General features: G+C 36.5%; 7 protein-coding genes and 1 pseudogene across 8 annotated transcripts; 3 read left to right on the forward strand and 5 right to left on the reverse strand.

The window, feature by feature from the left end:
* Positions 1 to 9517: 9517 nt before the first annotated feature.
* LOC311581163 (olfactory receptor 52A1-like) lies at positions 9518 to 10465 on the forward strand (the record flags this gene model as incomplete). Its single annotated transcript, XM_084753184.1, has 1 exon — positions 9518 to 10465. The coding sequence occupies one exon, from the start codon at positions 9518 to 9520 to the stop codon at positions 10463 to 10465; it is 948 nt and encodes a 315-aa protein (XP_084609310.1).
* Positions 10466 to 17294: 6829 nt separating this feature from the next.
* Positions 17295 to 18239, reverse strand: LOC311578474 (olfactory receptor 52K1-like; the record flags this gene model as incomplete). The annotated part of the gene is made up of 1 exon (XM_084748316.1): positions 17295 to 18239. The coding sequence occupies one exon, from the start codon at positions 18237 to 18239 to the stop codon at positions 17295 to 17297; it is 945 nt and encodes a 314-aa protein (XP_084604442.1).
* Positions 18240 to 27454: 9215 nt separating this feature from the next.
* On the reverse strand, positions 27455 to 28399 carry LOC311578478 (olfactory receptor 52M1-like; the record flags this gene model as incomplete). Its single annotated transcript, XM_084748331.1, has 1 exon — positions 27455 to 28399. One exon carries the CDS (start codon positions 28397 to 28399, stop codon positions 27455 to 27457), a length of 945 nt encoding a protein of 314 aa, XP_084604457.1.
* An 8068-nt stretch (positions 28400 to 36467) lies between these two features.
* On the reverse strand, positions 36468 to 37412 carry LOC311578483 (olfactory receptor 52K1-like; the record flags this gene model as incomplete). The annotated part of the gene is made up of 1 exon (XM_084748341.1): positions 36468 to 37412. The coding sequence occupies one exon, from the start codon at positions 37410 to 37412 to the stop codon at positions 36468 to 36470; it is 945 nt and encodes a 314-aa protein (XP_084604467.1).
* Positions 37413 to 47131: 9719 nt separating this feature from the next.
* LOC311581242 (olfactory receptor 52M1-like) lies at positions 47132 to 48076 on the reverse strand (the record flags this gene model as incomplete). Its single annotated transcript, XM_084753348.1, has 1 exon — positions 47132 to 48076. The coding sequence occupies one exon, from the start codon at positions 48074 to 48076 to the stop codon at positions 47132 to 47134; it is 945 nt and encodes a 314-aa protein (XP_084609474.1).
* Positions 48077 to 52567: 4491 nt separating this feature from the next.
* Positions 52568 to 53841, forward strand: LOC311580775 (SH2/SH3 adapter protein Nck1-like; annotated as a pseudogene). Its single transcript has one exon. The product of its transcript is annotated as an SH2/SH3 adapter protein Nck1-like (transcript).
* A 6876-nt stretch (positions 53842 to 60717) lies between these two features.
* LOC311578489 (olfactory receptor 51G2-like) lies at positions 60718 to 61677 on the forward strand (the record flags this gene model as incomplete). The annotated part of the gene is made up of 1 exon (XM_084748356.1): positions 60718 to 61677. One exon carries the CDS (start codon positions 60718 to 60720, stop codon positions 61675 to 61677), a length of 960 nt encoding a protein of 319 aa, XP_084604482.1.
* A 6602-nt stretch (positions 61678 to 68279) lies between these two features.
* On the reverse strand, positions 68280 to 70187 carry LOC311578495 (olfactory receptor 52Z1P-like; the record flags this gene model as incomplete). Its single annotated transcript, XM_084748369.1, has 2 exons — positions 68280 to 69226; positions 70178 to 70187. 2 exons carry the CDS (start codon positions 70185 to 70187, stop codon positions 68280 to 68282), a joined length of 957 nt encoding a protein of 318 aa, XP_084604495.1.
* Between the last annotated feature and the right edge of the window lie 1902 nt (positions 70188 to 72089).

Genomic DNA, 72089 nt, shown 5'->3' on the forward strand with positions numbered 1-72089 from the left:
ATGGCTTAGTGGTTGTGAGTATTTGTTACTATTACTGAAGACCTCAGTTTGGTTTCTAACATACACATTGTGGCTCACAACTACCTGTAACTTCTGTTCAAGGGAATCTGACACCTTTTTCTGGCCTCTGTGGGCAGGAAGCATTAGCTTGTTATGGGTTCATATATGAGGGAAAGAAACTATAATCATAAAATAAAATAAATGAAACATTAATAGATAACTAAAAGTAGATAAATTAAAATTCAAATAATAAATTAATAGATTAAAAATAGAGAGAAATAGAGACATTTCTGCAGCCCAAAGTAAATCACTGGTAATGAAGAAATGAAGTTATATACATATATTATGTAACTCTAAACCATTTTGAAAAAATATGTGGCAATGAAAATTAATAATGTAAATATACTAATTAAGCTTCTTGGATATAAGTTTTAATACTGTTTTATAAGTGGATTCTAGACCTATTTTACAGGTAGGAATATATACATAATACTATAAACCAGTAAAAATCTCATTCTTGGAATCTTTTGTATGGAGGAGAAATCACTACAGTTTTCTTCCTAAATTTGTACAGCATTAAACTGACTGCTAAATGCTTAACTATAGATAATATGTTATATATATATATATATATATATATATATATATATATATGTATATATATATGTGTATATATATACATATATATATATATATATATATATATTTACTTTCAGTCTCAATCAGAGAAGCTTCTCTTTGTAATGAATGCAGAGACTCATGAATGTTCACAGCCAAGAATAAGTGGTGCTTTAGTGCTCATTCCTGACCAAAATACTATATTATTGCTTTAAGACACAGGGGTTTTTGAGGAAGAGGGGTGTGAAAGAACATAAGGAGGAAAATTTAGGAAGAAAGGCTGCAAAATATCAATTTGGGAATGACATAGCCATTTCAATTATTAACTCATAACAGCTGTGCTTATCTATACTGGGGTGACACAAATCAACGACCAGTGGGAGAGGGACACATAGTGTGCTATCTCCTGCTGTACTGATGTCTATTTACAAGTTCTGGAAAAGGGAGAGTGTCATTTTTATAACCTATGTACACTCATGTGAGGCCACCAGGTTCCAGTGGTTAGTTCCAAACCTATGGTCAAACTGATGGCCTTTGTCAAACTCAGTAATCACAGATAAAGCAAAAAGACATAATGTAGAAAAGATATTTGTAGGGAAGAGGGCTGTGGAAGTAGATGAGGCAAGATGAATGATAATTATTAGAATGCATTTTATACATGCATTATGATTTCAAGGAGTGAATTTAGTAAATAATAATTCAAAATCACTCTCTCATAAAAACATTTAAGTATTTTGAATTAAAAGTTTGTTCACAGAGGATCCAAGATGGCAGCGTTGATCACAGTAGTGATTGCAAAGCAACCTAAGGACCAAACTGAGACATACAAAACACCAGTGCTGGTGATTCTTAGGTGAGAGGGGTTGACAATTTGTGGACTTGGGTTGGTCCAGTGTCAGGCCACCTGGCTAATCCACAGAAAATACCTTGGGTCCTTGCAGGCATGTGTACAGTTTCCAAAGTCTAGCAACTCACCTGCATGTGTGCAGCACCTGTGCTCTGTGTATCAGACTGAACTGGAGACTACGAAATACCAGTGGCTGGGTTTTCTAGTCCAAAAACGTATCTGACCTCAGGCCACCCAGTCAATCCACAGAAAGCTCCAGGGTCCACACAGGCAAGGGCACAGGTTCCACATGCCTGGTGGGACACATAACACCTATACTCTGTGTCTCAGAAGTAACTGTGGGCTACTGAGCACCAATGTCTGAGTCTCTGTTCAGAGATGAGATACAATGGTGTGGAACACAGACAGATCTGACTTCAGGTCACTGTGATTGTCCAAAGAAAGTTCCCAGGTCTGATCTCAGGTCACCTGCTTGATCCATACTGGCGAGAGATATCAACCTATAGTCATTCATCTAAGAGCTGCTCTCAATGGCCATTGAAAGACACCAGGAACTACCACCCAATGCCAGAGACAGCAAGATGGCTAAAGACAAGCATAAAAACACAAACAGCAAAAGCCAAAAACAAAAACAAAAAAACAAAAAAACATGGCAGCTCCAGAACCCACCTATCCCAAAGCAATCAGCCGCAGAAACTCTAACAGAACTGAAACACAAGAAAACGACCTCAAATCTTTCCTTATGAAGATGATAATCCAAGAAATGAATAAAATTCATACACAAATTCAGGAAAATACAGCCAAACAAGATGAGGCCTGTAGAGAGGAAATGAAGAAACAATTGTAAGAAATTCAGGAAAATGCAAACAATCAGGTGAAGGAAATCAATAAAACAGTTCAAGATCTGACGATAAAAATGGAAACAATGATAAAAGAACAGACAGAAAAAAAGCCAGGAACGAGGAATGTAGAGAAGAAAACAGGAACTGTAGAGGTAAGTATTGCCAAAGAAATATAAGAGATGGAGGAAAGACTCTCAGGTGTAGAAGATACAATGGAAGAATTTGGTGAAACTATCAGAGAAAATGTAAATTCTAAAACATTCCTGATACAAAACATTCAAGATATCAAGGACATCATGAAATGATAAAACCTAAGTATAATAGGAATTGAGGAAAGAAGATGCCTGGCTCCAAAGCCTAGAAAACATTTTCAACAAAATAGTAGAAGAAAATTGACCCAATTTGAAGAAAGAAAGGCCTATAAATGTACAAGAAGCCTACAGAAAACAAAATAGAGTAGACCTGCTACATAATAATCAAAACACTAAATGTACAGAACAAAGAAAAATATCAAAAGCAGCAAGGGAAAAGGCCAAGTAACACACAATGACAAACTATCAGAATCACACCCAACTTTTCAGCAGAGACCATAAAAGACAGAAGGGCCTAGGCAGATTGCTTGCAAACCCTGAGAGAACACAGATGCCAGTACAGACTATTATACCCAGAAAGACTTTCAATAACCATAGATGGAGAAAATAGAGGTTTCCGTGACAAAAACAAATTTAAACAGCTCCTATCCACAAATCAAGCCCTACTGAAGATACTAGAAGGAAAGTTAGTAAATGAGGCCAACTATACCCAGGGAAATACAGGAAATAGATAACTTCACTTTAGCAAAACAATAATTTTAGACAAGCAAACAAACATACTACTACAACCAAAATAAAACTAAAAGGACCTAATAGTCATTGGTCGTTAATCTCTCTCAACATCAATGGTCTCAATTCTCCAATAAAGAGACACAGACTAACAAAATGAATGTGTAAATAAGACCCAACATTCTGCTGCATACAAGAAACACCTCAAACACAAAGATAGACATTACATGAGAGTAAAGGACTTGAAGAAGGTCTTCCAAGAAAATGGACAAAAAAAAAAAACTGGCTGGAGTAGCCATTCTAGTATCCAAAAAATAGACTTTCAACCAAAATTAAGAGATGAGGAAGGACACTTAATATTCATGAAATGAAAACTCAACTGAGATGACATCACAATTCTGAACATCTATGCCCGAAATACAAGGGAACCCACATTTATAAAAGAAACATTACTAAAGCTAAAACCATGCATTGATTCCCTATAAATTTATACTGGGAGTAATTCAAATCAAAAGGAGATCAAAGGGATCATAGGAAATTAGAAAGTTAAAATATCACTATTCACAAAAGATATGATAGTGTACATAAGTGATTCCCAAAATTCCACCAGAGAACACCCAAAGCTGAGAAACACCTTCAGCAAAGTAGTAGGAGACAAGATTAATTAAAAAATATATGTCAATAGTCCTCCTGTATAAAAACAGCAAATGTGCTGAGAAAGAAATTAGGGAAACTATACCCTTCACAATAGCCACAAACAATATAAAGTATTTTGGTGTAACTCTAACCATGCAAGTGAAAGACTTATATGAAAAAACTTCAAGTCTCTGGAAAAAGAATTTGAAGATGGTATCAGAAGATGGAAATCTCCCATGATTGTGGATCAGGAGTATCAACATAGTAAAAAGGGCCATCTTGCCAAAGTCGATCTACACATTCAATGCAATCCCTATCAAAATACCTACACAATTATTTGCAGATCTTGAAAGAACAATTCTCAACATCATATGGAAAAAGAAAAAACCCAGAGTAGTTAAAACAATTCTGGGCAATAAGATATTTTCTGGAGGGATCTTCATCCCTGACCTAAAGCTGTACTATAGACCAAAAGCAATAAAAAATGGCATGGTACAGGCATTGAAATAGGCAGGTTGATTGATGGAATCTAATCGAGGACACAGAAATAAACCCACACACCTATTGATTTTTATCAAGAGGTTTAAATGAGCATGGGGAGAGAAGGAAAAGGGGACCCAAGAGAGAGAGAAAGAGAGAGAGAGAGAGAGAGAGAGAGAGAGAGAGAGAGAGAGAGAGAGAGAGAGAGACCAAGAGACACAGAGAGAGAGAGACAGAGAGAGAGAGAGAGAGAGAGACAGAGACAGAGAGAGAGAGAGAGAGAGAGAGAGAGAGAGAGAGAGAGAGAGAGAGAGAGAGACCAAGAGACACAGAGAGAGAGAGACAGACAGAGAGAGAGAGAGAGAGAGAGAGAGAGAGAGAGAGAGAGAGAGAGAGATATGCAGAGACGGACAGAGACAGAGAGACAGACAAAGAGACAGAGAGACAGAGACAGAGACAGAGACACAGAGACAGAGAGACAGACAAAGAGACAGAGACAGAGGAAGGGAGAAGTGAGAGCAAGAAGAGAGAGAACACTTTACTTTTCACAATGGAAAAAAGATGGCATCTTCAACAAATGGTACTGGTCTAACTGGAAATCTAACTGTAGAAAAAATGTAAACAGACCCATATTTATCATTCTGCACAAAATTAAATTCCAAGTCGATTAAAGACCTCAACATAAAACCAGAGACACAAATTCTGTAAGAAAAAGTGAGGAAGAACCTTGAACTCACTAGGACAGGAGATAACTTCCTGAACAGAACACCAATAGTTTACGCTCTAAGGAATCAAGATGATGGAAAGACGTGGAGGGTTCAGAGGGGTCTGACAAGGATATAATCGGGGCCAGCATATCTTGATCCAGGAGGGAAGGGGCTCCACAAACTGTTGTACCAACCAAGTTCAACACATGCAGTTAACATAGACCCCTTGTTCAGATACAGCCAATGGACAGCTCATTCTCCAGAGGAGACTGCCTCTGACATGAACCCTGATCCCCCTGGTGGGGATGCCTGGTGGCACACAGAGGAAGGGGATGCAGGCTGTATTGATGACACCTAATAGGCTGTGGTCATATGGTGGGAGAGGAGGGTCCCTTCAGTCAGAAGTCTAAGGGGTGAAAATAGGGCACAAGAGGGAGCAAGGGTAGGAATAGGAAGATACAAGTAAGGGGATTAACAATCATGATAGAATAGCTTTTCAATATATTACCTGAAATTCTACTTAGAGCAATAAGACAACTGAAGATGAGCAAGAGGATACAAGTTGAAGAGGAAAGAATCAAAGTATTATTATTGACAGATGATGTAAATAGAAACCACAATTTTTTACCAGAGGACTCCTACAGCTGATAGACATCTTCAGCATTGTGTCTAGATACAAAATTAACTGAAAATTAATGAGTAGCTCTGATATATACAAATGACAAATGTACTGTGACAGAAATCAGGGAAGCAACAGCTTTCACAATGGCCACAAACAATATAAAATATCTTGGGGTAACCCTAACCTAACAAATGAAAGACTTGCATGATGAAACTTCAAGTCTTTGAAGAAAGAAATTGAAGAAGATATCAAAAGATAGAAAGATTTCCCATGCTCATGGGTAGATAGAATTACTACGGAAAAACTGACCATCCTAGACCTGAATAGCAGGGGTAGGTTTATTGCATGCATTGTCCTTGGTTGGTGCAAAAGTTTATGCAGGTTCCCCTGGGTCCAGATACATTAGCCTTGATGGTCATTTTAACTTGCATTTCTCTGATGACTAAGGATTTTGCACATTTCTTTAAGTGTTTGTCAGCCATTCGATATTCCTCTATTGAGAATTCTCGCTTTAGCTCTGAACCCCACTCTTAACTGTGTTATTTGGTTTGATGGTGTTTAATTTAGTGAATTCTTTATATATTTTGGATATTAGCCATTTGTCAGATGTAGGGTTGGTGAAGATCTTTTCCCAGTCTTTGGGTATCACTTTGTTCTGTTGACAGTGTCCTCTGCCTTACAGAAGCTTCTCAGCCTCATGAGGTCCCATTTATTAATTGTTGACTTTAGAGCCTGGGCTGTTGGTGTTCTGGTCAGGAAGTTGTCTCCTGATCTAGCCAATGACAGCTAATTTTCCATAGTTGTGCAGAGAACATGGACTGACTCTGACATGAACTCTGGTGTTCCTTATTTGCCCACTTCCCCTTGGTGTAGAGGCCTGGTGACACTCAGAGGAAGAGGAAGCACGCTATCTGGATGAGACCTGGTAGGCTGTGATCATATGATCATGTGATCATATGATTATGTGAACAATTTAAAGCAGATCCCATGACAAAAAATTTAGACAACTTTATTTTTGGTGGAGAGTAGTAGAAATTCTTCCTAATGCGGGTAACCCTTCAAGGGCATTTGACCTCCTCCATTTCTACTACACAGTGTGCTTTAAAATTGGTTCAATAAAATAAACAGACAGAAACTTAACATCAAATGAAGAAATAAAACTTTTTTGAGCTCCCATTTATTCTTGAAACTTTAAAGTACTATAATATTTTCAAATAAATTTAGCAATATAGTAGTAATGGCCAGGAGTACATGACTGACAGCTCTAGTGACATTATATTTTCCAAGATATGTAGGATTTTCTTTCATTTTGCTATAAAATTATTTATAGGCCACAGGTTGGGAAAAGTAACAACGAATCTTTTGTTTTCTTCTTCTACATAGTCCCTGTGTTTCCTGGCTTTTTTTCTTCCTGAAAATTGTCTCAGGACTATTGGATCATAGCATTGGCCCTTGGCTTCCTCTTAAAACTCTTGCTATTAGAAACACCTTCCCATTATGTAGATAATTGTATTCAGGCTATGCAACATCAAGCAATGATAATCTTTCCTCTACAAACTAGAGATGGCTATCAGAAATTACTGGCCCTCCTCCAGGGACCAAGTCAAAACATCAACCTGGGATCAGCTCAGCTCTAAGAAAAGCCAAATAAGAAGAGGCTGGAAGCAGGTGATGCAATCTGGTAAGTTAATAATCCCTTTCCAAATATAAACTGCATCAGGGGAGGTTAAATCCAGCTGACATTTTCTGCCTGGGTGAGTTTTTTCTCCATGTATTAAGACTCCTATATAGCTAAGCATTTCTGGTTGTAGCAAATTTTAAAAGTAAGAAAACAAATGAACAAAAAGAGCATCAGATGATCTCATTTGAGTGTCTTAATAATGAATATTCCTCTAACATGAACAAGTTTTCTTTCCTGGACACAGGATATTTGTTAATAGTATTTGACAAGGATCAGTATAACATCTAATGTAGAAAAAAATTGAGATGGAAGAGATAGAAGGTAATTTCTGTATCATTATTTTAGTTGCATATGAGGAAGACATGATAGATATATTAACTAGTAACAAGGTGAAAATAAGATTATCAAGGTATCTTTTCAATAAAATTTTGCCAAACAGCTTATTACAAAGAGATAGTCTGTGCTTTGGAAGCATATGTGTGTGTGTGTTTGTGTGTGTGTGTGTGTGTGTGTGTGTGTGTGTGTGTGTGTGTGCAAACCGGCATATAGTTTGAGCAGGAGAGTTGTAAGTAAATGAAGAGAGAGTCAAAGATAGGAGCATGCCATCTTTCTTAGCTCTTTATCTAATCCTGATTTCTGAGCAGTTGCAGCTCACATCTCATCCCTGAAATTTAGATTATCAGGGAAATATATGATGCTGATGATGTACTTCCTGATACAAAAAGCAAATTATATACAACTATTTAAAATTATATTTTATATTTATATACCACAATTTCATATATTATACTAAATAAATAAGATACGATCTCTGCAATTAAAACTATGAGATGTACTCCTTGCATTATTGTCTATTAAATGTGACCCTTGAATTACCTATGATGATGAGACCAAAGCTAAATTTGTCTTCTGTCATCATCAATCAGTGTTTAAATAATGATCTTAAATGGAATGTCTTTTTCAGCTCCTTTACATTTTGCCTCAACAATTTGTGCCCTATTCACAAAAGAACTATATTTTTGTTTATTATTACTTTTAAGTAAATTTCTACTCCTACTGGTAATCTCACTTCAAACAGGCATCTCAATAATTTTGTGATACAAACTTTTCCAATATTTTAATCAGTATCTCTTTATTTTCTTGGTCATATTGTCAATTTTTCTGTGTCTAGAGAAGCTCATATAGAAATATTTCTGCTTTTCCTCATGTACTGAAATATTTCATATTCTGTGACATTGAAGACATTCAATTTGTACATGCATATGTATTAATGTGCTGATTATTATGAATAACATGTTCTTTTCATATAGTTTTCACATGGTATCCTCTCAGTTTCTTCCAATAAGAAGTATTTTTAAATTACACTCAGAATTATTATCCCTATTCAGTGAGTGATTATATTTATGTGTGATTAATAATAGAGAATGTAGAATGAAAATATATATAATTTTATGTTCATTGAGTTATTAGTGAAAAAGTTAAAAGACAAGAGAGTAGACTTGGCAGGGTTAAGTTTTAACTCTTTGCCAATGAGAAAATATTAACAAATTTGAGAAGAGAAATTTAAACCATCTTTGAGTTGGAAAAGCTCAGTAGTGTCAGAAATCATTTCAATTGCCAACTAGTAACAAAAATGAATAAAATGAAAATAAGTTACATTGAACTCCACTATAAATCTCAGTGTCCTGCTGCTTTACTGCTTATGAACTACATTAATACAATATGCACGTTTAAATACTCCAGGTTTGAGACTGTGCCTTTCTTAGCTTATGGTTCCTTTGTTCTTCCTTGACATTTCTGTGTTTTTAATTAATGCTATTCTCTGAGATTTATGAGGACTTATACACACTATCACCTGGTTAAGAGATGGATGATCACAGTAACATTTAACATAATTTATAATGTATGCAGAGTTTGGAGATGGATATGGAGTCACATTTACTTTCTTTGGGACCAACTGGTGTGACTCCAGAAACTCACAGAAATAAAGCAATGAGACAACAAAATTTTTGTTTATATAATGTCTAGAAGATGAACATAATGTCATATTCATTTTCTAAAGAAAAGATCATTGGATTTATAAGAGAATACCAGAGAACCACATTCTTATAAAACTAAGTTGATGCTCAAAGATTTAAAGCCACATGTCATACTTCTATCTGTTTGCATAAGATGTTGAGAAGAATGTGAGCGTTCTTCACATTCACCAGTTTTCTCTGATTAGGTGTCAATATAAGTTGTGAGTAAAAGATTTATCAGCTTCATGGGGTATACCAACTTATCTTATCTGAACCCAAGGACAGTGACTCTGATTGGCATCCCTGGACTGGAGCATGTGCAATTTTGGATTGGATTTCCCTTCTTTGTCTTATGTCTTGTGGCTTTGCTGGGAAACATATTCCTGCTAATCATTATCCTCACAGAACGCAGTCTACACCAACCCATGTACATTTTCCTGGCAGTCCTGGCAGCTACTGACCTTGGTCTCTGCTTAGCCATTGCTCCTAAAATGTTAGCCATCTTCTGGTTTGGTTCACGTTCCATGGCGTTTGATGCTTGCCTAACCCAGCTCTTCTTCATACATGCCTTGCAAGGAATGGAATCTGGCATCTTGCTCGCTATGGCCTTTGACCGGTATGTTGCCATCTGTGATCCTTTGAGGCACAGCTCCATCCTTACGCCTCTCTTTCTGCTACGAGTGGTTCTGATGGTTGCAGTTCGAGCAACGGTACTCGTTGGGATTTTACCTATTCTTCTCAAGCGACTGCAGTGGTTCCACTCTGTTGTAATTGTTCATTCTTACTGTGAGCACATGGCTGTAGTCAAGCTGGCAGCAGAAGACGTCCGTGTTAACAAGTCATACGGGCTCTTTGTGGCTTTTGCAATTCTGGGGTTTGACATGATATTTGTTTTAATCTCCTACATTTTGATTTTCCGAGCTGTTTTTCATCTTCCTCACAAAGAGGCCCGAAGCAAAGCGTTCAACACTTGCACAGCTCATATTGTTGTCTTCTTGGAATTTTATATCCTTGCCTTTTTTTCCTTTCTCAGTCACCGTTTTGGTCATGTGTCACCATATGTCCACATCTTACTGTCTACCATTTATCTGCTTCTGCCCCCTGCCCTTAACCCAATTGTATATGGTGTGAAGACAAAGGAGATCTGCAAATGGGTTGTGCAAATTTTTGTTTTGAAGTCTAATACTCAGTAATGATCCTTAAAGTATTGTTTCAGAGGAAAACTAGAGAGTTGCATGCTAAAGCTACCTATAATACACATGTCTATTTTTATTAATTTTTTCCAGTATAGCGATCTTCCATTAAAATTCTATATTCCCAAGATAAAAATCAGTCTGAACATGGAATAAACAGATGTGAAAAACACAAATGTATATCATATATCTCTGTGATTCCCTCATCTAAGTTTTTCTTCTCTGTTTTGTTTCCTTTATTTCTTGCATTCTTATATCTATTTTGTTTTTCTCCCAACCCAGACATCTATTGTGTATTCTGTAATACAAAAGATAGGGCTTTTTTTCCTCCTGTTGCTAACAGTGACATATGTGTCCTCTGATTCTACAGTGATTATAAAAACATTGAGTAAAATTAATGTAATATTAGGTAAGGTAGGCGAAGGCTAAACCAATATATTTGGCTTTATATGGAGAAGCAACTAATCTAGATTTTTAAATAAATCATACAAGATTGCATGGTGGATATCATGTTAAATGTGATATTTTAATGTCAAACTTTTTAACAAACTTAATTTCCCTTGTATAAAAACCTTTATGTGGTAACCACATCTGTATCCTGGGTCTCTGAACAGAGAACTTGGTTGGATTTTCACAAGATGATCAGTGAATTCCTCTATAGCACTCCCTGCAAGTTATACTTGGTAAATTATACTCCCCAAATCTGAAAACTCTTTTGATGTGAAGATGAGCTCTCTTCAGGAAACATGTGGAGCCACCTGAGAGCATATGAGCAGTCTTTAAATCTGCACCTAAGCTATTTTAGGTGGGAGAAACAAACTACATAAGCAGAATAAATCTTATTCTTCTAAGTTCCCTCATGTCACATAGAAAATAATAGAGCACAGAAAACTGATGGCTACTGAGAAACACAAGATTTTATAAGAAGAAATCTAAAGATTTAGATATTTAGAAAAGTTATAAAGTATCTCTCAGTATATAAAAATGTTGCAAGTCACCTTGTTCAATGGAAGTTTGTGTTTTATTACAGTGTTTACTTTTCTTATTTTTTACTGGAATATGAGGAACATTCTTAGTTTCCTACAGAGACAGTGTTGTAATGAAATACATAATCTTTAGTAATTAATATTTTAGTAATTAAGATGTATATTTTAAATGTACTAAATTTATACAAATATGTGAATCCAGGTATATAGAGAAGAAAATTTGAAGCAAGAAAAAAGTAGCTTTTGAGAGCTGTGGTTTCTTTCCCTTTAGTTACTTTTCTATTTTTGACAGTTTCATACATTTATATAACAAATAGTAGCCATTTAATTTTATTCCTTTCTCCCATTCAATGGCTCTCCACCTGAAACCCCTCTTCCCATCCAGTCCTCTGGGTTTGATGTCTTTTTAAACATTTTTATTATTATCCATTAGATGTCTGTTTGTTTTCTACAGAGAGACAAAAAAGAGGTCAGTCAAAATGGGAGAAGTGGGGAGGAGTTGAGAGGAATAAAGGGAGAGAAAACCATAATTATAATATATTATGTGAGGAAAACCATCTATTTTCAATAAAAGAAAAAGGAAAGACTGTGGAAATACAATTTGCTGTATTGCAGCAGCCAGTGCTGGCTGGGTTAGCTAGCTGGGGCTGAAGAGTCAGCTGAGTAGTAAGCAACCAGTATCACTGAGGTACTATCTTCAAAGAAGCATTTCCTTGTGGTCAGCACATGGAAGCTATAACCCAGAAGTGAAGCTCAGAGAAGCTGAAAGTAAACTGATAATTGCAAGTCACTGCTTTGGGAGTGGGGATTTGTGAGTTGTTTTTTAGTAGTGTTGTCTATTGCATATGATTTATTACCCACAAACTGGGATCTGCAATGCGGTAATGCCAAGAGGTGTAGCCGAGTGAGAAGTGTTAGATTATGTAATGTGTTGGTCTCAACAGGGATTAAAAGAATTCATATGGCACTATAAATTAGTTCTGTGAGAGAAGCCATTATAGAGAAACAGACGGGATGTTCTATGTTTTCCTGTCTTACCACATGTCATAATTTTTGTTACGTTGACACAAACCTAGGTATACCTGGGAGGAGAAATTGCCTCCATCAGACTTGTCTTTTGGCATATTCGTGGGGCATCTTCTTAATTGCTGAGTGGTGAAGGGCCCAGCTCACTGTGAGTGGGACCTTCCTTTGTTGTTGGGTTTGGGCTTTATAAGAAAGGTAGATAAGCAAGCCAGAGGAGGCAAGGCAGAAAGGAGTTTTCCTCCATTGTCTCTGCCTCAGTCCCTGCCTCTAGGTTTCTGCATTGGATTCTGTCCATGTCAGAGTATAATCTGTAAACAGAAGGAAGTGCTTTCTACTCTGTTAGGATTCAGGTCACTGTAGCAAGAGAAAGCAACCCAGGGCATCATAGAGTCTGCATTCCCACACATGCTTACATCATGGTGTCTTCCACTATTACACACCTAGGGGAGGGAGGGCTTACCACTACTGCGATAATGACATTTAATTCTGGAAGTTGCACAAATAAATACCTTTTCATAATAAGTCACTCATATACTGATACTTTTTGTCCTAGTAGTAGAACCTGAGCTAAGAAAATAAAACATAAAGTTTCACTTAGGAATGTGAGTGGGTTTTAGAGCTCTTCTGTAAGACATCATGACTTCAGTGAGACATGGTATATTATGTACTTAAAGATCCTAAAGGTGGTCATTGTCTTTTACTACAATAAAACAAAAGGCTAAAGTGCAAGACATCATTTCAGTATAGTCTAAGATGTATAGAATAGTATAGAAATGGAATCAAGGATTTTAGAATAGGGCTCATTTACATTACATATGATGTGGTTTTATTGGCTATTTATAAAGTCAAGTTACTTCCAAATTAGTACAAGTAATGATGGTGATATTTGAGTAGGTATAGACTTGCTTTGGATTGCAGCAAATGAATTCAATATGTAATTAAGGCACTGACTCTGACATGAACTCTGGTGGCCCTTATTTGATGACTTCCTCTTGCTGGGGAGGTCTGGTGGGACTCAGGATGAAACCTGATAGGCTGTGATCATATGGTGCAGGAGGAGGTCCCCTTCTGTCACAGACCTAGGAGAGGGGAATAGGATGAAAGAGGGAGAGAGGGGGGAATGGGAAGTTACAAGTGAGGGGATAACAATTGAGATGTAATCTGAGTAAATTTTTTAAATTTAAAAAAAAGAAATTAAGGGACCCATTTCTGCCTCCCCACCCCCATTACAGCTAGGCATTAACATCCTCTAATAATGCTAACATGCCAAGAGCATTAAACAGTGTTCTAAGCAGTATTTGCATATTACCTCACTTAATTGCTGTAGCTATCCTGTAAATCAAATACTGCCATGACCATTTACCTTTTACACATATGGAAACTAATTAAGCTTCTTTCCCAAAGATGCCAAACTCAAAATGGCAGAGCCAGAATTCAAGCTCAGGCCTTCTGGCCCCAGGGCTTATGCCTCTAAGTGCCACTATATATCTATTCCCCTCTTGCTACCAACACTCCTGTCATTGACTCATTTAGGTCACTATCCCTGTTGAGTTCTGGGTGTCCCAAAGGCCGTCATCACTAAAGGTGGATGTGACAGTAATGATAGAGAGCCTAGTGGAGTCTTCTGTGTCCTGTGAGGACCATGATCTTCCCCTGAATAGGTATTTAGCCCACAGAGGATCTTAGTTTCCACTCTGTTCCTTGGGCTTTTTTCCTCTGCTTTCCTCAGTTATAATGGACTTCACCACTGTTCTTCTTGTTACTGGACACCCCTACATATCATTGAGTCACACACTCAAAAGAGAGGAACTTGCTGGGATAGTCCACTGTGCCAGCTTTAGCACTGAGCCCACTACTTTGTGTAGACAAGCAGGAAATCTGAGTGAGTTACTCAGGAATTTCTTGGGGTTCTGTAAGAGGGCAGACCTCTGACCATGCTTCACTATTATTTTCACCTTTACTGTTTGATGCTTGTCACTCAGATATTAGCCATGCTTCTCTGGAATATAGTTTTGATACATGGCACTAGAATATTCTGACTTTAAACCTTCTCATTTATTCAGTTGACACTGAGACTAACAGTCTACCTCACCCCAACCAAACAAATTCATGTTTAAAAAAATGTGACATAGCTGATTTAATGCAATGCATAAACTGACATCAACATGAGACTAATGGATGGCATTTGCATAAATAGTCTATCAATATTAAAATAATATAGAAGAAACTTTAAACGCAACATTAATTAGAAACCTGAAATTTCATTATTAGGCACCCAGGCCCTTGAAACATGATCATACACTTTAAAATATTAAAACAAAAGTTTGTGAGTTATTCTTTAATGGTAGAATAATATAATAATTTCATGAAATAAAGCAATATTTTGTCTTTAAACTTGCACTTTTTAAAAAGAAATAATTTATTTTATTATTTTAAGATTTTAATGAACAATTCACCTGCCACAAAGTTCATTTGTCTTAAGCACATTACAAAGATTTTTAGTAAGTTCATATGTATAATATTTCTAAATTACAATTATAGAACAGAATATAACATTTTTTTGAGACAGGGTTTATCTGTGTAGCCTCAGTTGTCCTGGATTCACTTGTAGACCAGACTGTCCTTATGCTCACAGAGATCCACCTGCCTCTGCCTCTCTGAGTGCTGAGATTAAAAGTGTGTGCCTCCTAGCCCAGCTGAATATAACATTATTTTATAAAATTAATTTATATATTCACTTTACACCCTTCCTTTCTTCCAGGTCCAACCCTCCACCCCTCTTTCTGTATCCTCTCTTCACTACCCCTCATAAAAGAGGAGCCCCGCTACCTACCCATCCCAGTAGGTCAAGTCAATAAGGACAGAGAGCATCCTCTAACAGGATGACCCAGAAAGGGGGACTGCCAGGAGGAAATGATCGAAAAGCATGCAAGAAACTCCTTGTCAGAGACAGCCACGACTCCCTGTACTTGCTCCCACATGAAGAGCAAGATGCCCATCTGGTACATATGTGTACAGTGGCTAGGTCCAGTCCATACATGGTCTTTGGTTGGTATTTCAGTCTCTGTAAGCACATCTTGTAGGCAGGGTAAAGTTTGGGTCAAGGTTTTTTAGGGTGTGTTGGTGTTACCCCTCCCTTGACAAGGAGTCCCATCTGGTTAGAAAGTGGCCTCTTCAGTCCTTTGTTGCTAGAAGTGGTCTTAGTTAGAGTCACCACCATATCTTTCCAGGAGTGTACCCTGTCATAGGTCTTCAGCCTGTTTCAGAGATGCCCCAGGCCATGGTTTCTCTTCTTCCTGCAAGTCCTCTGTCCTCCTGTCTCCCAACCTTCCCACATGAGATCCCTACCCTCATTTCCCTCAGCATTCCTTCTCCTATCCTGTTCCTTCTCTTAAAGCACTTGCACTGTGTATTCTGTTTCACTCTCTCAGTGAGTTTCATGCATCCTCCCTTGAGCTCTCCTTGTTACTTAGCTTCTTTGGGTCTGTGAATTACAGTATAGTTATCCTGTACTGTACAGCTAATGTGTGCTTATAAGTGAGTACATTCCAAGGTGTGTCTTCCTGGATCTGGGTTATGTCACTCAAGATGATCTTTTCTAATTCCATCCATTTGCCTGCATATTTCATGATTTCCTTGTTTTTAATAGCTGAGTAGTAGTCCATTGTGTAAATGTACCATAGTTTCTTTATCTATTCTTTGGTTGAGGGACATCTGAGCTGTTTGCTAATCTACTGATACTTTCCCTGAAAATTCTTTCCACCTAGAACATGCTTCTCATACACTTTCATGTACTTTGTATTTTATTATCAGTTTTCTCTCTAATGTCCCCATTCTATCTGTCTGACCTTACCAGCACTCAAAGTTAAGGGAACTAGTCCAAAAATTAATCACCAGGATCTTTATATAAGGAAGAATAGACAACATTTGTCTTTGGGCTTGGGTTACCTCTGGGTTACAGTATTTTTCAGACTCATTAATTTTCTGGTAATTTTATATTTTAATTCATCTTTATCACTGGGTAAAATCCTTTGTGTAGCTAACACATTTTCATTATCCATTCATCTACCAATAGATATCTAGACTAGTTTTATTTCCTAGATCTTGTGAGCATAGATGTAGAAAACATGGATGTGTGGGTGTCTCTGCTATAAACACATATAATCTTTTAGGTATATGTCCAAGAACAGTACTGCTGAGTCTCACTGCCATAGTATTTTTGCTTTCTGAGTAATTAATTTAGAAAATGTCTATCTCTAAAGGTATTTTATCATATAACCCGTATGACCATTTTATTTACACTTTAATGTATTGTAACAGAGAAAGTAAGCTCATTGTTTATTTATGAGTTCATAGATATGTTTATATATCTATTTTTAATATAATTTTCTTTTATAATATATGATTGTGTTGGGGAAATAGAGAAAACACGACCACAAAGGAACAAAATTAAATCAGCACTGAATTAATAACACACAATTCAGTTGTACTCTTACATCACTCTGAAATTGTTTTCAGTTCGTGGGATACTATTTGAGTAAATAAACAATAAAATTTACAATACAGGACTATGATTATATTCTGTAAAACATTTTTTAAGCACATGCTTATGAATTTTGAAAGTTTTATGCATTGTGATGGAAATAACATGCCCTAGTTATATTCCCACCATGACAGAGTTCTCCTCTTGAATTATTACCATCTTTCCCTCCTCAAGAAAATCTTTACTGGCAGAAGTTATTTTAAATTCTGGCTGTATATAACACCTAGTCCAATCCATCAACGTCTTCGGTCTTCTTTTCATTATGGGTATTGGCTCAGTTTCTCTGGCAGTTGAGTACCTGCAACAACCGTTCCCGGATCTGTTTGGTACGTGCTGCATATATTATGGGGTTGACCATGGGAGGCACCAGGAAATACAAATTGTCAATTATAATCTGTAAATAGGGAGCCATATGATAGCCTAAAATCTGGGCTAAGACAGAAAAGACAACTGGAGAATAAAACAGACCAATGACACAAAGATGAGAACCACATGTGCTGAGAGCTTTGCTCCTGGCTTGCCAAGATGGAATGTGAAAGACAGCACAAAGGATTAGCACATAGGACAGAATGACAAAAAGTAGATCAACACCTACAGATGCTACAATAACCATCAGGCCATAGATAACATGGTTGGAAATATCTCCACAAGCAATCATCAAAACAGCCATGTATGCACAGTAGGAATAACTAATGACCTGGGTTTGGAATCGTTTCAGCCTTTTTATCAGGATGGGTGCAGGGGTCAGCACTGCCACTGCCCTTGCCAGTATAATTAGTGCCATCTTCACCAGCATGTCGCTGTCAAGGATGGTTGTATACCTCAAAGGGTACCAGATTGCTGCAAATCTATCAAAAGCCATGGCCAAGAGAATTCCTGATTCCATGACATAAAAGGAAGGGATAAAAAACATCTGTGTGAGGCAGGCATCGAAGCTGATCTCTTTGGCATTCATCCAGAAGATTCCTAGCATTCTGGGTACAGTGACTGTAACCAGGCACAGGTCCACAACTGATAGCATAGCCAAAAGGAGAAACATAGGTTCATGGAGACTCTTTTCTATCCGAATGATATTTAAGATGGTGACATTTCCTATGATGGTTATTACAAATATCAAGAAAAAAGGCACAGAGAACCATCCATGGGAAGATTCCAGGCCTGGGATTCCAGCCAGGATGAATATCAAGGGTTGAGATATAGAGTTATTACATGAGGGCATGATCATGGGAGCTCTTCAGGGTCTGGTTCCTAGAGAGAACAAGGACAATATAATATGAATTTCCTGTCCTCACACAGAGTAATAGTGGTTAGAACAGTAGTTTATGATGGTAATGATTAGTAAATTGATGATCAAAGCAACACTTGAGCTACTTGGAGTGGAAATGAGGAAAATTCAGGGAAACTTTCTGAGACTAGAAAAAACTTTTCTTTATTATTTTTTGTTTTATTTTGTTTTTAGAGACAGGCTTTCTCTGTATACTTTGACTGTCCTAGACTAAGTCTGAAGACCAAGGTGGTCTTTAACTCTCAGAAATCTACTTGACTTTGCCTCCCGAGTGTTGAGATTAAAGGTGTGTGCCACCACCGCACGACTAGCAAAAACCTTTTCAAAAATAAGTTCTCATTAAACATGTACAATTTCCATGGTTTAGACATTCTTGTTGTTCTGATTGCATAATACTCACTTTTACCCTTTTCTAAATTGACCACTTAGGTGGTGAGATATAAGATGTCTTCCACATTACAGGCAGTGTGTGCATGTAACGAACAAGCCAGTCACTGAAGTACTTGCTCCAGCCAAGGACGCTGAATATAATTATGTGTTAGTTTGAGAGATTGGGCTTTGTGCTTTAGAATTCTTCCCTGGAAATGTTCAGATAGGAATAGTTCATCCTAACAAAAGATCCAGGAACTCTGTTGTGAAATTATATAGAAAGGAAGATGATCTCTTTGGTAGAACAAAAGATGTTCTGGATGATAAAACTGAAATCTCAAAAGGCCTCAATAGATAATAATTTATTATTTTTCTAGGACATTCAGTAAAGCACAATTGGGGAGTGGGCAAAGGTCAAGGGCAATAAGTAATATTCTGTGGAAAACTTTGGTTGTGTTTTTATAGGGAGTAGTATTTGAAGGATAATTCAATAAGTATGTCTACAAAAATAACATTATTATAATCATTAAATATAAACCACTTAAGTATTTTTATAGAAACCTAAATTTTTCTGTCCAGCTTAGACTTCATAATTTTATTAAACATTTCAACTGTATAATATTAATAAATATCATATAAAAGGAGAAACAATAAGATCCTGAATCAAAGCATGTTTTTCAAAGTTGCTTTACATAAGAATATTATATAAATATTAGGTCACAAATCTTTCTTGTAATTGATAAGTTTTTTGTATTACTAGGGTTTCATATCCATATCAAATCCACCCATGGCATGTTTAACGTTGCCAAATTATTTGTAAGTCTAACAACTTGGCTTTTATTGCTGTTTTCTTTGGGATTTTATTGTGAAACAAGGTCTTTCTATGTAGCCCATTTGACCTCAAACTCACTAGGAAACCAGGTCATTCTCATATTTGGTCCTTCTACCTCAGCCTCCTGAGTGCTGGTATTATGGACTTGGAAAGTCACTACACCTGACTCTCACTGAGTTATTGTTAAGTTTCTGGCAGATGTATATCCTCAGGTTTATAATGACAATGGAAATACACACGTTTCAGCTTAGATTTATATAGTAAATAAACAGAGGGTTTTGTTGCCTAATTAAATCATTATAAATATGTAAGAGTGCAATATGTTGTGATAGCTGGGCTAAAATTCCACTGTAGCATTTTTTTTACATAGTATTTCGACTGATTCAGACATGAATCTTTCATATTAAAATTGCATTTTCTCAAAAGGCACACATATACTTACCAATAGACATGTCCCCTCGGAGATAACATGACATATTAAGTAATATGAAAATCTTTGGAATTTGAGACCTAAACTTCCTCTGTGTGACTCTATCTCATCTATTTTTTTCTTTTTTATATTATACTATAATTTCATTATTTCTTCCTTCCTGATCCTCCCTCTAAATGCTCACATATATTCCCCCCTTGTTCTATTTCAAAGTAGATGTTAAATAAAAAAATTTCGTGTAAAATATTAGGTGAATCATATAAACAACATCAATCCCTATGTAGATATTAAATGTTTGTATCTGCCATTATTCCTAAAATATGTTTTAGTTCTAAAATGGGAGAGCTGTTATTTTTCAATGTAATATTAATTTGAAGTAGGATACAAAAGCATTGCATTATAAATTTGTTAATTATAAAAAACTGTGATGAAGATGATGAAAAGTCTTGAACTGATACCGTGGGGATAAATATTAGAAAATCTTGATATTTTATACTCTAATGCTTCTAGGTTAATCGTATATTTAAAAAGAAAACATTTGAAGTCATTGTAGCCAGACATCTGTGTATATAATGTGAATCAAAATAGTAATATATAGTTTAATCCATTGGAAGGCAGAATCCTATCATAAATAGTTGCTTTACAACCAAAAGCAATATGTCACAAAGTCAGAAATGCAGTACATGATGAGGTTTCCAACGGAAACTGTGTAAACATCTATGAGGAATATTATTAATGATATTCCCCAGATGACAGCATCACAGCATTAGAACTTTAAGCAAAGTGACAATTTTTTTAAAACTGGGATATCATAAAACATTGGCAATGGTATGTGAATATTAGTAGAAGTAAAGATGCAGTCAATTCAAGAATAAAAATGTGAAAGATTTGGGCTCTTTTTCCTTCTTCAAATAAGTGTCTCTGGTCAATCTTAAAAAATTGCAAAACTCTACAACAGATTTAGAGCTATTTTGTGTTAATTGGTTGAAAATAAATGAAAATCTATGTATATAATTTTCTGTGTCCCAGGACATTTTCATCCCCTTTTTTTCCTTCTTTTGTCTATTTTTCTGGAGTCCTACCTGCTGACAGTTATGTATCTGGTCAGAGTGAGCCTGGAGTGATCCCAGTACACTGAAGGCCTGAGGAAGCGCTGTTCCATTCAAGAATAAGATGGAGTGTTTGAGCTTGAGGCCTTTTAAAATTGGTTTGGTTTTCCTCCCTGGGTCCCTAGTGACCTTATCTTAGATCCCTACTTTCAGCTTTAATGCTGTAGGGATGAAAATCTTTAGGTGAATCACTAAGGACAGACACTGAGGTCAGCACCACAACATTTGCTGTGGATGAGCGGTGGATAACAGACTAATGGGGATTTGAAACTCCAGAGGGACTAGGAAGAGCAATTGAATCTGAATGCATATCTAAGAAAGTTAGAACCCTGTAGAGTGGATGTGGAGCCAAATTCAAAACACTGTTGTATAAGATTATAATTACATGTAAATCAATTTCTTTTCAAGATTTTGTTTTGTTTTGTTTTTCACTTATAATCACTTGTAGGCTTCCATAGTAAATTTGAAATGGATAATAGGGCTTTTAATTCTTTAATAGGGTTTGGAGCTCACACATCCTTAAAAAAATGTATAGACCAAGTAAATTTAAGAGCTTTTGTGGCACAAAGAAGTGAAAGGGAAGAAAGAATGGAAATTTGAGCAAGAAGAGCTTGACAATAAATATCATAGAAGACAGTACTGCAAAAGAACTGTTTTAGAACAAGTTTTGACAGAATTGTAGATATGCCTAAAAGAGAAAGAGAAACTGTTGAGAAATACTTTATTCAGAATTTACTGATAGATTATAAATTGCTGGAAGAAAATGAATAGAGTCCAGCCTATTCACTCTTTCTTTACTCATTCACATTTATTATTATTATTATTATTATTATTATTATTATTATTATATTTTTATTATAAATTACTTTTAATTTTTTAGATTTTAATATAAATACATCCTTTCTCATTTTCTTTTCCTCCCTTCAAGCCATCCCATATATCCCTCCTTGCTCTCCTTCAAATTTTTGGCATCTTGTTTTATTAATTGTTGTTACATACATATATGTATATTTATATAATATATTTCTAAATATGTAATATATATATTACATATATATAGCCTTCTTAGTTTGTGTAATAGTAATAAATAGGATGTACACTTTCAATGGTGCCCACTTGGTGTTGGATAACTAATTGGTATGCTTTTCCTGGAAAGAACTATTTATCCAACTTTCAACATTCCTAAGTTATGTGTAGTTCTTTGTGTAAGGTTAAGAATTCCTAGAATTTCTCTGACTCACATTAATATGTCTGTTGTTGATGTTAAGCTCATATTTAAGTAGTCATGTTTATGAGACTGTATGAGTAAATTTTTTAAAAATTACTGGGAGACACAATATCATAGCAAATAACACTATACATATTTGTCCTTATAGCCAAAGAGAACTTTACTAATTACCTCCAATCAAAGAAACTTCTCTTTGAACCATGAAAAGACTATTACAGAAAACCACAACTGATCAAATTACAAAGTTGTAGAGATGATCCCTAATAGATGCATCTGCAATAAATTCCCAAACCTAAGACTCAGGGATCATTGCAGAAAAGGGGCCAGATGAACAGGGAGTTTACTAATAATCTTTCTGCTTCTGCGTTAACTCACTCATTATTATCATTTCTAGTTCAATTCATTTGTCCACAAATTTTGGAAATTCCTTATTTTTAATAGCTAAGTAGTATTCCATAGTGTAAATGTACCACAGTTTCTTTATCCATTCTTCTACTGAGGGACACTTAGGCTGTTTCCAAGTTCTGGATATTATGAATAAAGCTGCTATGAACATGGTTGAGCAAATCTTCTTGTTGTGTGCTGCAGCATCTTCTGGGGATATTCCAAGGAGTGGAATAGCTGAGTCTTGAGGAGTTGAGAGTGGGGTCTGACTTTCACACGAACTCTGGTGCCCCATATTTGACCACGTCCCCTGAATGGGGAGACCTAGGGGCACTCCGAGGAAGGACAGCAGGTTACCAAGAAGAGACTTGATACCCTATGAGCATATACAGGGGGAAGAGGTCCCCCTCAGTCACAGTCATAGGGGAAGGGAGTAAGGGGAAAATGGGAGGGAAGGAGGAATGGGAGGATATAAGGGATGGGATAACAATTGAGATGTAATATGAATAAATAAATAAAATATATTAAAAAATAATAATCATCATCATCATTATCTATGAGTAAGTATAAACACACACACACACACACACACACACACACACACACACACACACACACACACACACACACACACACACAGTTTTTCTTCAGGTGTCAACTCTGAACTCTTTTACCTAGAATAACAGTGGCGATGTAAATGACATTTATGTGACTTCAGAGTTTCACAGAATCTTCAGCAAGCTATGCTCCATAGTGTAAAACATATTATGCTACTCAAGTGAGTAAAAGATCTTCCTTTGGTCATCATGCACATCTGGATCAAATCATTACTTTTCTGGACAGTAAAAGTCCTCCTATGACAGGCACCTCTTTCATTTTTTCTCTCTATTATTCATATCACTGCAGCCACATAAACTTTTTTGGATATATGTTTTTATTTAATTTAATTTAATTTAATTTTTTTGTCAGTAATTTAAGTGTTTATTGTGCATGCTATGTTTCTCTAGTATGCTAGGCCTTTCTTGGTCTTGTTCTCAGAGTCACATTCAAAATTTCTCTCTGGCTCTGAGAAGCTCTAGTCTTTTTTTTTTTTTTACTTTATTAATTTATTCTTGTTACATCTCAATGGTTATCCCATCCCTTGTATCCTCCCATTCTTCCCTCCCTCCCATTTTCCCCTTATTCCCCTCCCCTATGACTGTTCCTGAGGGGGATTACCTCCCCCGTATATGTTCATAGGGTATCAAGTCTCTTCTTGGTAACCTGCTGTCCTTCCTCTGAGTGCCACCAGGTCTCCCCCTCCAGGGGACATGGTCAAAGGTGAGGCACCAGAGTATGTGAGAAAGTAATATCCCACTCTCCACTCTACTGTGGAGAGTGTTCTGTCCATTGGCTAGATCTGGGTGGGGGTTTAAGTTTTACCGCCTGTATTGTCCTTGGCTGGTGCCTTAGTTTGAGCTGGACCCCTGAGCCCAAATCTGCCTATCATAATGTTCTACTTGTAGGCTTCTAGGACCCTTTGGATCCTTCTACTTTGCCATTCTCCCATGATTCTCTCATCTAGAGTCCCACTAGAATGTCCTCCCCTCTGTCTCAGTTTCCTGGTAAGTGAAGGCTTTCGTGGGACATGCCCCTTGGGCTAATATGCAGATATAAGTGAGTATATACCATTTGAGTCTTTCTGCTTCTGGGTTAACTCACTCATTATGATCATTTCTAGCTCAATCCATTTATCCACAAATTTTGGGAATTCCTTGTTTTTAATAGCTGAATAGAATTCCATATTGAGTTGAACAATGTGATGTTATCCATTGCTAAGTATATATATTCCGTTGATCAAATTATTATACCTTTGAGAGAAGGGAACCTAAAACACAGTAAACTCACTATCGGTTTACAAAACCTGATTAGTAGAGATAGTATTTCTTTATGTTGAGATCTTGGATGTATTCTTCTTCATAGCCATTACCATTCATTCTTAGATTTATGTCTCTCTATCATGCTATGCCACCCCAGTAACTAAGTTTCTTTCCTTTTTTCTGTTTAATATTATTTTAAAATGTATTGAGCTTGTTTTTGAGAATATAATGTAATTATGTAACTGCCTCTTGCTTTCTTCTCTCCAATGCCTCACAAAACCCTCCTTGCTCTTTTTCAAATTCAAGGCCTCTTTTCCCATCATTTGTTTTACATGTGCATTTATATACATATAAATCTCCAGATATAATCTTCTCAGTCAGTACATAATGTTACTTGTATGTATATTTTCAGGGTTGACTAATCTGTGTTAGATAACCAACCTGTGGGCTCTTCCCTTAGTAGGACTATTTCTTCCACTCGCAGCATTCCGTAATTGTCTGTAGTTTTTCTGTATAGGGTTGTCTTACCTTCTTAATTATTTTTTATTTTAGATTCCACAAATGCAATACAGGTATTTTTCTTTCTGGATTGTGCTTGTTCCATGTTATACTGCCCCTTATATTCTTTCATATTGAAAATATAGGCAGGGTCTTATTTGTTTTAAGGCCCAATAATGTATTTAAAAATATTAGCCTAGGAAAGTTCATACAGAGGAAAGATGCATTTTTTAAAGGTTTACTGAGGTCTGTCAGGAAAGCTGAGTGTGTCCGTAACCCCAACACTCCAGTGGCTGAGGCAGGAGCATGATATATTTGCAGCAGATACGTCCTTCTATAACAGTGAGACCTACACCAGTTTGGACTAATAGTGAGATCCTGCTTCCAAAGATTTACTGAGTACCTACCATGTAGTTGGATCTGCTAAATCCTGGAGTCATTGGGTTTTGGCCTAGAAACAGGGTTTGAGAGCTATAGACACACAAGCCTGCATATATAGCACACTTAGGTAGCATGCAAGAAGCCATGGGTGCAAGTTTCAGGACCACATCAATGTGGTTGTGGTTGGCTTATGCCTGTAACCTGGAAGGCAAAGGATCGGAAGCCCATGGGTATACTTGGATACATAGCAAATTTAAGGCCATTCTGGGATGTATAAGTCTCTATCTTAATATAATATAGTACAGTATATTATAATATAATAAATATATAATGTGTGTATTGTAATTTAAGTCTTATCATTAACAAAAATAAAACTATTTGAAATAAAATGTAAGGTTTTTTAAGAACTAAAAAAATTTCAAAGTTGAGTGTATTTCTTGCGTACACACTGCTCCTCTTGTCTCCTAAACTCAGCAAGTACCTCAGCATTTAGCTGAGCACAGTTTTCACTCTTGCCTGCTACAATTAGAGTGTAATCTCAGGTCCTCTTACTCTGTTCAGTAGGCAACAAAGAGTATTCCCTCATTTCTTTCAAGGTGTTACGCCTCATATTATCTAAAGAGCCAGATAGATTCACAGATTTCATTTCCTCTCCCTGTGAAATTAATAACCCATTTCCATGACCCCTCTGTCTTTCCTTGGTTGTTAGCTCCTGTACAAACACACACATTTAGACATGCATCCACATATTTGTGCTGCTAAACTTCGGTGAATATGCCTGTATAGACAAACACCCTCAAACACATGTGAATGCCTTATCAAAAAAGTATAAATAATATTTTTTAAATACAAGTTACTATAGAGACACCATTAAATTTTGCAAGTATTTATTGAGTTTTTCTTGTGTAAATTTATCTTGTGTCAAACAAGAAATAAGGAGATGAGTAAATTTTATTAGGAATATATTTTTAGGTGCTTAAATTGTTCCAGGAGGAAAAAAAACATTTTTAAAAAATAATTTCACTTAAAATATTTAATATTTAAACTGATTCATTTAAAAAAACATACTTTTACAAAAGGAAGTACCTTTTAATTTATGAATACAAATACAAAAATAAGATCAAGATTATTGTGTCTGAGCAAGCTGTGGGCTTATTCATAATAATGTATGAATAACAACAGAATCCAAGACTACTGACACAAGTGGCAAAAGGTTTAAAGAGGCCTCATGTCAGTTAGCTAGTGTGAAAAACGGTAGGAGGTATGAGTTCCTTATAACAGAGAAAAATATTCTGTAATTACAAAGCAGTTTAAATATTTGTGGAATTGAGCTAGAGAGATACCCTCAGTGGTTTGAATATGTATTAAATGTGCAGAAGACCAGGCATCTGATTCCAGGACCTACATTGGGAAGCTCACAACCACGTGTAACTCCAGTTATAAGCAATTCAAGACTCATGATCTCAGAGGACACCTTTACTCTTGTGAATATACCCCACTACACACAAAGACATATTTAAGATAGAAAAACCTTAAATATTTATTGATTTGATCATTGTAAATGATACTTTTCATTTACAGTGAGAGGTCTTGTGTGCCAATTTATATAAATATATGGGACATTTTCTGGTATTCAGAGGCTAAAAGTCAGATACAATTTTTTATGTCAATTATTGACAGTGATCATTCATTTTCCACCAGCAGATTCTTTCTGAGGATAATTTTAGAAGGGTTGTGTGTTTCTTTCCTTTTTAATTGATTTTTATTCTACAGTAAGCTATTTTGCCCAGTTAACGCATAGATCGAAAGGACCAACCAAGAAAAAGGTCTTGGTGTTATTATCAAATTCAAAAGAAGCTTACTAAAAACAAACTACACACAAACTATCACAGCTACTAATTTCACCAGAATTTGGGCTACTTTTTCTATATGTAGTAATTCCTTCACAAGAAAAACTAATGTCTGAATTCCCAAGGGAAAAAAATCCACAATGAGAAAAAAAATATTTTTGCATTCTTTCTTTTAAGTTCTATTATTATTTTTAAAAATTTCAACATGATCAGCCACCTTTCATTCTTAGAGTACTAACAACATACTCTCGAATTTTCTTTGTCCTAATACCATAAACAATGGGGTTAAGAAATGGTGGAACCAATAAGTACATATTAGCTATTAGGATATGAATTTGGGGGGCCACATTGTGGCCAAAGCGGTGGGTCAAGAAGGTAAACCCAGCTGTGGAATAGAAAACAACAATGACACAGACATGAGAGCCACAGGTGCCTAAGGCTTTAAGACTTGCTTCTCGAGATGGAAGACGGAAGACAGCACGGAGGATCAGAACGTAAGAGAGGGCAATGAAGAAACAATCACAGGAGCCAATGCCAAAAGCAACACTGAGGCTGTAACGCTTGGTGGCTCCTATGTCCACACACACCAGCTTTACCACAGCCATGAACTCACAGTAAGTGTGTGCAATGATTCGAGTTCTGCAGTAGGGCAGCTGCTTGAGCAGGATGGGGTGTGGGGAGAAGAAGCCTACCCCCCGCAGCACCACTACCGCTCCCATTTTGGCGATGCGACTGTGCGTGAGAATTGTGGCATGGCGCAGTGGGTCACAGATGGCCACATAGCGGTCAATGGCCATGGCCAAGAAGAAGCCAGATTCCATGGCCGTGAAGCTGTGGATGAAGAACATCTGGGCAAGGCATGCATCGAAGGTGATGTCATGGGCTCCCATCCAGAAGAGGCAGAGCATGCGTGGCAGTGTGGATGTGGAGAGGACCAGGTCAGTGACTGACAGCATGCACAGGAAGAGGAACATGGGCTCGTGGAGGCTGCGCTCTGCTCTCACCACAGCCAGGATGGTCACATTGCCCATCACTGCCACCATGTACATGGAGCAGAAGGGAATCCCAATCCAGACATGGAGATGCTCCAGGCCAGGGATGCCCATCAGCCAGAAGGTGCTTGGGGAGAGTTGGGACTTATTAGCTGGCCCCATGGTGGCACTGCCAACTGTGTGTGGCTGAAGTCCTTGTACAGTGTGCATGTTTCACAAAGGTTTTTACAAACAACTCTGAAAACAAATGATAACTAAATCTAGAAGAACCAAAAGCATCATGTTAGATAATTCCCATGGTTGTTATGAATGTGCAAAACCCTAAAACATACTAGCATAAAAAGGTATATCCTGAAGCAAAGTTTCTCTATAAATCAAGAACATCATTAATATATTCAAATAAAGCATTTTTAACATTCATATACAATAAAAAATGATCTTCGCCTTTGTGAATTTGGAGCTTAATTACCAGTTATCTTTTCTTAGTCATCCAGTTAAAATAAAGAACGTTTTCAACACTATTTATTTGAACTTTGTTCTTAATCTCTCAAGAAAGATAATTTTCTACCACTTATCTTAATACTATTAAGAAAACTTTTTATTTCCTAAAAGTTCTGGGTTTTCCTTCTTAGGCTTTCTAGTTAATATCTCCGAGCTTCTTCTCAGGAGCCTTGAGCTGGTAATTTTCTGTGATGTTTGCAGACTTCCTCCACAGGGCATGGCATTCTTTCCAAGATTTGGTGGCAACAGCTAGTTTTGTACCCAGTTTTCTTTACGCACATGTAATTTCCTTATATATATTTCCACCAATTTTATCTTAACTTTTGAGAAATTTTAATTTTCCATTTCAACACTTCTGAGCTTTTCCCATCCTGCCTGGTTTATCTCACCTTATATTATTTCTGAATATATTATTTACAACAGAGATTAATACACCAGATATTTCAATTGATGTTTGCATTATAAATTTAAAACTATATATTTCAATTCACATCATTTTATATGAGGCAATGAAGAAGACTTACTTAGTTGCTCCTGACCTGGGAAAGGCATTAATTCTTAGCTAGTAAAGTCACAAAAGTTCTCTAGTTTTGACTGTTAGAAAATAGAACCCTATAAGTTTCCAGATGGCACAACAACATCACAGATGCAGTGGCAGAGACTCGGGCATTCTAAAACACCTCTTTCTGAGCACAAAGATTTTTTTTGTTTTATTTGTGGCAAATTCACTATGTTCTTCCTTGAATACTAAATATACAGACAACTAGAACACACCAATGCATTGGATTCCTTTAAAAGTCAGATTCTTCAATATAACTTTATATAAATTTTGGCTTTACACTTCACTGTGTAAAATGGTTATCCTAAGTTTATTAAACACGGTTTGTTAATTTTGTATGTTTATGTTCCTTTCTAAAAATGTAACTTAAATTGAAATTTTTGAAATGAGCTCATATCAACTGAAATGTTCTATGTAAATGTAGCTCAATAATATGCCTTACAATTTATTGGTAATAAATACGTAGAATTTAATGTTAATGAAATCACCAATATTGAGCCCTGTGTTTTCTATTATAATTTGACAGTCTGGTCAAGAATCTCTCAAACTGGTGTTTGTGCTATTGTGGCATTCTTGTGTAAAGGTAGAGGTCATTAAGCTACCTGGATGCTTCATGGGCTGCACAGTGTTATTTGGAAATCTTTGAGTTTTACATGGGTTTCATAAAGTATTCACTTAATTTATTTAAGTCCTTCTGAATTTGCCCATAAAAGAAGTTTTAAAGAAGCCTTTAAAAACATGAGTATTTTTCATCTTTTGTCTTTATCTTTCTTGATATTGTTCTCATAATAGAATCTTCTCTTACCTTTCTATTATGTGTACTTATGGCTATAATAAGTTCTAAGTAGCCTGATTCATATGATTTTATGCTCATGTATCAGTTTCTAATTATGAAGAAGGGAGAAAACAAAATTCAACGGGAAGATAAAGAGATGGCACAATTAGACTAGAAATTTAGATAATAAAAAGCATTCTTTGATTTTTTTAAAAAATAGCTACCTTGTTTTGTCCATACATGTGCTTTTTCTGCATGTATGTGGTGTACTATGTGTATGCCTGGTGTCTGTAAAGGCCAGAAGTGGGGGTCAGGTCTTCCTGAATTATGAATGACCCTGAGCCACCATGTGGATGCTAGGATTCATAATCCAGGTCTTCTTGAGGAGCAGCCAGCCCAGTTCTCTTAACTGCTGACCCACCACTTCAAACCAACGAAAAACGTCCTTGTGGATTTCGTGGTCACTGTTTTCTGTGTTCTTTTTTTTTCTCCTTTATTAATTTATTCTTGTTACATCTCAATGGTTATCCCATCCCTTGTATCCTCCCATTCTTCCCTCCCTCCCATTTTCCCCTTATTCCCCTCCCCTATGACTGTTCCTGAGGGGGATTACCTCCCCCTGTATATGCTCATAGGGTATCAAGTCTCTTCTTGGTAACCTGCTGTCCTTCCTCTGAGTGCCATGGAGACCTGTTTTCTGTGTTCTAAATGGAGTCATATAAATGTTACAGTACTCATCAACCACACAATGCTTCTTTGAATAATTGTAACATTTATCACATAGTCTTTTGAGGGTGGTTTCTGTTCTCCTTTTCATTATCCTTGTAGCATTTAGGCCAAATAGAATTCCATCTGTGGTTCTGTGATTCTTTGGTAGATTACCTCAAGTGGACATTTGTTGCTATCTGTGTTCTCATTGGAACTTTACAATTTTGATATTTTTTGAAAGGTTTAAAAATTTGTGCTATGTTTTGTTTAGTGAAGTGTAATTATAAGGTCACCTGACTCCTTTATTAGTTTAATTTCTCAGTGTGGAAATCTTGCATAAGTTGGTCTTGCAATGATTCAGCCCAAAGACTAGCACCTGATTCTTTATTTTATCAACAAATTTCCAAGTAATTACGTAAATGTTTAATGTGAAAATACTCTCTTAAAGAAAAACTGTTTCAGACCCTGTGCATACGGTGCAACTGAAATCTACAATTAAAAAACAGAACCAAAATGCCACACTGGATTTTCTTTCATTTATTCTTAAATTTCTGACATTTTAATATTAATTAAGATATAATTACATCATACTGCCCTTTTCCTTCCCTTACTTCAACTACTTGCTGACCTCTAGTTTCTCCCAGGTCTACCTCCTTACTTCCTTTCAGAGTCATGAGATCTTGTTTTTGAACAACTTTTCATCTTAAAAAATAAGACACATTTCTTCTTTACTCTTAAATAGTATTTCTTCCACAATATGTACTATAATTTCTCAGACTCTAATGCTAAATAGAACAAAAGCAGGCATCTGTACACCCAGACATGTTCTGTGCTGGGCAATTACAATGCTATTACAAGTCTAATTCAGAATGCCTATCATTTTGCACTTTAGTCAACAAACAGATATACTATATACCATTTATTTAAAAATATATGTATGATTATCATTATCCTTAACTTTACTATGCAGTATGCATATTCATAGAATGGAATATTACCTTTCTGATGATCTCATAATTCTACAAAGTAGTATTTTAGAGTGCAGCCTTGCTTGTTCTTTCTCATCCAGTTTATTTATTTTCATTCTTCCAGTTTAAATGCTGCCTGTTCTCCAGAGACCTTCCTTTGATGAGCAGGTACTTGCTGCTAATAGGAGCTGGCACTACAGCTCACTCTGGATCCATCCCAGATGGAGCAACATTTAGTGATCCTCTGGGGTTAGGGTGCATTTCCCAAACTACAACCTAATTTGCTTTTAGGGAGGTAATTATCATGAACTCTCCTTTAAGAACATTAGTAAAGACATGGTTCTCCTAATGTACTATGAAAACTTTGATATTTAATATAGTTGATGAATATATTCAAGAGTATTATATTTAGTTTTGTTTTATTTTGTGTTTTGTTTTTTGAGACAGGATTTCTCTGTGTAGCCCTGGCTGTCATGGACTTGCTTTGTAGAACTCTCAGCTGTCCTCCTGCTTCCTCCTACTGAGGGCTGGGATTAAAAGCATGCGCCATCACGCCTGGCAGAATATTCTTTTAAATTTTTATTTATTTAGTTATTCACTTTGCATCCCAATTGTAGCTCTCTCCCTACTCTTCTTCTTGTCAAATCCTTCTTCTCTCTTCCCCCATCTCTTCCCTTACCTCTCAGAAAATGGGATCCTTCCCTAATAACCCACCCCAACAGGTCAAGTCAAATCAGGACTGAATGCATTCTCTTCCACTGTGACCTGGCAAGGCAGTCCCACCAGGGGGAAGTGATGGAAAAGCACGCAGGAGGGTCCATGTCAGAGGCAGCCCACTGTTCCCCTTACTAGGGGACAGACATGGACCTGGAGATGCACATCAGCTACATCTGTGTAGGAGGCCTAGGTCTATCCATGCTTGTTCCTTGATTGGTGCTTCTCATGTGCTCCCCATGGGCCCTGGTTAGTTGGCTCTGCTGGTCTTGTTGTAGAGCCCCTGTCCCCTCTAGGTCCTTCTATTCTTGCCTCAACTCTTCCACAAGACTCCCTGAGCTCTCTCCAGCAAGTTTCAGGGTCTGTTTCAACTATTACTGGGCATGGCCTCTCAGGGGACAGCTATGCCAGGCTTCTATCTGCAGGTATAGCACGGTATTGTTAATGGTGTCGGAGGCTGGATCTCTCCTATGGGGTGCGTCTCAGGTCGGGCCAGGAACTGGAGGCATGGATGGAGGCAAGAGCCTCCATCTCTACTCTACCTTTATCCCTGCACATCTTGTACACAGAGTAAATTTTGGGTTGAGGTTTTTGTGGATGGATTGGTGTTCCCCTCCCTCGACTAGGAGTCCTGTCTAGTTAGAGTGTGGCCTCTACAGTCTCCATGACCCCTGCTAGTTGGTGTCCTTATTTGAGTCACCCCCATATCCTCCTAGGAGCCTACCCTGTCATGGGTCCCCACATTTTCTCAGAGATGGCCCTAACCATGGTTTCTCTTCTCTCTGCAAGCACTCTGTCCTCCTGGCACCACTCTCCCCACATCTGACCCCCATCCTTATTTCCCTCTGCACTCTTCTCCTGTGCTGTTCCTTCTCTTCAACCAAGTCCACTGTCTAGTCTATTTCTCCGTCTGAGTGAGATTCAACCAACCTCCCTTGGACCTTCCTTGTCATTTAGCTTCTTTGGGTCTGTGAATGGTAGCATGGTTATCCTGTACTATATGGATAATATTCTTGTGAGTCTTCCTGACGTTAATAACTTACACCTTGTATCTGAGTTCTGATTGCAAATCTGTTTCTTAAATATTAATAAGTATGAAAAACTTACCCTTCCATAATTTTACTCATTCCATTTCTACTACTAATAGCATTGTAATTTGTTCCTTTCCATACTGCATCTTTCTCAACAATCTATTACAATTTTGCATCTTACAAAAGCTATAGTGTCTTCTTTCATCCGCAAAATCCAAAGTTAGACTCTTCCATTGACCTAAACATCTTTTATTCTCTTTGACTTTACCCTAGTCTTTAAGTGACATGAGAGTCAGTTCCCTTGTTCCACATAATCCCATCCACAAGGAATTCAAGAGAAATTCCCTTCTATTTTAACAAAAGAGAGGAAATTATTTCATCTGGACTCTTTATGGTTTGATTATAAAATACTCATCTACAGGCTTATGTGTTGGACTCAAGCTGCTAGTGCTGTCTTAGGAGGCTCTAGGGTCTCAGTACCCTTCATCCCAGCAGGGGAAAGACGGATAGAGATGATGGAGTGTCTTAGAGCAGTCTCATGCTTCTCTTTCTCCCTCTCTAGTGTATCTTTATTTCTTTTCTTCATTTTCCTCCTTTTTCATTGAACACTGCCAGGCCTTTCTGTGCCAAGTGTCATCATCGGCCTTTTGTTTTCCTACTTGGGGTTCATATTTTTCCATGCTTCGAAGACTTTCTACAGCACATGAGCACTGTTCCCCAAGTTCTTGAAAAAAAATGATACATCTTATGGGATGAGGGATTTCTTTCACATCAGCAAAATTTTAGTATTTAATGTTTAAAAGTCATTTCCTTTATTGTTGTTTTGTCTTGTTTCATTTTTGAAACTGTATTAATTAAAAGCTTTAAGATATACTAATCCAGTTGTCACAACTCAAAACCTCAATGTATCTTTGCTTCAGCAGATATAAAAATTGGCATCAAAGAGTCATTAGGTTGGAAATTTTTACCTTCTCTGGAACTTGTGTTTTTTCTGATTACCCAAACACTACTTCACTTTCTTGTTCCTTAAACTTGCCTATTTTTTATTGCATGTCTAAAACATTGGTTTCTAAGTTTCTTATCCTTTCTATGAATTTTTCTTTACCTGCCTTACATGGTTTTTCTATTACAAACTTGGTCTTATTATTTCCACAGTTTTGATTATTTCTAAATAAGTATGTTAATTGCTTATAGGCCACTTCCAAGATAACCCACGTCCAACAAATAGACACTGTGTAATCAGAGCATCCATGCACTTCATATGACTCTTATTATTCAAGAACATTGTGGACATGCAGTGCATATTCACTAACTTTTTTGTTTTTCATCTTTGTTAGTTCTTTGATAATTTCATATGAACTTGATCATATTCACCACTCTCTCACATTTTCTCTAAGATCCACCTCAATTGCTTGTCTATCTAACCTTTCTTGTTCCTTTTTATTTATTTGTTTAAACTCATACATGCAGTTTCTGTTATGTATATACTCTTATATGTGTGGCTTTCACCTAAAGTGTAGTCTGTCTAACAAGAGCTACACCCTTAAAGAAACCCTAATCTCTCACAGTAGCTATAAAATACTTCAAAAAATTAGATTATAATACAATTACATAACTTCCCTCTTGCCATTTTTCACACAAGAATCTTTCCAATTATCTCATTAGAACTACTGAAAATCAATGACATAATCACATATATAATGAGAAAAATGTATTTATTTATTATTATTGGCAAACAATGGACACTATTTTTAGGATACACTATCTTTTTGCTTTTATTTTATAACAGAATGATATCTCTTACAACATCAAACATAAGAAGGGAAAACATTTCAATGTGTCAGGTTTTAAAATTCCTTAACTGAAAGATTTTCTTAAATAACAATATTTTGTTTTACCATTAAAGAAACTGAATCACAGAGAAGTGTTCTGTAAAAATTACTAATAAATGGTAATCTATAGATTTTAACCTGAGTAGTCTTGACTTTTATGATCCTATTTGTATATTGTATTATACATGTGTACATATCTAGTCCTAACCCAGAAATAGCCAAAGTATGGAAATTTAAGTTTATAAAAATAAATAAAGTGTGCAAATAATTTTTTCATGTTTCACCCTAGGGCTAGGGTACCTAGGAGTAGGAAATGTAAGATTATCAAATAATGGGAGAGGAGGCTATCATAGCTTTTATTTTTTATTTTTTCCACAATGGTATAATACTTTTAAGTTGCCAAAAGGCAAAGGAAGATTGTCAATTTAGAATTCTATTGTGAATTTTTCCTTCCAAAACTAAAGTGAAATCAACTTATTTTTTAAAGATATTAAGAACCTGGGAGGTCCTGGCTCTAGCAAAAAGCACTTTAAGATATAGTGACAGAAAGTACCTGAAGGTATCAAGCATTCTGGGATTCAGACGGTACGCTTCTGCAAAGTGTGTATAAAGAGTCTACTGGAATGATCAGGAGGAAACAACAAAAAAATGAAATGTTAAGAATAATCTCTGATTTTTTTAAACCACCTTGGGAAGGTGTTTGTTAGATATTATTTAGATCCACTGAAAGAATATCCATACTTACAGATTATGTTATTAAAATTCCAGGAAGGCTTCTGAAGGTGTACTCAGAAGAATTTATTTTAATATCACAATCTCTGTTGTCAAGATTACAAACTGCCAATTCTACATGATATGTATAATCCATATTAGATGAAAATGAAAAATGGATGTTATTTCAGGGAACGTCAATTAGTGAGTCAGTGGCAATGTATCACCACTTCGTAGATAGGATAATTAGACATTTATGTGTGACAGTAAGGAAGGCTTTCAGTATCAAATATGTCAGCAAATAGGATCATAAAGAAAGACAAATATTAAACAAAACTTGGACTAATGCTTTTGGTTAAAGAGTTTCTTTTTTCCATGTTTTCTTTGGTTGCAAAAATCAGTATAAACCATTAAGGGGACAGTAAGATATTTTATAATTTTTTAGATGTCAAAATTTGCAGAAAACGTTCTCTGATTCTCTTGGTTCTAATGCCATAGATCATTGGGTTTGCTAAAGGAGGAACAAGAAGGTAAATATTAGCCACGAAGATATGGATGTGAGGGGCCACATTACGACCAAATCTGTGCGTGAGGAAGGAGAAAAAGGCTGGGGTATAGGCTACTAAGATCACACAAACATGTGATCCACATGTGCCCAAGGTCTTCAGCCGAGCTTCTTTGGATGGAAGACGGAAGACAGTGTAAAGGATGGCAGTGTAGGAGCATATGATCAATATGAAATCTAAGCCACCTGTCAGGAAGGCAACAGTTAGACTGTATAATCTGAAAATGCGGGTCTCTGCACAAGCCAGCTTGATTAGAGCCATAAATTCACAGTATGTGTGACGGATAATGGTTGTTCTACAGTAGGGAAGCCCGCGGAGCATGAGTGGCTGAGGACTGAAAAGCAGCATGCCGCGGAAGACAATGGCCATCCCCAAGTTCCGGATGGCTCTGTGAGTCAGGATAGTGGAGTGCCGCAGAGGGTTGCAGATAGCCACATAGCGGTCCAAGGCCATGGCCAAGATAAACCCCGAGGCCATACTGCACAGAGAGTGAATGAGAAACACTTGCATCAGACAGGCTTCAAAATAGATCTCTCTGTCACGGAACCAAAAGTTGCTGAGGATTTTAGGCGTGGCGGTTGTGGAGAGGATCAGGTCAGTCACCGAGAGCATGCAGAGGAAGAAATACATGGGCTCATGCAGATTGGAATCTATTCGGACAATAAAGAGAATAAAGAAGTTTCCTAAGAGAGCGCCCAGGTAGACGAGGCAGAAAGGCCCTGATAGCCATGGGTGTATGGCTTCCATCCCTGGAATGCCAAGGAGAAGAAAGATTCTGGGATGTAGATTGGTAGTATTGGACAATGGCATGATGGGAACGACTTGCTGCATTCTTCTGTACAGTAGTGTAGACCCTTCACATCCATCTGACCATTAATAGGCAGATTATTGATTAATTTATATATAACACTTAACATTTTTTCACCTCAAGAATAGATTAAAAATCGAAGCCATTTTCCAACTTGGTTGGAACATCAGCATTATGTTAGGGGCAATATTTTTGTACAATCCAATGATTATCTTCCCCTTTAACTATTGCTTTAAAGGTAACATGAGAAAGTAGTTTGCATGACTCAATAGATGCAGTTTAATCCACTTGTATGAATTAGTTGATTCATAGACATGATGCTTAATCCTTGTTCCTAAGCATACTTGACCTTTTGAATAAAGAGAAAAATATGAATTTTTAAAATTCACGACCAGAAGACTTTGCTTTTTTGCTGAGAAGACAAAGGAACTATAATTGTGTGTTTATATACCAGGATAGAGTATATGTTTTTAAATCTTTAACTATTTTTAAATACTCAAATACAAATTTTTATTTATTTTTTATGTATGACACATACTTTTGAAGGATACATACATGGTAAACAGAGATTACTGTGTGACTAAAATGGCTGCTGCTCATGCATAAGAGCCAGAACTAGAACACACAGAACATGCCAGGTGGACATGGCAGCAACATGCGAATACATGCTCAAAGACATGGGCAGTGGATCCCCAGAGTAAGATGGCTCCCTAAACTAAGCATGCCAGTGAGCTCTGGCTAGATTGAGGCATGTTACATCCTTTAACAAGGTGAAAAACGGTCAAAGATGATTCTGAATGTGATCTTTCAGTCTCCATGTGCACATGTGACCATTTGCAAGGGCACCCACTTGAGTGTGCAAACTTACCAATACATATGAAAACATGCATCCACTCTCATGCACACAATAAAACACACAGACATACACACAAAAATAATGAAAAAATAAATATACATATAAATATAAATATAGAACATATGTTACTTAATGATTAAATTGAATTAATTTATCACTTTGCTAACAGACTTTTTGCATCAAAAATATTTAAAATATCTCTTAGCAATTTTTAAAAGAAAATATGTGATTATTACCTGGGCTGTGTTGGTACACATCTTTTATACAGCACTCAGAAGGCAGAGACAGACAAATCTCTATGAGTTTCTGGACAACCAAGGCTACACACAAAAACACTGCCTTAAAAAAATAAAGCAAACAAACAAAACAAAACATGATTATTGGCTATAGTTTCCAGACAGTACGGTAGATTCTCAATATTTTTCTTTTTTTTTTTTGTTGACTTTTCTCTAAATCTTTGATATATAACAATGAATTAACATTCATAAATGTGAGATTATGTGACATTTGTACTACATAATGCATAGGTGAGCCTACCATGAAAAACTCTTAATTGGTAAAGAGAAGTTTCTGCACATTATACTTACCTTAAGTGGTTTCAGTGGAGGAAAGCACAGGAAATCTCACCCCTATATAAAAGGTCTATGTTTCAGGAATTAAGGAATGTTGAGAGTTAGAGAAATAGTAGTTCCAAAGGAAGAGCCTCCAGTTGGTTATCCTATACTAAATAGTCAGCCCTGAAATAATATATAGTCAAGTAACATTATGCAGACCATGAAGGGTGTATTTAAGAGTATACGCGCATATATGTGTATGCATGTATGAAGAATTAATAAAAACAGACCAATTTTAAAGATAGTGAAGAGGTGTGTATGGGAGGGTATGGGTGGAGGAAAAGTAAAGAAGTTACATAACTACATTAAAGTCTGAAAAAAGGAAACAGAGGATCTTTTGCATATCTATTGACAAGAAGAAAAGTCTAAAATATTACAGACCTGTCAGCAGATATTACAAGCTGAACATGAAAGGCATATGATAAAATATTGATTATTCATTAAAATATTTATAATATAATATATTAAAATACAATATTCAGAAAATATTATAAGATATATTTCCCCTGCCCTCAGTCATTATACAACTTGACGTGCTGTGGTGGGCTGATAGTGGGGGCTGCCCTTTTCTGACGAGTAGGGAAGGGGAATATGAGACCAGGAGAAGAGCAGGATGGGGGCTACAATGGGGATATAAAGTGAATATATACATAATTTTTTTCAAAAAGATAGATTTCATCTAGTAAAAATAATCTAGTAATAAGCCACTGAAACTCAGTTTCATTTTCATACTCATTCTAACTGTTTTATAGCTTTCCTTTAAATTTTTTTATTTGTAAATTACTTAAAAGTCAATTATTTATATTCGTCTTTTAAATTCTAATAATTCTGCAACTTTAAAAACATAGCTATTTTTAGTGAATTGTATATTACTTATTTTGTGTATGCATTTATATATGTGGTGTGGGGTGTTGGGGGCACGCACACACACATACACATACACACACACACACACATACACATACACACATGCTATGGCATACATGTGGAGTGAGAGGACAACTTGCAAGTGTAGATTTGTTTGGGGAATCAAACTCAGGGCATCAGGCTTGATGGTAAGTGCCTTTTTTCATTGAGTCATAAACTGGCTTCAATCTTTTTGAAATGAATTAAATCATTTGGCTTATTGATTTAACACAGCATCACCCTTTCAACAAACCATCTGGATTTACAGTAAACTCATCTATGACAATTATACAGTGAGTAAAACAGATTTTATTTAATTTCAATAGTTTCAATTATACCATGGTTAAAATATTAATATGTAATTTATTTATCAGTTATCCATACTCTTTTACCCAAAGCAATGAGATCCATAAGTAGCATGAAGGTTTCTAAGCAAGGGTAATCTTCACACTGACACCTTTAAATTAAAGAAGCAACATTCTTTATAATAACTAATTTTGTACGAAGATACAATCATTCTCTATAAGTCAAATTATCTTTTTTTCTCTGAACAGCTTCTGTGTCTGCTTCCTTTTTTATTAGTAAATTAGACAGTGTTAATGTTAGAAGTTTGTAAAACTTCCTAGAACTCTGAGGGTAGCTTGAGACAAGATATAAGGAACAACAATGGTAGCATATTTTATTAGGAATAAGTATGTATTAATGAAAGAATCAACAAATTATAGCTACTGATTCCACAAAATTAAGGTCTACTGGTTCTGTCAGTGTTATTTTACAGCACCAAAGTGAGTGTTGCATGGAGCAGCTCATTTCTACCAGCAAATGCATCACAGATACATTTGTGTTTAGAACTGTTCTCAGTGACACATGCTTTACAAGTACTTAAGGAATTTCACTTTTCATTAGTCTTAATAATAGAATGAGTATGCAGGGGAAGAAATAAGCACGTCAATACATTTTCAAGTTGGGGGAATTTAGCATGGACAGATTTGTTTCATTTGAAAATGAGTGAGAGTGACTGCTTAGTAGCTCTTGCATAGGACCTAGGTTCAGTTTCCACTATCCAAACAGTGAATCACAGTCGTCTATAACTTCAGTACCTCAGAATCGATGGCCTCCACTGGCACCAGGCACACATATGGTGCAAAGATTTACATACAGGTAAAGTATGTGCCAAAATAACATAAAAATACATAAATATAAAAAATACAAAGGAAAAGAAAACAGACTTTTAAAGGAGAATTAAAATGATTGGGTAATTACAAGAGTAACTGGTTCAGTATTTGTGGATCATCATTTCTCTTATAGACATGTTTTATGTAATTAAATAAAGTAGATTAGTCACCAGATGTTATTTTGATGAGAATAAAATACACCCAAACTATACAATAAAATCGGTTTTCAGAACAGCTCTTGGACTAAAGAATAAATTACATTTGAAGGAAAACCATGCCTTAAAATCCCATACACACATTTTGATCACATATTATCTGTGTTATAATTTAGACATTTCTCAGAAACATGTAGATCAACTTACATTTATTAAATGAATGCTGAAAAGAAAACTAAATTTTAATTAAGAATGTTAAGAAATATGCACTATAGTTCCAGACTCTCTAACAATAATAAAAACACACCATGCAAGCTGGTGAGGTGACACAGTAAAGTGCCTTCGAGCATGAGGAAATGAGCTCAAATCTCCAGAAGCTGTGTAAAACCAGACGAAATCATGCATATCTAAAATCCCAGTGGTGAGATTGGAGGCAGCCACAGAAGAATCACTGCAGGTCTCACACTAGCTGAGCTGCTATACACAGAGATGCCCAAGTGACCTGGCCTTAGTAGAGTAATAGTCAAGGAGCAATGCCTGAGATTATACCTGTGACCTCAACATGTGAAAAAAAAGGCTCACATACACCACACTACATATGTAAAAACTACATAAAGATATTTATAAATATAGAATATAGAAAAGCATACTTTTAAAAGAAGCCCAAACCTGTCATAATTTCACTAAGTTCAAGAAAAACTAAAGACATAACCAGCAATTGCAGATGTACAAAGGAACTAGCAATTGCTTTATAAGGGGAAAAAGGGAAGGAGGGAAGAATGGGAGGATACAAGGGATGGGATAACCATTGAGGTGTAACAAGAATAAATTATTAAAGGAGAAAAAAAGAAAGATAATTTCAAAAAAAGACATGTAGATCCTTTACCGTATGGCTGACTATCAGGTTTGAGCCAGTTTCTGCTGCCTTCAATAAGGAAATAGAGCAGAAACCACAGGAAAATTATTTGGCGGCCAGTTGCATTCCAGCACTTGGCCTCATTTTTCTTTTGTTTTGGTTTTCACTTAAGAGAATATTATAAGCTGGAGGGGGAGACCTGGTGGCACTCAGAGGAAGGATAGCAGGTTACCAAGAAGAGACTTGATACCCTATGAACATATACAGGGGGAGGAAATCCCCCTCAGTCATAGTCATAGGGGAGGGGAGTAAGGGGAAAATGGGAGGGAGGGAAGAATGGAAGGATACAAGTGATGGGATAACCATTGAGATGTAACAAGAATAAATTAATAAAGGAGAAAAAACTAAAACACTAAAAAAAAAGAGAATATTATAATAAAGGAGTTGAAAGTTGGAAAAAAAAAGAAAGAACTTTAGTGGGCACAATCACAGAGGTGAGATCTTTGCACTAATGGTGACAAAAAAAATATTTAAAGGGAAAATATCCCTGTTTTTCCTCAAGATTACTTATCGGTAGTAAGTTTCAATTATGTGTTTTGCCCCCTCTGGAGAGAAGTCCGGTGGGAAAACTTCACAGTTACTAAAACACAGAGAGCTCTAGATGAAAATAATAGCTGATGGGTTAAGATATATGTCATTCGATACAGTCTATAACTTACTTCATACAGTCTATAACTTACTTCATACAGTCTATAAGTTCATACAATCATTTATAACTTCATACAGTCTCTAACTTCATATAAATTGAAAGATGTAATTGAAATGGGTTCTGGGAGTTTTACACAAGTCAAACAATAAATTTGTTTGTATAATACCACAGTCTTCACAACATTTTGTTCTCTGTCCTCTGCTGAACACTACTCTATTTTCTGATCCCTTTGGCTCTCATAAGAACCAAGTACTCATATTCTTTCTATCTGGAAAATGGAATGCTGAGATATTTGTGACGTATGTGATCCTACCTTTATCAACGGATGCTGATATAGTTAATACCTGCTGCTGACCTCAGATATATAAACAGGTGAAGAAGTGGAGCCACTCACAGGCTGAAAGAATAACCCAGGTGTTCCTGTACTCCCCAAGGAGCCCAGCATATGCCAGCGAGGAAAGTTTTGAGGGAAATACAACACCAAGTCCTTTGAATATTCATGGGAATTCTTTTAAATTAATTATTTAATTAATTAAATTAAATTAATTAAATAAATTAAAGATATAATGTTTCTCAAATGTATATGTCTTGGGGTAATCATCACTTGGTATTAGATAATTAATCAGGTGAACTTGACCTTAGGAATAGGGTCAATAGGTTGTTAATACAATACACACATACACACATTAATACACATAAAAGAAAAAAGACTGAATTTGAAGTGGGGCAGGAAATGGGTAGATAGAAGTTGCAAGAATGATGGGGAAAGGATGTACATACAATATAAATATATGAAATACAAAAAAATAAAATTAGAGATCTAAGAGGAAGAAGGAAAGGATGTACATATAATGTGCCTTGCAGTATAATTTTTAATTGGGAATATACTAAATGATAAAATTGTTAAGTTTCCTTAGACCACTCTACATGTTCTATTTCCAATGTCTCTACATTTGATATACCTTCTCTGGCTGATTTTCATCATCATTAGTTATTTTAATGGGTCTATAGAATAAATGCAGGTATAGCATGTTGGGGTACTGGAGGCTGGACTTGTGCCCAGTAATACAGTGTGACTAAACAAATATCAACACCTCTTGCTTAGAGCAAAATAAAACCCAGAAATAATCCAAACAAAGCAGAAAAAAAAAACCCTTAGCTGGAGTTGTTCAATGTTCTTGGTGTCTCAATTGATTCCTTGGATAATGGGAGGTAAAATTAGGTAATTTAACACTCAAACCTAATGTAAAAAATCTTATTCATGAACATAAATGAGGCTGAGGTAATCAGAAGAGGGTTCAAGGAGAACCTATAGGAATTTATTTTACTACAAGAGGGGAGGAGAAGACTGGGAAGTGCAGAGGGAGGGAAGGTTGTGGTTGGGACGCATTGTATGAAAGAATAAATAAAAGGACAAAGGAAAATGTAACTTTAAATAAATATAAAACATTCGTTTGTTAGTAATAGACAATGCGTTGGTTTCTTATAACATTATCACTTAGAAATCCTGAATGCAAAATATACAAAAGTAACTTAATATTATGAAATTTATTAAATGAAAAAACTCACGCTTCCTACTAAAGGGTTAAACTGTGCTTAGTGTAATGCTCTACCTCTAACCAGTGATGTTCATACTAGGTCTTATGAATGGCTCTATAATGTGCCAATGGGGGAAAATTGAAGAATATGTAATCAAAGCTTGATATTGAAAAACAAACATGTAATTATCTTGTTTCATTATTACATCACGTACTAGAGTTTGTTGTTGTTGTGTGAATCAAGACTAATTAAAATCAATGCTTCTTTTAAGTGGCTAGGGTTAACCCAAGATATTTTATGTTATTTGAGTCTATTGTGAATGATGTTGTTTCCTTGATTTCATTTTCAGTTCATTTGATATTTGTATAGAGGAAGGCTATTGATTTTGTGAGTTCATTTTGTATTAACATCCTTTGTGGAAGTATTTATCAGCTGTGGGAGTTTCCTTGTGGAATTTTTCAATGGATGCTATAATATCTGTCAATAAAGATACTTTGACTCTTTTCTTTCTAATTTGTATCCCATTGATAAACTTCAGTTGTCTTATTGCTCTAGTTAAGATTTCAAATAATATATTGAATGATGTGGAGACTGCAGACAACCTTGTCTTCCAGATTTTAGTGGATTTCTTTTAGTTTCTCTCCATTTAACTTGATGCTGGCTTTGGACTTGCTGTAAACTGCCTTAATTATGTTGAGGTACATCCTTTGTATCTCTAATCTCTCCAGGACTTTAATCATGAAGGGATGTTGAATTTTGCCAAAGGCTTTTTCTGAATCTAATGACATGATCATGTGGCTTTTGTCTCTTGGATTGTTTATATGGTGGAGTATATTTATTGTATACTGAGAAGACATTCTTCACAATGGTTTCAGTGTGAATTTTTGTCAGTATGGGTTGAAGGAATTAGTCTTTCAAAGTACAGGAGTTCAAGTGGTAGTTGGATTTTTTATAACAACTTTTTCCTCCTAGATAAGAAAGATGTAAGAGGGTGGGAAATTCTTAGCAAAGACAAAAAGATGTGGAGAATGTTGTGGTTTGGATGCAGATGTGAGTCTTCATGGGTAGAAAAGAACACACAGGGATGTAGGGGAAACTAACGGAACATGGAGATTGATGGTTTACTAAGTCTTGTTCACACACATGTCTGTATCTACTAATCTGTTCATTTTTTATCTATTCATTTATCTATCTATATATTCAGCATCTAACTTTAGGAAGAAAACTCTGGCACATGTAGACGAGATGCTAAATATAGTAATTTTAAAAAAGATTTGTTCCAGCAGTTTTAGTGATAAGCAAAAGACTGAACAATAGTATTTAATAAAGAGTATACTATCTCAGATATATACCTTCAAGAAGCTCCTAGAGTGAAGATAAAATAAGGAATGGGAAAATAAATATTAAAAATTATTTAGAAATTATATTTTTATAAAGACAGCATCACATTAGTGAAATTAACCTTGACTTTATTGGCTGGTTCTGAAAGAATGTATTCCCTGTATAAACTAAGAAAGGAAGTCAGGGATTACTATTTTTAAGTGGTAGATAAATAGCTATTTTTAAAACAAATATACTTACATTTTCATTAGTAACTTGATTATCACTGTTTCTGATAGAATAGTCACCTGAAAATATAAACTGTGCTTTATACATTGGTATGTACATTTTATTTAACAAAAAGCAATGACACCTAATAACATAAAAATGAATCTAATTCATTGCTCTTGACAGGTCTCTTGGAGTAAATGGCAATAAATATGTGGTGGGAGAAAGAAAGTTATAGAAGCCTTGAGGACCATTATAATACAGACCAAATGTTAGTAGTTAAGGTAAAAATCCTCGCTCAAATTAAGGCACCAGCCAAGGACAATACAGGCGGTAAACCTTAAACCCCTACCCAGATCTAGACAATGGACAGAACACTCTCCACAGTAGAGTGGAGAGTGGGATATTACTTTCTCACATACTCTGGTGCCTCACCTTTGACCATGTCCCCTGGAGGGGGAGACCTGGTGGCACTCAGAGGAAGGACAGCAGGTTACCAAGAAGAGACTTGATACCCTATGAGCATATACAGGGGGAGGTAATCCCCCTCAGGAACAGTCATAGGGGAGGGGAATAAGGGGAAAAAGGAAGGGAGGGAAGAATGGGAGGATACAAGGGATGGGATAACCATTGAGATGTAACAAGAATAAGTTAATAAAGGAGAAAAAAATGGCTGAAAAAAAATAAGGTAAAAATCCAATTGTGAAGACAAGTTACTATAAATTTTTCACCACACCTGCTTTACGCAGTACTAAAGAATGAACCCTAGACGCTGTGCATACTGGACAAATACTCTGCCACAAGTTGCTCATAGTGGGGAGAAAATATTCCATAAATATATGGAAATTAGATACGGTGTGCTTAATGGGTGCAGTGTTGGGCCACACTATCTAAATGAGACATCACTGTGCCAGTTCCCATGGCTGTATGAAATGTTCCTTATATTCAGACGCTACTAGATAATTTATAGTAACTGTTTACAGTCAGTGGTTACTAATTTTTCAATTATATGTTCTTCTTGGGATTGTTTTTAAGATTTTAATGTAATTTGTGTTCCATTCATATTTAAATAAGCTGTTATCTATTAAATCACGTATTGGTAAAAGCAACACATTAAGGGATGAATTCAATACTCATCAAGTTTATAGTACAGCCATTGATAGGCAGGTACCCAGAATTTTCTCTTGATAATTTTATTAGAATTCACATGTTAATATTATCTGAAGAGATTGTCCCTAGTATAAGACAAAAAATTCTAATTTCTGTGAGAAAATTCAAAGATGGCCGTTATGTAGAAGGCTTGAGTTACTTGGGTAATTTTCTTCCTATGTTGTCATTCTCTTTGCAGACAACTACTGAGATATCAGGAAACTTTTATTCTAAGAAAACTAAGAACATATTCTCTAATTTTCTTTGTCCTAATGCCATAAATGATGGGGTTAAGAAATGGGGGTACTAGAAGGTACATATTGGCTATAAAGATATGAATTTGGGGGGCCACATTGTGACCAAAACGGTGGGTCAGGAAGGTAAAGACAGCTGTAGAATAGAAAACAAGGATTACACAAACATGGGAGCCACAAGTGCCTAAGGCTTTAAGACTTGCTTCTCGAGATGGAAGACGGAAGACAGCACGGAGGATCAGAACATAAGAGAGGGCAATGAAGAAACCGTCACAGGAGCCAATAACAGAGGCCACGCTGAGGCTGTAACGCTTGGTTGCTCCTGTGTCCACACACGCCAGCTTCACCACAGCCATGAACTCACAGTAGGTGTGTGCAATGATTCGAATTCTGCAGTAGGGCAGCTGCTTGAGCAGGATGGGGTGTGGGGAGAAGAAGCCTACCCCCCGAAGCACCACTACCGCTCCCATTTTGGCGATGCGACTGTGCGTGAGAATTGTGGCATGGCGCAGTGGGTCACAGATGGCCACATAGCGGTCAATGGCCATGGCCAAGAAGAAGCCAGATTCCATGGCCGTGAAGCTGTGGATGAAGAACATCTGGGCAAGGCATGCATCGAAGGCGATGTCATGGGCTCCCATCCAGAAGAGGCAGAGCATGCGTGGTAGTGTGGATGTGGAGAGGACCAGGTCAGTGACAGACAGCATGCACAGGAAGAGGAACATGGGCTCGTGGAGGCTGCGCTCTGCTCTCACCACAGCCAGGATGGTCACATTGCCCATCACTGCCACCATGTACATGGAGCAGAAGGGAATCCCAATCCAGACATGGAGATGCTCCAGGCCAGGGATGCCCATCAGCCAGAAGGTGCTTGGGGAGAGTTGGGACTTATTAGCTGGCCCCATGGTGGCACTGCCAACTGTGTGTGGCTGAAGTCCTCCTGGTAAGGTAGGTACAAATAACTCTGAAAACAAATGAGAAGTAATCCTGAGTATCCCACAAATCTCACCCTGCAGCACTACCCAAGCTTTAACTAGAGCAATGATGCTCAATCTTTGGCTCAGGAACTGTTTGCATGTCTCCTATGACCACTGGAAAACACAGATATTCACATTACAATTCATCGCAGTGGTAAAATTACAATTGTGAATATTATTGTATGGTTGAACATTGAATTGAATATAATTATATGGTTACAAGTCATCCCAAGATGAGGACCTGTATTAAAGGGCCACAGCATTTAAAATGTTGAGAAGCACTGAAGTAGAGTGTAGGAAATGTCCCTAGCGACATTAGGTAAAACCATATACCCAGACACCCCAAGTTGATTATAAATCAAATGAAAAATCTCCTATATTTTAAAAACATTAAACTGACTTGATGATATAAGATAAAACAAAATGCTAACCCTTTTTTTGTATTCAGAATTTGTTTAATTCTCAGGAACATCCGATTTATTCTGGAATAAGTTTGAAATTTTGCATATAAACATTTCCTTCTTTACATCATACCTAAATATCCTCTCCTCTTTCCCCCGCCCTCCCCCTGCTCTCTCATGCTTTTAAGTAAGAATTTGGAATTGTCTTCCATAGACTGTCCATCGATTTCTTATTTGCTAAGGCTGTCATAGAATTGATACCCACGAGACATTTTCTACTGGTATACAAATATAAAGAGTTTTCAGCATGCCAGATTATCTAAAATTTGAAAATGAACAAGAATTTTCAAACAAGGTTTGTTTTTCTTATGTAAATATTTTCAATTTATATACTTTATTAATTTAAGCCTTAATTTCTGTTTCAGTTTACTCCCCATATTCTATGCTGTGTTTTACCTTCATTATGTTGGACATGTTTGGCATGGTAGTGGTAATTTTTGTACATCTCCTGATGCTTTAACATGAGTGTAATTTCTGTTATTATTTTATATAAATTGATGAAAGAGAATAATGCCTAGATGCTCTTTAAATGCAAACACAATATCATCTTAGAATACAGTACATATTAATACTTAGCTGGAATTTCTGTGCAAAGAAAATACTAATTTTCAGCTTTGCAGGTATAAAACATGACCTCAGAATATTGTAAATAAAGTAACAGTATCACAGAAGGGGTCTCAAAGCAATGGCCATCCCACCATGCCTCACTATAATGTCCATTTGTTTTCATTATGTTAAAGTTAATTTTTTTCTGCCATAGGTTACATTCAAAATTATCTCAAACAAAATGCAATGATACACAGTTACACATACTCTGAGGTTTCTCTCTTTCAGATTTTATCACTGATCTCAGGTTGGTGAACAGATAGAAGCTGGTGATGTGCTAGAAAGGGATACTTGAATGAACACTTTTCTTTTTACATTTTTGCTTAGGAGAATTCTTTATGCCTCAATAGTTTTAGTATGAAATCTATTCCTTGCTTTTTACTCTTTCTTATCACTACAGACTTAGCAATTTGGATATCAATTGACTGAATAGATAGTTATATAGAGAGAGTCTTATGCAGCCTAAGATGCCCTAAAATTCTTTGTAGAAATTTAAGATGGCTTTGAAATCTTGATCCTCCTGCTTGTTTATCCCTGTGCTAGTATTAAAGAAGTGTGCTACCAGGTCTAACACCTAAAACATAGTTTTTAGTTTTATATTAGTTTAACATTTCTAAGCTGGTATTTAATTGTATAAATTTATTGTGTATGTGAATGCCCATGACATTTGATATATACACAAAGTGGGAATTTAAGTCAAGACAAGCATAGCAGTGATCACAGACATCCAAGCTGTCTTTACAATTAAGGCATTCAAAAGTCTGTGATTTACTTTTTTAAAAAGCACTTAATGTTACTAAGAGATTATAGCAGTCTGAGTTGTTTCGAAAGATTGTTTCCTGCTTATTCTTGCTCAGCTGAGCGTCTCAAGAAGAAACACTTTTCTAACTACAGACCTTGATGTGGCAGATCACTTTTTAATGTTAAAGAAGCCAAAACTAGTTCTCTGCTGCCACCATGGTCTGTCCTAGTCAAGCTGTTCAAATGCTATTTTCATTCTTACCTGGATTGTTTATCATTCTGTATCATGGCTAGCTATCAAGTAATTATACTTAACAAAGTTTACCGAAGGTTAATAATTTTAATATGCACACGTGGAATTTATCCTTAACATTAATATGGTTCTTCAAAGAATAAACATACCGTTTAGAGAATTGCATCGTTCTGCCCATGCAAATGCAAGTGCATCTCTGTTCCCCATCTCTTTATTTAACCATGTTAAAAACTGACAGTTCCTGTAGGGCTACCTTCTATAAGGAACAGACTCAACATTCATTCAGCTTACATCAGCTGGACTTACAGTTCATTACATATTTCTTCTGACTAAGGGTGTTGCTTAAAGAGAAATTAGTGATCCCCTGGGATAATGGTTATTTTCTGAAACAACCAGAACTAAGTAATTTTTATGAAGGATAATTATTGTGACTATCTTTAAAGATGATTAATAAAGACATTTTCCAGATGCCTTCTGGGTATTTTGATGTTTGAAATATTTGTTGAGTGTATTTAAAAAGTACCAAATAGAAATGTTATATGTATTGTTTGAGAGATTAATTATCATTTGCTAGGCTTCAGAATTAATACTTAAAAGTCTCTCTTATCTCCTAAATATTTAAATTAATCCTTTCTAATATAGAAATTTACACTTTATCAGATAAGGAGATAGAATTATTGATACACTTTAACTTGTGTTGAATTTTAACAGCCAATAAAAGGTCATGGCAGGATCTGAATTTGCACAGGTTTGGCTTCAAATATAGTTCACACAAGTATTGACCACCAAAATTTTTAAAAAGTATATTTGTCTGAATTTAGTTGTATACTTTCTTTTTATAGCACTTAGTTCCATGGATTATAACTGTCAAGATCTGAAATAATCAGCAGGTGCCTTCTCGACCTGGTTCCTATTGCCCACCTTTACACCACTACCTTATACCTAGATCACACTTAGTTTCTCTGAACCTCTGTCAGGGTAGAGCTTTGTATCGTCCCCTTGTTCAGCACTTCTTTGTGTCAGCGTTCTTCCTATTGCCCTTCCCCATGATGTGTGTGTCATATGTGTTTTGAGGTTACAGACAGAAAGTCACTGTTTAAGAAAATAATAGTATGAAGAACTAGAAGTAAAACTGAAGGGAAAAAAAAAGGCAACTAATAAGAAAAGAGAGGGAGATATTGGGGGGATAGTCAGAGACAATGTGTTCAAAGTTAGACTTTTCTGGGCATGACATTATTGTATACAACCCTGTATAGTATTACTAAAGGACAAGAGGCCAATTCTTCCTCTCCTAGGAATCATTTGCTGTCTATAATTCTTTGTCTAGGGGTTGAATCCTGTGAGATTGACTACCCCTTCTGTGTTAACAAAGCTGTTGTTATCGCTGTTGTTAGGGTTTTCTTTATTCAGTCCTTTCTAAGACAGTCCTTTTCAAAGCCGACTTGCTGGTAGTATGTCTCTTCCCATATTTGACTTCCCAGCCGTTGGGCCTTTAAATAACTCTGAGGCATTATAACTTCCTCCTTCAGAGAGGGACTCAGCTCCAGTGAGAAAACAGTTGGTAAGCTCAGAACAGTCATGTCAATATTGCACCCAGTGGGGCGTATCCTTCTTTACAGGTTGTTATTCTAGTGTTTAAGGTTCATAGCTGGACTATAAACTATTTGTGATTTTTTTTTCTCCTAGCTGATCATTGTGAGGGTAAGCTGTGGTTGTGATTGTGATGGTCAGTCAACGTGATCACTGTGGTAGCTAGCTAGCTGTAGCTTCCACTGTGATGGTCAGCCATAGAGGTCGCTGTGGTCATCAGTTGTAGAGTCCGTGGTGATAATGAGTGACAGTGTCCAATATTGTGTTCATTTGTAGTATTTTTCACTGTGATAGTCAGTCATAGTGAGTATGTGACCAGGCGGACCTCTGTTTCATGTGCCTTCTCTTCAGCTTCGCATTTTGTTTGTCTTGTTCAACTCTGATGTGTTAGGTTTATTTGTTTGCTTGTTTGTTTTCTCTTACTATATATTAGTTTATTATTATCCCTTAGAAGATTGTTTATTTTCTACTGATAGACAGAGAACCGGAAGGGAGGGTAGATGAGGAGGAGCTGGGAGGACTGGAGGGGGTTGTGGATTGTAATCAGAATATATTATATAAGAAAATAAAAGCTGCTCTTTGCTGCCAGACCCCTGCCATCATGGGTCACATGCACGCTCCTGAGAAGGGCCTGTCCCAATGGGCACTGCCCTACCACCGAAATCCCCACGTGCCTGAAGTTGATGTCTGACGACGTGAAGGAACAAATATACAAAGTGGCCAAGAAAGGCCTGACCCCCTCCCAGGTAGCCCTGAAGCTGCTGAAAGATGGCCGAAGAAGTGGTGGTGGTAGCCAAATTTGACTATGTGGCACCACAAGAACAAGAGCCGGATATCAGGAACAATGAGAGACTGTGGCTTTTGGATGACTCTAAATCCTGCTGACGTGTTCGAAATTCCATGAATAAAACAAGTTTTGTCCCTTCTAATTATGCAGAAAGAAAAAAACAGTTCTCAGAAAGCATATATTGTTAAAAACCTGAAGGGCACGTTAGGTATTGAAAAGGTGAAAAGAAAACCTAGTGTTCCACACTGCATCTTCTGCTGTTGATAGCTTCATTGATCCAGGAGAATGTCCCTATGACCTCAACGTGCCTGCTTTTGTGAAGTTTAACTATATGGCTGAGAGAGAGGATGAATTGTTGTTGATAAAAAGGACCAAGGTGGTCGTCATGGAGAAGTGTGGTGATGGGTGGGGCGTGGCAGCTACAATGGCCAAATTGGATGGTTTCCTTCAAACTATGTAACTGAAGAAGGCGACAGTCTTTGGATGACTGTCAGAGAAATTAGCAGCAGTTATCAATGACCTAAGTGCAAGTCATGTAAGTATTCCATGCTGTACAGGCTCTTTACCCATTCAGCTCTTCCAATGATGAAGAACTCAGTTTTGAGAAAGGTGATGTATTGGTTGTAATAAAAAAAAGACAGAAAATGAACCAGAGTGGTGGAATTACAGGAAAATCAATGGCATGGTTGGCCTGGTGCCAAAAAAATATGTTACTATTATGCAGAATAAACCGTTAACCTCAGGTTTGGAGCCATCACCTCCACAGTATGATTACGTTAGTTAGGTCTTCACTCACTGGGAAGTTTGCTGGCAATCCTTGGTATTACGACAAAGTCACCAGGCAGCAGGCAGAAATAGCATTAAATCGAAGGGGACATGAAGGAGACTTTCTCATTTGTGATAGTGACTCTTCGCCAAATGATTTCTCAGTATCACTAAAAGCCCAAGGAAAAAACAAGCATACTAAAGTCCAACTGAAAGAGACTGTTTACTGCATCCAGCAACGAAACTTCAGCACCATGGGGGAACTTGGTAGAACATTACAAAAAGGCACCAATCTTTACAAGAGAACAAGGAGAAAAATTGTATCTCGTCAAGCGTTTGTCTTGATACTGCTCATCAGTAGTGACTGCTGCACAGCTTTAACTCACCATGTAACTGAAGACTGAGGTAGTTTCGTGCCAACTGTACTTGCTTGCAAAGTGCTGTTTCTAACTGTGTGAGGGTTGACTATAATACATGAGTATTTTTGTTATCACTCAACCTGTACATACATACTACACGTGCAGTGCATCTATATAGAATTATTTATTCATGGTGTTCTACCTTATTGTCTTTGTTGTTTTCCTTTTTCCTTCTAACAATTAAGGTTTTGTACTCTGAAAAGAATATGATTTGGTTAAAAAATCTTTATATGGTAGAATTCTTTCATTGCTGTTTATTTCCTCGTATAGACATTCTGTTCTCCCATAGTTCCTCTTAACACGAAACCATTTCTATAATGACATATGCTAAAGAACATTTCTTATAAAGTATTAATCTTTTTGTGACTAAATAGCAATAATAAACAGAAAATTAGAAACTATTTTCGGGTATTGTATCTGTCACAAGCCATTGTAAATATCAAGTATGTTGTTGGTGCCTCATTTTTAAAAATCCATTTATTTTACCCAAAAGGGACTTGATATAGGTTATAAGACATAATTTATGGATATTTAAACAAAAACTTAAGAATTTAGGGATTGCTTCTTTCCCATTTACTTGGCTGTCAAGAGAACAAAGCAGTCTCTGCCAGTGAGTTATTGAAATGAAATGGATGTCCCTAGACCATGCTGTGTTTATGCAACTGCAAAATAAGTCATGGCCAAGTCTGAGGAAAATAGTAGACAGAGAGATGTGTAATTTTCTCCCTCTAAACATTAGCAATTCTACTTTTAGAATTTAAAGTTTTCAACTTAAAACCGCTTCCTTACTCTCCCTCAATATCTGATTTACTGAAAAAACTTTTTTGACATTGTTTCATATTTAACTCAAGGTTTCACATATATTAGCTTATCTTTCAGTCTCTTTAACTAGGTTTCTGAAATGATGTGCTATAGGAGAAATGTGCTATAGTTAGGTAAACTGTATTATTTAATTTTTTTACTTGCCATCTAGTACTTCATGTGAATGAGAAACTATTTACTATTCTGTTGGCCACACTTTCCATCCTATCCTGTAATTTTAAATTTAAGCAAAGTAGCTAAGGCCTCTGATACTATATGAGCACAGGAACTTTGCTGTTTTAAACACATAATATACCAAAATTATAGCTGGTAAAAATTAAAGTATAATTTCATTTTTCTTCATTGTAGTAGTTTAATATTTTTATTTAAATCTTACAATCACTTGGACGCTGATGTTGCCACTGGGTGGCAGCCCTGGCCTCTCCCACTAAGTAAAAGTCAACAGATATCATTAAAACTCTAGTGTATGAATTTCCATCTTTATAACACCTGGTTTCAAAACTTTTATAATTTATATTTGTATTTGCGTGCTCTTCTGTTTAAGGTAAAAGGTAGTAGATTGGTTAATGTAAGTTAAGGTTACGTATGATTCCTTCAGGACTGTAAAGTACTATGACTATTAAGAGAAAGAGTTTAAACGTGGTTTAGAGAATAATAACATGTTATTTTTGCTTTCTCTTTGTGCGCCCCCTTCGTGAAACAAAATGGACCTTTATAAAAAGAAGCAGATAAGACTTTATTGTGGACTTAGCTATTTCTGGAAACCCTCTGAGTGGCTGCTGCTATTTTGGGAAGGCAGCATTGGAGTAGTGTTGAAGAGGAGCACTTGTATCTTGTTGTAGCTAGAGTTTGTAGAGAACAGACATGCTCCAGTGGCATCTGTGCTCTCCAACTGTACACTATTTTACTTTTGTACTTCGACATTTGATCACGTTTTAAAAATTTCCTAAACCACCTCTTCAATCAAAGGCTATTTGTATTATACACATGAGTTTTACTTGAAGCAACTTACTTAGGAATTAGAACAACATTGGAAAACAGCTGCATGGCTTCGTAGTAACAAACTTGTATTAGGAACATCTTCCACCTAGATCTATGTGTGTCTTGACACACTGCTCTCTGTGTGCTAGGTTTAGACTAAGTGGCAGGTCCTGGGGAAATCACTATTACAGATGCTTTTATAGCTAGCTAGCTAGATAGATAGATATGATTATTTTTAAATTTTAAATATATATCATACCTCTTGTCCTGCCTGATTCGTGTCTATAAAGACTCCTCTAAAATCTTGGAAGAAGTGTTTTGTCCTTAAAGAACTTTGCGTTTGTGTGCAAGCTTAATAACAAAAGCTGTAAATGCTATGTCTTTTATATGGTTTTAAATCTTAGGGTTGTGGGTTGAATAGCTTCATAACAGGCATTGCATAGTACCAGTATTCATGTCAACACATATACCTGAGACTATTAAAACTGTTTCACAGACATTACTAAACAAAATACAAAATATCTATCCCAGTGGTTTATGCTTGTAATTTTGGCTGCTCAAGAGGCTGAGGCAGGAGGATCATGAGACACGCCTGAGTACAATTTATCAAGACACTGTCTGAAAAAAAGAGTTGGTGCTGTAGTTCTATAGCAGAGCATGCATGAATCCTGGGTGCTATCTCCCCCCGCCCCTACACCAAACAGGGGAAACCAAGCATATTGCCAGAATAAAAAGGTCTAGCAGTGAGCAACCCTATTTATTAAGACATGCTTGTAAATACATCACATGCAAACCATATGCAGTTTTAATGTTCTGCTGCATAATCCAGAGGTTGTAAAAATGTGGCCTATGAGGTGTCATTGTTAGACTTATGAAAAGGCATCTTCTGATATATCCAACCCTTTACTGGTCAAAAAGTAGAATTTTATCTGCTGATGGTACAGCCAACTGTAGAAGGATTGTTCAACTTAGGTAATATTCAACTTGACAGTGCTTAAAACAGGAGATTTTGGATAGCATTGTAATTTAAATTTAAAGATAAGCTGACAATGTGAGTTTCCATGGTAACAATCAGCTGGAACCTGATGTGGATGGTCCCATAGTACACATAGCAAAAGACATTCAGAATAACAAAGTCTTTCCCCACTCTTGACTCATAATTTATAGCCATATTGACTTATTGTTTCTCCATATTTTCCTGTTGTATGGAGATTTTTTGGCTTTGAATATGAAATGGCCATTTTTCAGAAGCAGTTCTGGAATCCAAGTCAGTGAGTTAAGAGTGTAGCCTTACAGCTTTTGCCTTCCCAGTTTAATAGTTGCTATGAGACATTAACTCTTTGTATCGCTCTCACCTGTTTTATAGGTCTTAACAACTGCAGTCGCTCCTTGAATTTTGTTCAACATAAGATGGTATCATTCTCTAAATCACATCAAGTGGACTGAAAAAATAAATTGTTGACTCTTTTTCAAGGTAAAAAAGAAGGAAAGAAAGAAAGAAAGAAAGAAAGAAAGAAAGAAAGAAAGCTATTTCAACAGAAAGGGGAAATGGAAAAAAAGAAAAAGAAAAGAATACACCAAACCTAATAGGAGGGTTTTTCAGTTAGGAGTACACCTGCTGAGGCCAAGGTATATTAAATCAGCCAGCAGACATTAAGATATCAATATTATTTACAGTATCTGTGCAACAAATGCACTCTATGTCTTGGCTAGTTTTGTGTGAATTAATTCTTCTGATAGGCAGGAACCTTAATTTTAAAAATGCCTCCATAAGTTCTTAATATCTGGCTGTAGGCAAACCTATCTGGCATTTTTAAACTTAGTGACTTATTTGTGAGGGCCAAAACCATTGTGGATGATGCCATCCCTGGGCTGGTGGTTCTGCGTTCTATAAGAAGCAGTCTCAGCAAGCAAATAAAGGCGGTAAACCTTAAACCCCTACCCAGATCTAGCCAATGGACAGAACACTCCCCACAGTAAAGTGGAGAGTGGGATATTACTTTCTCACATACTCTGGTGCCTCACCTTTGACCATGTCCCCTGGAGGGGGAGACCTGGTGGCACTCAGAGGAAGGACAGCAGGTTACCAAGAAGAGACTTGATACCCTATGAGCATATACAGGGGGAGGTAATCCCCCTCAGGAACAGTCATAGGGGAGGGGAATAAGGGGAAAATGGGAGGGAGGGAAGAATGGGAGGATACAAGGGATGGGATAACCATTGAGATGTAACAAAAATAAATTAATAAAGGAGAAAAAAATTAAAAAACAAACAAACAAACAAAAAACATTTTTCCACATGGCCTCTGTGTCAGCTGTAGCTTCTTGCCTGTTTTTACTTCCTTTTTTGACTTCCTTCAATGATGAACAGAGATGAGAAAGAATAAGAGACATAAAACCTTTACTCCCAAATTGCTTTGGTCATGGTATTCTTTCATAGCAATGGTAACTAACTGTGGTACTATACGTCTAAAAAATCTTTAGTATCTTTTCATACTTTGCGTGCAAGCCAGTATCTCATTTCATGTAGTATTATATTCTACATTCTGAGGCACTAAATACTGGAGAAATCCCAAAGCACACTCTTAAGAAAAAACACTGTACTTTAGTGTGGAAGTAGTGGGCTATATGGCTTTGGGAATTGACATAAAAGAAATGTTGGCACTGAGGTAGTTATAGCTTGGGGACTCACATCTCTTAGGGCTATAGGAAGATTTATAAATTAACCTCACCTGTCACAGTAAAAGAGATTATTCTACATCATGTTAGACACCAGGGAAATAGTTAGGTGAGTGAAAATGGACATACAAAGCTGAAGATTTAAGGAGCAAAAGAGAGGTGAGTATTTATCAAAAGTAGAAGTAAAAGTACTAAAATGCTATTTTAGAGGACGTTTTTTTTTTCAGTAAGGAGATAATCATATCTTAGCTATTCGTGCTCATGCTAAAATATTTCAATTAGACTAGAGCTTTTCCAACTGAGAAGGCTTATATAAGGCACCCAAGACTGCATGGCTGATGGTCTTTTTCAATGGATTTTATGCTTACAGAAGGCAAAGAGATGCTTTCAAACTTAACAAATAAGGAATTGCAGTTTATAAACTAATCTTAATAACATAAGGTAAGCCTATGAATATGGATTTGACACAAGTCATAAACAACAGAAAGTAGACAGTCAAAAGCAATCCTTGCTACAGCTTTACAGGAGGATAGCTATTAGCAAGTAGACAAGCTGCATCATGTATGTGTATATTTGGGTAAGCAGAGAATCTATCGTGTATTTTCATAATAATATCTTAGTCCCAAGGATTTTCATCTTTGGGTGAAACTTTGTATTCCACTCTGTGCAGTGCTTTCTATTAGCACCAAGTAGAATTAAATGCACCTGGACAGGAATTTCATAATTATCAGTGGAAACTGACAATAGCATATGTTTAGTAGCCACTGGACGTAATTGAGATGGAATTGATAATTCTTACAACACAACTGCCCATATCACTTCAAGAAATTCCCACTCATGAGGATTTATCTATACTATTTTTCATTTCTACGGTTAGGAAAGACTTCCATTTTCCTCATTGTTTTTTCTGTCCTCAGCAGCAGCTGAAGCATCTTTTTGTGATTACTAATGATAGTGTTCATTTTAAATATTTACTATACACTCGTTTGTTGTATTGTTTATTTGTAGTTACAGCTGTGAATGTTTCTCAGTGAGAAACAACTGTGTGGGATGATATGTAAACTAATTTCCTTGGTTTGGCCATTATTCAGCATCTCCTTGGTTTCCAGTACAACACTGCTAAAGTGTTAGCAGACAAAGAAGGCAACTTTGGTATGCATAGAAAAGTATTCTTTATATATGATTAAAATTAATCTACATTTCAAGTACAAAGTATTTCAAGCTGATGTAGTATAGAAGCAGACAACAGTGTAAACCAAGAAGTAGCATTTTAATGAAGGAAGCAGCCAATTTTATTTTATTTAAATTTTGTATATTTCTCTTTGTTGTAAAGTTTTCTTTGAAAATTATACATTATTTCAATTAAGTATATTTTACTATATAATTAGCTTTCAAAATAGTAATCTAAATTACAGGTATTGTGACAGCTTTCAAAAGACCTGCACAGGTTCACGTCAAAGTATCAACCCGGAGAAGGGAGAATGCACACAAAGACCCAACCCTAACTAGAAGGCATTTGCAACTGATAGTGGCTGAAAAGGGAAAATCAATTTTTTCCTAGGTACTACCATTGGCACATCAACTACACTCCAAAGCAGACCCCATGCCTAGGTGTATTTGGCAAAAAAAAAAAGACTCTGTTTATCTGTTAATTTTATTTTATTTTGTGGTTATGTGTTTGTGTGTGTGTACATTTTGTTACGTTTTGGTATTTTTTCTTATTGTTTCTTACTTGTTTTGTTAGCTTATGAAAGAAATAGAAAAGGAGGTGGGGAGGTTCTAGAAGGAGTTGGAGGGAAAGAATAAACAAAATACGCATTATGTGAAAAATTTAAATAATAAAAAAAGAGCTACAGTCCAGACCCCAATCATCATTGGAATCTAATTGTCTGAAGAAATCAAGATGATGACATCACTTATACAACAGAATAGTTGGGGGAAAATGAGACTTGTGCTGTCCTAGCCTTGACTGATTTCTCTAAAGATGCCTTGCAGGATGCTCTAGCATCATGAATGAAAACCAACATCAAATTTAACCGGTTAACAAACAAACAAAAACAGGTTTAAATTTCTGCAGGGCTCTTTAAAAAAGGGACAGTGTGAAAACTGTACTTCTCAATAACATATCTTTGGAAATTGTTGAGTTGAAACTGTGGCTTCCAATGTGTGTGTATGTCCTCTATCTGGCTGGCTTATTTGGAAGCTCATTCATGTTGAAAGGGATGTTGAAGGTGTCTGCAGAAATGACGGACTTGGTGGCTAACTAACTATAATCATCAATGACAGAGACAAGGGAAATAGGATGGGAGTGGCTTAAGGAGTTATTAAAAGGAGGTACTAGAGCCTCTTTTGTTTACTTATTTTCTTTTTGGGATGTTCTATTTAAAATACAGATCCTGGCTTTGTCAATGCATCACCCACTAGAGAGTAATTGTGGAAGTGGATTGTGCCTTTACGGTCAGCTCGATGGAAACCTCAAACTCCAGCAGCATTGTGTCCACCACATTCTACCTCACAGGCATCCCTGGCTATGAGGAATTTCACCACTGGATTTCTATCCCATTCTGCCTCCTCTACATTGTTGGAGTAACAGGAAACTGTTCCATCTTGCACATTGTGCGGACAGACCCCAGGCTCCACGAGCCCATGTATTACTTCCTAGCTATGCTTTCCCTCACTGACATGGCCATGTCCCTGCCCGCCATGGTATCACTTTTCAGGGTGTTGTGGTCTATCTCGCGAGAAATCCAGTTCAATATTTGTGTGGTCCAAATGTTTCTGATTCATACTTTTTCCTTCACTGAATCCTCTGTGCTCTTGGCTATGGCCCTTGACAGGTATGTGGCTATCTGCCACCCTCTGCGATATGCTACCATCCTCACCCCGAAACTTATCGCCAAGATTGGAATTGCAGCCTTGCTTCGGAGTGCTATTCCACTCATTCCTCTCTTGGTTCGTCTAGCGTTCTTTTCCTTCTGCCGCTCCCACGTCCTTTCTCATTCTTATTGTCTGCACCAGGACATAATCCGCCTTGCCTGTGCTGACATCAGGTTTAATGTTATCTATGGAATGGTTGTGATTGCTATGCTGTGGGGCATGGATTCTTTGGGTATTTTAGTAACTTATGTTTTTATCCTTCACTCAGTGTTAAGAATTGCATCCCGCGAGGGTAGGCTTAAGGCGCTGAACACATGTGCATCGCACATCTGTGCTGTGCTCATTCTCTATGTACCCATGATAGGATTATCTATTGTCCATCGTTTTGCCAAACACTCCTCTCCCTTTGTTCACGTCTTCATGGCTCATATCTACTTAATGGTGCCACCGGTGCTCAACCCAATCATCTATAGTGTGAAGACCAAGCAGATCCGACAGGGAATCCTCCATTTGATCTGCCCCCACAAAGTCAATTCTTCTTCAATATAAACATCTTATCAAGACAACAGGGTTTTGGTACAAATGATGTGATATCATGGCTGATTTTCTATTCTAAGTATGCTGTGCTCAAAGTTGACAAAAATATGCAAAGCAGATTTAGAGGCAACTCAGTTACAGATAGGCTCTGAAGAACTCAATGTTGGCCAGTAGAACTAGACAGAATGACCTACGCAAACTTTTAAAACCATCCTCAGTTCTTGATTATGAGAGAGGAATACTATGTAAATCACTGCTTTTTCTATTTTTGCATGTTACTAACCTTACACTTGATATGAGGATTTATACATGAAATTTACCTTGAATTGTCAAAACCCAGATTATTTTTGATTGTTGGAATTCGATAATGTTTGACATAGAACTTAACATGACCATTTACATTTTTTATTATTGTATTTGAAATCTGTTTAATTAATTATATTTACAGATGGTAACAACTTGACTCTATACTAAATTTATACCATAGGTTAAAACAGAAGTTGTTGGCTGGCATGCTGCCTGTGTGTTATCTTGAATGCATGCAAGCTCTTTCTTATCTGGTGAGGTATGGTCTCTTTAGAAGAGAGCAACATCCATATCAATATTCTTTATTTGATTGTGGGAATGATTTTAGCTTTAAAGAATTCTGAGAGTAAAAAAAATTTTGAGAGTAATTTTTCCATTATCACACAGATTATTACGTGAAACTATAATCCATTATATTATAATGTGAGTTCTAATAAGAATTCAGGGTGAAGAACATATTTAAATATTTTCAAATGCAGGTGAATCCAGGTTAATTATTTAAAATTATTGGAAAAAGACAGCATGCTTTTCCAGATCTTCTCAGTAGGTGACTCTTCATTGTTCTTGTGTTTGTTTTGTTTTAATTATTTTTATTTGAGATTTTCACACAATATATTTCAATCACATTTTCCTGTCCCCCAGCTCCTCCCATATCCTCTCAACACTAATTACTAGTTAAAATTTAATCCTCTTCTGTCTTTGACTTGATTCAGTTCATAATTGCTCATAAATTGTGGAATAATAACTGGAAATTTAGTTCAGTTTTGCTAATAAACATCTAAATATTTGTTCTGAATGAAAAATAAAGGTGAAGGCAATATGACGTTGCCTCATATCTTCGGATTTTATCTGCCTTCCTAACTGACAATGTCTGTTCTTATATCTTATTCTCGCTACAGTCATAGAATTTGACTTAGATTGGTGTGAAAGCCGCCCTAAAGAATTACTGCATGTATAAACATCAAAGAAATAAACAAGTCACCGAGTAAAAGAATGGGTAACCTGGGTGTTATCTTTTTTTTAATACAAATGTTGTAATGAAATCACACTTCATACAATACAAAGATCCTAAAAACCTGAAATCAGGATTTCAAATTTTAGGCAGTTGGTTCACTCCTGAAGAACCTGACTTCCTCTTTGTTCCTAGAAAGTTTTTTTTTTAAATCTACCTATGTCTCTTTCCCCTAGTTTTGATCCTTTACTTGAGCCTACTTCTTGTTATATTTATATCTCAGCACATTTGAACAAAAGCATTAATTAAAATAAGCCAAGAGCTTTTAACTAAAACAGGTGAATATTTATTTATTTTAAAATTACAATAAGGATCCAGAGGGACCTAGAAAGCTACAAGAAGAACATTATGAAGGGGAGATCTGGGCCCAGGGGTCCTGTTCAAACTATGGCACCAACCAAGGACAATACATGCAGTAAACTTCGAACCCCTACCCAAATCTAGCCAATGGACAGGACATCTTCCACAGTTGAGTGGAGAGTGGGGTATGACTTTCACACAAACTCTGGTGTCCCATATTTGACCATGTCCCCTGGATGGGGAGACCTGGTGGCACTCAGAGGAAGGATAGCAGGTTACCAAGAAGAGACTTGATACCCTATGAGCATATACAGGGGGAGGAAGTCCCCCTCAATCACAATCATAGGGGAAAGGAGTAAGGGGAAAATGGGAGGGAGGGAGGAATGGGAGGATACAAGGGATGAGATAACAATTGGCATGTAATATGAATAAATTAATAAATTTTTTAAAAATTAAAATAACATTTCCTTTAAATACATCACTTAGAGAAAATAACATTACTAGCAATTGAACACTGCATAAGTTGATTTTGTTAAATATGACACTTTAAAATCACACTTAAATAACTTTACTCATGTACATGGTGAAATATAATATCTCTCCCTTTCTCCTTTTAAATCCACCCATATTTCCCCAAAATATACCTCCAACTAATTTTGTTATAACTCAGTAAGTCCAACTAGTTCTGCCAATGTGGGGCTACTGACTGGTGCATGGGAAAACTACCGGCAGCCACATTCTCATGACAGTAGTTCTAACACCCCCAGCATTTATCCACAGCCAATAATTTCTCAATAAGGGATTAGGATGGAGAACATCTACCCATTTATCCTGGGACTTCGCTGCCTTGATTTTGTTTAGGTCTTGTACAGGTATTCACAGTTTCTTAGCATTCATGAGTGTGATAGATATTATAAACATATAGATGTTGACGTACTTATATGACTTTGTTTCTGAAATATTTGTATTAACTACCTTGTCAACAAAATCATGCAAGCAAGCAATTCAACCTAGATGTTTTTAGTTTGCTTTTTATTAAAATTTTTCATGCATTTTGAGTTGCTTTAGATATATGTGCTAGAGAAGATATTTTAAGCACAGATCACATACACACATGCATACACATGGAGAGAGAGAGAGAGAGAGAGAGAGAGAGAGAGAGAGAGAGAGAGAGAGAGAGAGAGAGAAGAGAGAGAGAGAGAGAAGTATTTTGGTATTGCAAAATTTTATCCACTATATTACCTCTTGTAACTCATTGTTAGGAAAACATTTATAAAACATAAATTTTTAAAATTAAGGCAGCCATTCCTAGTAAAGTACATTTTGCCAGTGTACTTTACTATGTGTACACAGTGTGATTATGCACATCAGTGAAAAAATGAGTTGATGGCTTCCTGGAATTTCCCTCATTGTGTGCGAAAGCCATCGGGTGGTATCATTATATTGGTCTTCATCCAGCAATCATATTTAAAATCATGGGTAGCTTTTCTCCATCAAGATCAGGCGACACTACCTAGAAACAGCCATCTATATCTTAGAGTTATTACATATTCCCATCCTCTGGAACTCAGGTATAAGCGTTGCCTTGCAGATGTGTCAATTTGGGCCGCCCACCTCGCTAACATTTAGTCTCTGTATTTTTACCAGTTGTGAATTTCAGTATTAGTCTTTTATCTATTGTGAAGAAGAAGGAGGAGGAGCAGGAGGAAGAGGAAAAGGAGGACAAGGAGGAGATGGAGGAGGAGGAGGAGGAGAAGAAGGAGATGGAGGAGGAAGAGGAGGAGGAGGAGGAGGAGGAGGAGGAGGAGGAGGAGGAGGAGGAGGAGAAGCTTTGATATACAGAGAAATTGCTCAATGATCTGCCCGTAGGTAAAGAGTTGCTGAGAGTGGGAGAATCCATTTCCTCTAATGACAAGCTCCAACATAAGTTGTCCAATTCCAAAAAGTCAGCACTGGATACATGTATGGATGAGTGGTGCTAGATGGATCAATAGGCTGTATACGTGTGTGTGTGTGTGTGTGTGTGTGTGTGTGTGTGTGCGTGTGTGTGTATGTGTGTATGTGTGTGCGTGTGTGTGTGTGTTACGTAGATATGAATAATAATTGAAGGATTCGTGAATTTGAGAGGGAGCGAAGACATAGGAGGAGACTGATTGGAGAGGAAGGGACAGGAGTGATGCAGATATGATATCCATTTAAGAAAGTTTTCAACAAAATAAGAAGGCGCTCTTTTATCCTTTTTATTATTCAAGTATGGTTTTGAACTTTCTTTTAATTGTGGCAAATCACTTGTGTATTCTACTTACCCATTCAGCCTTTTAATTTAATTCTTTAAAGTGTAAAACATTTAGCAACCATGTCAAATAGCCACTTGAGTACACATTCAATATAGAGAAGACTTTATTCATTTATAAACAAAAGATGCCTTGATGAAAGGTTTTAAAGACACTCAATGCATTAATAAAAAACTCCTAGACCATGCATATGTATTACTTTGCTATATTCACAATGTAGTTTTTTTGCCCACACAGCATGGAAATATTTTAGGTTTTGTCTCATTCAGAAATGAATAGTTTGTAGTAAAGAAATGGTTTAAATTTCATGCTTATCTCAGATAGTCTTCTAGGTGAAAATGTATACACCAGGTACCGTAGGATGAAAATGTCATGACAGTTGGTTAATGGGACCTCAGTTAAGAAAGAAAATTACATATATTTATATGAGCTAACCAAAAGAAAATCATCCCTGATGGTGTACATATGTGCCCTAGTATCCAGGAGGCTAAGGAGGAGGATTATAAACCTGAGACCAACCTGGGTCTCAGAGAAAAATCAGTTAAAAAAAACATAATAAAAAATAAGCTATAACTTGAAGTTTGTAGGCAAATGAATGGAACTAGAAAAGATCATCCTGAGTGAGGTAACCTAGACCCATAAAGTCATGCATGACATATACTCACTTATAAGTGGATGTTAGCCCAACATAAATATCTTCTGAGAGACTCCATCACTGGGTAATCAGGAAAGATGCTGAGCCCCCAGCTGGACTCTGGGTACAGCCTGAGAGTTGTATGGAAGAGTGGGGGAATGGAAGAACCCAGAAGGGGGCTGCACAAACTCATGCACCAAACCAAGGACAATACCTGCAGAGAACCTAGACCTCCCGTTCAGTTCAGATATACCCAATGAATCCCTCATAGTTGGGCAGGGGGCTGCCTCTGACATGAACTCTGGTGCCTGAGATCTGATCACTTCCCCTTGGCTGAGAGGCCCTGCTGGCACACAAAGGAAGAGGATGCAGGCTATCCTCAGGAGACCTGATAAGCTGTGGTCAGATGGTGGGGAGGAGGGCCCCATGTCAGAGGTCTAGGGGATGGAAATAGGGAGGAAAAGGGAGGGAGGGTGGAAATGGGAAGATTCAAACAAGTGGATAACAATCAGGATATAATGTGACTAGATTCTAATAAATAAAAATGAGAAATGAAAATAAAAAAATAAAGTACAAAGAAAAAAATTAAATAGCCAAAAATAGCCAAATCTGTCCACTGAATGTTACTCTATGCTCTCCATGATAGTCTTATTAGGGATAGCCCTGACAGACTTTATCATTTTCAAATCAGAATATTGTACTCAGAGATAGTAAAAATTTACCTTGAATGCAAATCTGGCCAAATGCAAGGCAATTGTTTTTTTGTCCCTGAATAACTGTCTCTTAAGCTGATGTGACTTACTTCAGGTATGCTCCCCTGCAGCTAGGGTCCAGAGCAACCTGGTTTCTGTTCTTCTTGAGTCATATACATATACATATCTATACATATATACATATACTTATATATACACAGATATATTCATCTTATTTTGGGACATCATTATAATGCAGATGGCCCACAAAACAGCATGTTTGTAATATACTAATCCAAGCAAAGTAAAATTCTAGAATGTAAAATCAAAGTAACTTTAGTATATGAACATCTGAAAAAATTGTAAGAAGTAGATATTTTCTGGCAATGTAAGGGAAAAGCGTTTTAGTGATGGGCAAGTTGACTATTGACCTCTGGGAGGAGTGTTAGTCTGCCAAAGATGAGGTTCCTTATAAACTCTCCAATGCAGGATGTTTAGTCTTAAAAGCATATACACATGAACAATGAAAATAAACTTAGCAGGTCCTATATACATATATTTGTGCATATGCATACATGTATAAATAGGTGCATAACAAATGTAATTGAAGATCATAGATGCTATCAAATTAAGACTACTATGAAATGGTAGGATTTTAAGAAGGGTAATTTTGGGAATGGGGAGGGAGGAAATGGATGGGGAATAATACAATTATATCTCAATTAAAACCATTATCACTTAAATAACCAAACAATGTATCTTATATATAGGTTCTATACATAAACTGTATATTAGGGAGCTTGTGATACATGATCATTGCCTTTTATTATTTGATTAGTTAAACTGTTTATCTGGTGAGCATTTATGAATTCATTCATTTCTGTTGTTCTTGAAACTAGAAAAATTAGCAATTCATGACTTGCCAGAGCTATTGTTTTATTTTGTTTATGGACAACCGACATAAAAGAAGTAAATATAGGATTCAAACATAGTTAACTTGATTTAGTACATTGATTTTCCCTTGATTACTGTAGTATATTGATATGTTCCTCAGAGGCACTTATGTCCTGTTATCTTTCTATTTATGTCACAACAATAACCTTTGGAAATAATATGTTCCATAGTTTCATTATTTTATAACTTTTGTATTCATTTTTATTTTTGCATACAATATATTTTTATTATATTCCACTCCCATCAACTTCTACATTAATCCTCCCCACCTCCTCACATACCCAACTTTATGCTCTTTCTGTCTAGAATTCCATTTAACATTTTTATTGAATGTTAGTTGGTCCAGGCATAGATCAAAGCAGACTGTTTTGGGATTTTAACCCTCTCTTTTTCTCTTGGATTCCCTCTTCTTTGCTATTTCATCAGACTTGAACCGTTTTGAACATTGAACAGGATGCTACTACTCGCATCCTTATCTCTTTGGTCTTTATTCCATAAACAATGGGGTTCATGGTTGGGGGTATCAGTAGATAGAGATTTGCCAGGAGGATGAGGGTGTGCCTGGACACATGGTGCCCAAAGCGATGGGTAAAGAAAGAGAAAAAGGCCAGTGTGTAGAATATCAAAATGACACAAATGTGAGCCCCACAGGTGCCAAAAGCTTTTGTCCGGGCTTCCTTTGATGGCAGTTGTAGGACTGTTTTCAAGATTAGCCAGTAGGACAAGGAGATGAATACGAAGTCCATCCCTGTGGTGAGGAGAGCAGCTGAGAGGCCATAAATGCTATTTAAGGTAATGCTGTTACAGGCCAACTTGGCAATGCCCATGTTCTCACAGTATGTGTGATGGATAATGTTACTCCTGCAGAAGTCCAAGCGGAGAATAAGGAGAACACCAGGAGTGACAACAGCCACACTCCGGGCTACCAATGCCATCCCAACCTTGCCAATGAGAGAGCCTGTGAGCAGGGTTGTATAATGCAGTGGTGTGCAGATAGCCACATAGCGATCAAAAGCCATGGCCAGTAAGACAGCAGATTCAGAGAGGAACAGTGCATGGACAAAAAACATTTGTGTGAGGCAGGCATGAAAGGTGGCTGCCAAGGGGCCCTGCCAGAAAATGAGCAGCATTTGGGGTACCGTGACAGTACAGAGCAGGACATCGTTGAATGCCAACATGGCCAGGAAGAGATACATGGGTTCATGGAGGCTCCGGTCACAGACCACTATTGCCATCACCAGCATATTGCCTACCACAGCCAAGAAGTACATGAAGCTGAAAGGGATGGAGATCCAAATTTGGATATCTTCTAATCCTGGCACACCAGTGAGCAGAAAGAACGTGAGCTGAGTAGGTGTTGTGTTGAGTTCTATAACAGAGAGATGTGGAAGAGTTTCTTAACACAAGAAGCAAAGGATCTAGAGTAAATATTGCTAAATGCTTTAGTGCTAGTGAAGTCCAAATCACTTTTGGTGCAAAGAAAAGAGTGAAGACCATAAATAAGATCATTTTAAGTGAGAGAGCATTTGGGATGCTTTTCTGACAATTCTTTTTTTGCAGCATGTGTTTCTATGAAAACATGGGATTAGAAAGAGCAGAACTACTAATTGATGCTGGTTATTACAACCAAGTAATTTAAAGCCTTTTTGATATTTTATTCTAAATTTCTAGATCTTTTAAATAACTACCAAAGCATGATATTCTTCCTTTCTCCATCTAAGTAAAGGCTGAAGAGGACACTCCATTTGTTAAATCATTACCTGGTATACAACTGGCAGCAATCACTTCCAAATTCTTTAAGATTATAATTTAAAAAAATACACACACACATTGTCTCTCTTTCTTCCTGCCTCCTTCCATCCCTCTCTCAATTCCTTTCTCTCTTTATGTATGTGTACATGTGTGTGCATGCATGTGTGTGTGTGTGTGTGTGTGTGTGTGAAAGCATGCATGGTATATAGTGGGTGAAAAGATCAGAAGGTAACTTGTAGGTCCTGGGAATTGAAATCACATTCTTATTCTTAGCATTAAGCAATTTTCTTTGCTGAGACATTTCATGGGCCCCAAGAGGGAAATTCTTATTTTTTACTTGAAGGTTGTGAGAATTTCACTGTTGCCCTAAATTTTTTACTACCAAGAGAAATAATTTGATTCACTTGTCTCTCATTCATATTCTTGAATACAATGACTGGATGTTAAATTATTCATACACAAATTAGTACTGCTTATCAAGGATCAAGACACTAAATCAGATAGAAATCCAGACCATTGTTGATTTTCACTTAGAGAAATAAAGCCATAGCAAAGGTGCAAGGCTCACCACTATTCATCACCTAACCCTGGGGAGGCTGTCCATAGAGTAGAGAAATATCTATTTTAATTCAGATATGTCAGGAGAACAAGATAAAAATTTACCAATATTTTTAAAGATATGGGTCTTATTTTTATAATATTATTGAAAATTATAATTATATCATTGTCCACCTGCCCTCCAAAACTTTTCATTTATTCTCTTTGCTCTCTCTTTGAATTGGGGATCTACTCTTTAATTATTTAGAGCACAAATCAATATTTTACATAAAGATGGTATTTATATAAAAATGAACCAGATACAAAAATGTGCATTTTTCTCTGCCTTAGTTATAATACAGAAGAAGACACATTTTTTCACTTTTAGGACACACATGCCATAAATAAGAGTTTTTAAATAAAATTATGATAATCAAAAAAACTATTGATTAAAACACAGAATTAGGTCCACAGGTTCATCAAACACCTGAGATAGAAAACTCGAAGTCTCTAGCTTTGCTTTACAACAGTCACACAGAAATTATCATATACTTAAATAAAAGACAAGTCACATAACAGCCTAAGAATTGACAATATATTATATTAAATTATAATAATTAGAAACATTTATTTATACTTACTAATAATCCCTTTCCTAAAACTAAAGAAAATCTTTTCATGCCATGAAACACAAGTATACCAACTACTCTACTGTAGTTTATTATGCCAGTTTTATATAAGAAGAAACCTGGAATCTAATAATATACAAGCCTTGTTTATAAATCCAGAGATGTTAGTTTCAGAATCAATAATTTTAACTAATGGAAGAGTTTAATTTATTTCATAAGTTCATAGCTTTTGTGAGTCAATAAAAACATTAAAGAAAAAGTTTTAAACTTTCTGTTAATACCTTTTGTTGTGATATCCATAAAGTTGGTGTGAAATGGCCATGCCCTTGTTGTAGGAGCATAGAAGAGGGTTGTACATATACTTTTCTGTATTTCAAACTTACATTAACATCAACCCAGGGAATAACTTCTACCTGGGTTGAGAGGTCTTTTGAGAATTGTTTTCATTGAGTAACTGTTTGCACAGCTGAGACTAGAGTCAGGATTGATTATTTTACTTGATCATGTCTTTGACATGTCTGAAATATTTTCATATCTTTAACTTTATATGATTATTTTAAAATGTATAATAAATCTCTTTACAATGTATATGTACACTGTTGTAAGTTCAACATTCAATCCTCATATAATTCTGTAAATATACAAAAGCTTCCTGTTCAATGTCTTCTATGAGAACAAATGCCTCCAAAAACAAAATTAAAGTCCTAAGAATACTTAGATATGTTTCAGTAAAATACTATATTCCTCTTAGTGTTATTTTTGTGTGGTGTTGAGGAAGATGTACACTGTGGTATTTGAAGAACTCTTACTTTAGTGTAGTTTAAAAGTTAAAAGAAGGCAAGGTATAGTGTCACATGCCTTACTCCTAGCATGTAGGAGGCAAAGGCAGGTGGATCTCTATGTGTTTGAGGCTATGTTTTTTTATATAGTGAGTTTTAGGCCGTCCAAGGATACTACTTGAAATTCTGTCCCCCAAAACAATAGACAAACACATAGAAATATATCATACTCTAACAGTTATGTGTTTCTGTTGTAAGTAAGAAAAATTAAAGAAAAATTTACATAGAGAAATGGGTCAGTGAAGATGGGAAGGTACAGAGAATCTGTCAGATGACAGTCAGGTCTGTCTGCCCGCTCTCTGCACGTGATTCTGTTCTTTCAGCAACATGAACTGACTCCATGTCATGAACCATGCCTATATTTAAATACTTAAAACTTCTTCTCTTATGAACATTCATACACTTACTAAACAATATGGCAATTATACATATATGTACATTCATAACTAAAGATGAAAGTAAGGAGAATGTCTAA

This window comes from Acomys minous, assembly GCF_964271855.1.
Source record: "Acomys minous genome assembly, chromosome: 2".
Taxonomy (NCBI): domain Eukaryota; kingdom Metazoa; phylum Chordata; class Mammalia; order Rodentia; family Muridae; genus Acomys; species Acomys minous.